Source organism: Triticum aestivum, chromosome 5A (assembly GCF_018294505.1).
Source record: "Triticum aestivum cultivar Chinese Spring chromosome 5A, IWGSC CS RefSeq v2.1, whole genome shotgun sequence".
In the NCBI taxonomy this organism is placed as follows: Eukaryota; Viridiplantae; Streptophyta; class Magnoliopsida; order Poales; family Poaceae; genus Triticum; species Triticum aestivum.
The window spans coordinates 41912035-41984123 of NC_057806.1; the positions used below are offsets into that span (position 1 = coordinate 41912035).

The 72089-nt window shown below is 44.5% G+C and overlaps 1 protein-coding gene and 1 pseudogene across 1 annotated transcript; one reads left to right on the plus strand and one right to left on the minus strand.

Moving 5' to 3' along the window:
* Window positions 1-4633: 4633 nt before the first annotated feature.
* Window positions 4634-25970, minus strand: LOC123101190 (7-deoxyloganetin glucosyltransferase-like; annotated as a pseudogene).
* A 14141-nt stretch (window positions 25971-40111) lies between these two features.
* On the plus strand, window positions 40112-47633 carry LOC123102193 (protein FAR1-RELATED SEQUENCE 5). Its single transcript, XM_044523499.1, has 6 exons — window positions 40112-40345; window positions 42218-42268; window positions 42508-44682; window positions 44768-44898; window positions 45092-45178; window positions 47354-47633. Exons 3-6 carry the CDS (start codon window positions 42510-42512, stop codon window positions 47414-47416), a joined length of 2454 nt encoding a protein of 817 aa, XP_044379434.1. The 5' UTR covers window positions 40112-40345; window positions 42218-42268; window positions 42508-42509; the 3' UTR covers window positions 47417-47633.
* Window positions 47634-72089: the final 24456 nt, after the last annotated feature.

A 72089-nucleotide genomic window follows, 5' to 3' on the forward strand; every position in this document is an offset into this window, starting at 1 on the left:
TCGCTGGATGCAAACTTCGTGAAGTGGTGGACTGGTCTAAATCCGCAAAAACATATGAGGAAGGAGACGTGGATAGTAATAGCTCTGGTGCTCTGGAAGTTATGGAAGCATCAGAAGGACATATTATTCAATGGAGCCCTGCCGTCGTTGAGGATGTGCTTGCGAGGATCGAGTTGGAGACACAAGACTGGAGAGCGGCCAGCCTGTTTCATGAACAGGGTTCCGTCATTTATATGGTAGATAGGGAGGATCTGGATGAGTAATCCGCTTGCAGATCTAGGGCTTTTATAGCCGTGGTGGGGTTTGTAAAATGCTTGGCCCTTCTTGGCCTCTTCTATCTATCTTCTCGATGTGTTAATCTTGACGTATCCCTTGAAAGAAAACGACATACACGCTGATCTGGCCTGTCGCTCGCTGCATGCGATCGCTCGAATCTCCAGTAGCCATGTCCCGTCGCAGTGGAGTTGCCGTGCAGTCGCCGTGCTCCAAAAACACATGCATGGCATGGCCTGGTCTTTATCAGGGCAGGCTCACGCATCATGGATCGGCATGATTAATCCAAGTATGGAGGACATGCACTGCTAAGAGCATCTTCAACAGGTGTACAAAAAGAGTTTCGCGCACTAAAAGTTTGTTTTTTTGCCGCCAACAGCTCTAGCAGATGCTGTAGCGCTAAAAATATTAGGGCGCGCGCTGAAAAGCGCTATCGCGCACAGCATGTTTTGGGCTTCGGATTACACGCGCTTCACAATTTGCACTGTCTGCTTTTTGTACGCGCGTTTTTGAGCGTCTGCTAAAACAACATTGATCCCGGCGCGTTAAAAGTGCTATTGTGACCCGCTATAATTTTTATTAGACACGAGATTTTTGTGCGGCTGTTGAAGATGCTCTAAAGAGAAGAAGACATGCTTCTCCCAAGGAGAAATCTTCGGTCAGGCACGTCCATCTCTCGTCCAGCAGCTCGTCTGTACGCATGCGGACACGGAAGAAACCCCACCCATGGCATATGCTCAGCTGAGCTTTCCCAACTCGTCCCCGCTGTCAGCACGGTAGGTCACGGATGTAAGCCGGCCTATGACTTCCCTCAATCCAATGTCAAATAAGCAATCCCAATGCCCAAACGATCTTTCGGCGACAAACGACCGGGGCCGACGTCTGAGATTGAAAAGGACAGGCTGCTAGTTTTAGGGATTCGAGATCAGGCGACAAACGACCGGGGCCGACGTCTGAGATTGAAAAGGACAGGCTGCTAGTTTTAGGGATTCGAGATCAGGGTTATCATATTAGGACAATGCTTGTGCGTTGCAGTGAGATATAAATATTTTGATATGTATAAATAATTGTTTATCAAATCATGCCCATTATTACTAATGCGATTGTGTAAATAAATATTTGATAAGTAATTTTAACTGATATTAGTTTAAAAAATAAGTAATTAGAATAATTGATTAGCATACAGGAAAGGTGTGGACAACTGCCGCGGCGAGACAAAAAAAACCGTAGAACAAATAAAACGGTGGAAGGACATGATAGGAGGAGTAAGAACCCGTTGACAAAGTGTTCTACCCGCAAAAAATGAAACACTGCTATTTTTAAGTATTATATATACTCTTCGTCTTGAATTACTTGTCTTATTTTTTTTTCAATATGAATGTATCTACATACATACTCCCTCGGTTCCTTTATATAAGGTGCATTTAATTTTTGAAAAAAATTCATAACATAAGATGCATTTTTTCTAATTCCTGATAATTTTGTTTTTAGCCCTCCATAAGAAGGAAAGTATCGCTTTCCTGATTGTGTATCTCTTTTTAGCGAAAGTAGGAAATAATCTCTCTCTTGATTGCATGTAATTTTTTACTTTCTGGACTTATTGATTTACCTGCCACAAACCAACAAATTTGCTGACGGTAATTTCGTCCTAACATGTCTATAATTATGTGGCTTGGTTACAGTGTGAAAAATAATACATCTTACATAAAGGAACAGAGCGAGTACTTAGACAAATCTAGAGAAGTAGTTCAGAACAGAAGTAACATATAGGCAAGTACTCCCTTTGTCTCAAAATAAGTGTCTAAACTGTAGTATAACTTTATATTAAAGTTAATACAAAGTTGAGATACTTATTTTAGGACCGGGATAGTATATATAGTTGAGACATTTATTTTTGGCCCTAACCCTTTCCTCCTCCCCAAGAAAGATTAGGGTTTCTCTGCCTCCCGCCGGCGTTGCCGTCGGTCCACCTCGTCTCTAGTGGCTATAGGGCCATGGAGGCGCGGTGGATCCCGGCCCTAACCAGTTGAAGGGCTTCGTTTTTAGATGGTTCTTTGAGTTTTGTTAGGGTTTGCATTCTGCTCAAGAAGGCGAGACGGCGGCAATTCTCTGAACATGGAGTAAGGTCCTCCTCGCCTAGCCCCCGTTCCGGTGGAGCGTCTAGTATCATCGATGGGTGTGTGGAGGTGTGTCTCCGACGGTTCTATCTTTGGTGGATCTACTCGGATTTGGTGTCGTTCGTCTACATTCGTGTATTTTCAGGTTAGATCCTTCCAACCTATGCTAGTCTTCATCAGCGGCGGTAGCTGTTCTGGTGCGCTGGTCATATGAGACCTTAGCATGACGACTTCCTGACTGTCTAGTGTCTATTATAACAAGTTTTGCCCGACACGAGGGAGAGGCGATGACGGCGGCGCGCCTTCGGCTCGCTTCAGTGCTTGTAGTCGTCGCTAGGTGATCTACGAATATGGATATAATTTTTTATTTATTTCTTGTGTGTTCGTTGAACTGCCATGATTGAAAATGAATATAGCATAAGTTTTCTAGAAAAAGAATAGATATAGACTTATATTATAGATATAGTTAGAGGGGAAATGATTCCCTTCACCCAGTCACAGCTTCCCACAAAAGACGTGTGACTGTTGCCAACGATTTTTGTAACAAGGCTACTGTTGGGAAGAAAGTTTGCAACAAAAATCCTGTTGCAAAAATCTATGGCAGGATGTGCAGCTTCTATGATATATTCGTTGCAAAAAAAAATCGCAACATCACCCATGTTGTAAAAGGTACTTCGGCGACATCGTTTATGTTGCAAAATGATGAAGATGAAAAAAAAGCTGCAACACAATCTTTATTGCAAATGTTTCTGTAACATGATCCATGTTGTAAAGGGTTCTGCAACACTGATTGCAAATCTAAGAGCATCTCCAACAGCCGCGCCAAAAGACGCGCGCGTGGTAAATTGGCTTTATAGCGCGCGCGGGACGTTTACGCGCGCTCCAGCGGTGGCACGAAACTAGCGCGCGCGGGAAACGATTGCGTGTGCGGGGCAAAAGGCGGCCGCTCGCGCGCTACATTTGGCACGCCGAGTCCGGCGCGCCTATAAATTGCAGCGCCTCCGCCGCTCTCTCCATCGCCCTTTGCCGCTCTCTCCGTCTCTCCATCGCCCCCTGCCGCGCTCTGCCGCCGACACGTCACCACCGCGCCACGATGCCGCCTCAGCGCCGGGGAGGTACGGGCTACCGCGGCGTCCGCGTGCGTCCGTCCGGCACCTACTCCGTCGAGATTCGGTCGGGCGACGGCATGCGGCTCCGTCTCGGAACTTTCGACACCGCCCAGGAGGGCGCCCGCGCGTACGACGCTGCGGCGTGGCGCCTCCTGCGGTCCCGTCAGGACATGAACTTCGCCGACGTGGCGACGCAGGAGCGTGCACAGGAGTTGGCGCCTTTCCCGCGGCTTCTCACTGACGAGGATCATCGCAAGCATCGGAGGCGGGAGCATCGTCTCATGCTGGCCGAGATGGACGAGCAAGCCATGGCGCTGTGGAGTCATCGCTTCCCGGAAGACACCAATGAGGAACAGTTCTTCGCCCAGAGGAGGGCGAAGAGGAGAGAGGAGCGAGCCGACTATCGCGAGGACAAGCGAACGCGGAAGGCGGTCGCTAAATACAACCAAGTGCTAGGAGATGCGTCCTCCTGGAACTCCGACGACGAGCGGTTTCTTGACGCCTACGCTCCGACGTCGGAGGAGGACATCATTGAGACAGAGTCTCAGTCGGACGAGTAGTAGTAGGAGAACTATCTACGAAATCAAATATGTAGTAGGAGAACTATCTACGAAACCAAATATGTAGTAGAAAAAACTGAAATATAGCGCGCCTGCTGGAGCGGCGCCCACGCCCTTTAATTTGCGGCGGCCGCTGGAGCCAGCGCATCGCTGCGCGCAAAAGCTGACTAACCCGGCGCTGTATCGCGACTTTTAGCGCGCGGCGCGTTGCGCGACTGTTGGAGATGCTCTAAGGAGGAAAACTGGACTGCTAGATTTCACCAAATCTAATGGCTGTCCGGCCGACGCCTAGCATGTCGCTAGTTAGTTAGAGAGTACACAAAGATAGAGATGCATTAACGGTTGAATCAGTGCGATCAAACCAGCAAGCATTTTTTTTTTCGATCAAACGAGCAAGCATTTGAGGCTGTGCATCTTTGAAATACATAGACCGGATATGAACATAAGATAAGATAATATAATACGAAGTAAGTAAATAACGAGCAGTGCCTTCACTTCAGGTACTTTATTGGCATCACTGATGCAGTTGCAGACGGAGCCGGACTGACCCCGATAAAAGATCCTGATCGATCAATCAAACTCCTGAGGCTTCAGCATTGACAGAGCCGAGCTCTCTGACCATGCTCCGCAGGTTCTCCCATGACACCCCGCCGGGCGCCGCGGCCTCCTCCGCCTTGGCCTTCCACCCAGCCGCGCTCCCCCGCATGTCCTCCGCCTTCAACGCATGCCTGACGTGGCTAGCCACCTGCTCCCTCCTCACCTCATCGCCAAGCCGGAGGCCCACGCCCCACACCTCGCAGGCGTACTTGCAGTTGGTGTACTGGTCGGCGAACCCCGGCCAGCACACCATTGGCACGCCGGCGGCCACGCTCTCGCAGGTGGAGTTTCACCCGTTGTGCGTCAGGAAGCACCCCACGGCCGGGTGCCCTAGCACCTGATCCTGCGGGCACCACGCGGTCAGGCAGCACCGCCCTGCTGTCGCCGCGACGAACTCCGGCGGCAGCAAGCTCATGCCAGCTCCGGAGCCCGGGACGAGGTTGTCCCTGATGGACCAGAGGAACGGGTGGCCGCTGGCGGCGAGGCCCCACGCGAACTCGGCGAGCTGGTCGGTGGAGAGGACCGTGAGGCTGCCAAAGTTGGCGTAGACGATGGAGCCCGGTTGTTGCGTGTCCAGCCACGCGAGGCACTCGCTGTCCTGCTTCCACAGGCTCAGGCCGCCGGCGGAGCCGGAGTCACCGTCGTCCCTTGGCCTTAGGTGGTGGTTGAGGAGGGAGCCTAGGGGACCGACGGTGTAGATGCGTGGGTACTCAGCGTGGAGGGCGGCGAGGACGTCGGCTTCTAGGTCGTCGAAGGTGTTGAGGATGAGCGCGCCGGCCTTGGTGCAGCCGTTGGCCTCCACGATGTTGAAACGGAGGCCAAAGTCGTCCGGGTTGGTCGTGCGGAGGAAGCTGGAGGTGTCTCCGAGGCTGATCGGCGGCACGCCGGGATCCAGTCGACGACTGTCGCACTCAGGTGTCCGTTCGTCAAGCAGCTCCCGTCTGCAAACGTACGTGCGTATACGTAATAATAGTACAAACGATGAAGCAAATAGTAAGTTGCTCGAAATTTTATACTTCCTTCATCCCATAATATAATAACGTTTTTGATATTATTGTAGTGTTAAAAGCATTCTTGTATTTTGAGACAGATGGAGTAAATTACTATTAAGGCAATGTTTCGAGGCAAAGATACGTAAAAAGTCAGCCTTGAGAAAGGGTTTTTTGTTTGTTTCTCAATCGGATGAGAGAATAGCTGTAGCTCAATCGACTCCATAGCCGTTAGACTAATGCGCGCCAAGATTTTTTTGCCTGAAAAGATGAGCTTCCACTTGCCGTGGCAGCTCAGGTTCTTCGTGCCCGGATGGGCTTTTCTTGTGGTAGTTTTTTTCCACTTTCTTGTTACATCAGCATGGACTTTTTTATCCAGATTGTGTGGACAAGGCAATGCAAATTGGAACTATTGAATTCAAACATTGCCCTAAGAAGTTAATAGTCTGCCACATGAGCTAGTTAGATTTAGTTATCATAATTACTTCTCTTGTACTTGGGATGATGATCCCTTAATTGTTTACTCGTAAATCTTGCAAACAATGTAAGTGTTCGTTGAGTTAATAAAACTAACCATAATACTCCCTTCATTTTTGTATACAAGGCCATAAACTCATATTACAGGTACCAAGGTAAAAATCAATGCTATGTTTAAGTCAGTATTGCAAGCTAGCTTGTCATCTTGTTTGTCATGTTAATTAATGTGGTTTTTCTCTCCCACACACAACAAGTCAACCCTCTTACCCCTCGTTGGTTGGTTAATGTTGGGAATGCAAGCCAACCTTCTCACTCCCGCATGCACACAAAAGACATTAATGTCCTCGGGTACTAGTACGAGGCAAACACCATCAATTTTGCCTCGATTAATGTTAGTGGCCTTGTATAGTTGCAAATTGTAATTTTGAAAGTAGCCTTTTTCAACAACAAAAAAAACACATGCGCTTTTTTCAGCTAAAACTAGCATGGAGTTTTTCAAGGGAAAAGTATTTTTTTTGTCCCTTAACGATTTGGGAAGTATAGAAATGATCCCTCAACTTATAGACTAGGAAAACCTAGTCCCACAACCGTCAAAACTGGATACTTTCATCCCTTGGGCCACTCTGGGTGGTTCTGGGCTGACATGGATCCTGTATTGACCAATGTCCCCACCTCATATGGATCCGGCCGCCACGCTTCATCTCCCGCCCACTCGACGCGAATCGGAGAAGGCGGTGATGAAGGCGTCGACTCGCTCGACATTGAGCGTGCTTGTCCCAACTTGTAGTCAATGTTTTGATCTAATTTGATTTAAAAAGTAAGAGAAAGCTCGGTACGTGAAGTACCTAAAAAGTAACGGAGGTACCATGTTTCGTTCTTACCTTTCACGTGTATGCATATTCAGTACACATCATGTGTATGCATGTTATTTTTCATTGCTATTAAGTTCGCAATGCATATATGTATGATATTAATTTTATAAAATGAAAAATGTGTTTATTTTGTATGAACTGGGGACAAACACACATCCTTCTTGTTGTAAATTTTTTGTCTACATCACAAACCACTCTTTTTTTAAGAGTTTTTTTTGTGCGGTGCACCTGAATTGACACATCAGTGAGGTCGCTCTATTTTAGGTGCACTACACAAAATGAAGAAAGTATTATCCAAGCTCCTGACTTTGAAAGGGAGAAGTAAGAGTCTTTTCCAGTAATTTGAAGGACTCATTGGAATATACTTCGATGTTGTGATTGATTATTGGACGCGAAGACTCTTCGCCCCATTGGATCATTGTGAAGACTCTTCTCTCTAAAAACTAATTATCTTAGCACTTAGTTGAATATGTTCATAGACATTTGGGCGTATTATGTGTATGAAATGTAATGCATTTTTGTTGTGCTTATATATTATGCATGTGTATATTACTTTATGTTGTAGTGCATCTTGGGGCTGGCTAGCAGTGCAGCCCCAATTTGCATTACCAAAAATCTGACATCACTGACCGCCCGTATGCAAAGGTGCAGTCAATGCAAAGCTTCCCCGCCACCCCTCTTCAAGATCATCACGGAGGGCATGTACAATGGCAGCCGTCTATCTAGGCGCTTATGGACGGAAAGGAAATCAAACAAAATTAATGAGCACCTAACAAGTAGCGCTAGCGTCATCTCTTCCATCGCTAGGCGCTAACAACATCGCTAATGTTGGATCAGAAACAAAGCTTCCTGCCTTATCTTGTGGATGATAAAGTGCTAAGTGCTCGCTGCACAATTTGGCATCGATGCCAGCCCTGACGCTGGGAATAGACGAAGCAACCGTCAATTGGGGAGGAAATTTTTCCTAGCGCCCCGCATTGGAGATGCCCTGACCGGCCGCACTGGCCCGTCTTCGACGATAAAAGTCATCACTAACCCCAAAATACTTACATATTTGCAAGCGTCGCAACACATGTGCAATTGATGGGTTGTCTATATTAATGTCTATATGTGACATGAAGGAGTTTTGAGCATCTACAATGCTTAAACGCTTAGACATGCGCTTACGGCAAAAAAAAAACTCATTTAGCCTCCGTACATGAGTCCCGTTCTCCAGCGCTAGTGCTTGAGGCGGAATGGACAAATTTGACCTCAAAGCGAATATATTTTACAAACTAAACTGTTTTAAAAAATACTTCTCCCAGCCGACCCTTTATTTGCAGCGCCCGACAGCAAGGCGCTGCACTCTATTGTGCAGTGCCTATCATTCAGGCACTACACCTATGCAGCGCCCGACAGCAAGGCGCGCTGCACGAAAGGGTCAACTGTGTGAAATACTTTCAAAAGTAGTTTAGTTTGTGAATACTTTCGCTCTGAGGTCAAATTTATCAATTTTGCCAGTGCTTGGCCGTACAACTGCTACTCGAACTAAAAAAATTAACATAAAGATGCACTAGCGCCTGGTGTCTGATTTTGCTCCGACCTTAGGAAATATTGAGGAATCTGCCAGGATTTTGTTATAACGGCCAGGAATCAGATCCTAGTGCCCATGCTTAGTGTCTCCATTGTAGATGCCCTTACAACCAATTGCTATATGAACTATCGTGCATGTTCTTCGGCGTAGTGGGTGATGACTCTTCCACGGTTAACACCCATGACTGAGCTTTCGGCCACTCCCCCATGACACAAACCCTAACCGCGCTATGTCATAGTGGATTCCTCTCCTCTATGACCCTCCCTCTCTGGCTAAGCAGGTGACATTGTATCAGGCCCCTGACTTTTCTCCTCTCTTGCGACCTTAACCTATTGCATTTGTGATGGTATCAACAATGTGGCCTGCTCACCACTATTGCCACTGCAAGACAGTCAGCTGCGTGGTCACCACAAAATGGACCTTTTAGTAGTCATGGTGTCCAGATTCCAGAGGAAGGTCTTCTTCATTTTTCCTCACTGAAGCCTACCATTTGTCGGTGGCGCCCCCCATTAGATGTCTACCCACTCGGTGGCCGAAAAAACTTGCATCTATCATCTAGGTATGATGACGACAAGTGGTCACCGGTCCATGAGGTCGAAGCTCTCTAGGATCATCAACCACCATAGTGCTTGTGGAACTACTGCTCGTAAGCTCCTTTACAACACCCTCCCTTCCCTTGAGTGAGCCATGATGGCAGGGCTGCACGGCGTCGCCATCCACTTAGAGCATCTCCAAAAGATGATACAAAATAGGGAAAATACGAAAAGTGCTCAGAAATTGATCTTTAGGACATTTGGACAAAAAACACAACTCAAACAGATGATGTTTCTCTATATGTTGCTACAAAAAATAGGGCAGCCCCATATTTGGCCCTCTCGCGCTGCAAATATACAGAAGTAGCACAACTGCCGCAAAATAGAATTGATGTCGCGTGCAGCCCAACTACCATGCTGAAATTTTCCAGCCGCCTCTCCCCTACGACCGCTGCCAGCGGGATTTCGGACACTAACGCCGTCGTTGGGGTCCGCCGTCCTCTCCTGGCTCAGCCACGACTCTGCTAGCCAATCTCGTCACTCTGGACGGCCACAATAGCCTGACTACCTATTCAGGATCCGGTGCCATAGCGATTTGTGTCAAATCCGGCGAATTGCCACCCCTCACCACCTTTAATGGCTGCCATAGTGCCACTGCTAAACGTTGAGGTCAAATAGTGGCCGCCGCCACCAAGACGAGCCGATGCTCCATCGGAGCTCTTGCCTTTTGGACAGTGCGGCGATACCAGCTTTATCCAGAACCCCGAGCTCCCGTCGTCAGCGGGACCACCCCCGAGGCCATGCCTAGCTGGCACGATGATAGGCTTGGCATAGACAAGCAGCCAATCCGAATCCTCCACCTTGCTCACTAGGTGTTCGACGAAATGATAGTTTTTTGGATGCCCTATTTTACATCATCTGCTATGGCAGGAAACTTTCTAGTGCCCTAAACCTTCGCTCTTTAGCCCTAAACTTTTTTGGGTACCCTATTATACATGTTTGTTGGAGATGCTCTTGCAACCCTGGCTACCTTCTTCATGTGATGTTGGATGGACAATAGCTGCAAGACTACCATCCATTCTTGACTTACCGAATTTCAAATCTAATGGATGGAGCAGCAAGAAATTTACTACCAGAATTTTCAATCCACAAATTCTTGTACCTATTTCTTGTAAACAAGAGTTTCCCATGTACTTATCCAAACTTTTTACGCTTTCAAAGAAGAGTGATTAAGTACATAGTGTAGGTTTTTTACTCTTGGAGCACATTGATTCTTTTGTTTTACTACCTCCGTCCTGATATATAAGTTGAAGGAAATATGCCCTAGAGGCAATAATAAAGTTATTATTTATTTCCTTATATCATGATAAATGTTTATTATTCATGCTAGAATTGTATTAACCGGAAACATAATACATGTGTGAATACATAGACAAACAGAGTGTCACTAGTATGCCTCTACTTGACTAGCTCGTTAATCAAAGATGGTTATGTTTCCTAACCATGGACAAAGAGTTGTCATTTGATTAACGGGATCACATCATTAGTTGAATGATCTGATTGACATGACCCATTCCATTAGCTTAGCACCCGATCATTTAGTATGTTGCTATTGCTTTCTTCATGACTTATACATGTCCCTATGACTATGAGATTATGTAACACCCATGTGCCAGAGGAACACTTTGTGTGCTACCAAACGTCACAACGTAACTGGGTGATTATAAAGGTGCTCTACAGGTGTCTCCAAAGGTACATGTTGGGTTGACGTATTTCGAGATTAGGATTTGTCACTCCGATCATCGAAGAGGTATCTCTGGGCCCTCTCGGTAATGCACATCACTTAAGCCTTGCAAGCATTGCAACTAATGAGTTAGTTGCGGGATGATGTATTACGGAACGAGTAAAGAGACTTGCTGGTAACGAGATTAGACTAGGTATTGGATACCGACGATCGAATCTCGGGCAAGTAACATACCGATGACAAAGGGAACAACGTATGTTGTTATGCCGTCTGACCGATAAAAGATCTTCGTAGAATATGTAGGAACCAATATGGGCATCCAGGTCCCGCTATTGGTTATTGACCAGAGACGTGTCTCGGTCATGTCTACATTGTTCTCGAACCCGTAGGGTCCGCACGCTTAAGGTTTTGATGCCAGTTATATTATGAGTTTATGCGTTTTGATGTACCGAAGGTTGTTCGGAGTCTTGGATGTGATCACGGACATGACGAGGAGTCTCGAAATGGTCGAGACATAAAGATTGATATATTGTAAGCCTATGTTTGGATATCGGAAGTGTTCCGGGTGAAATCGGGATTTTACCGGAGTACCGGGAGGTTACCGGAAACCCCCGGGAGATATATGGGCCTTAGTGGGCCTTAGTGGAAGAGAGGAGAGGTAGCCAGAGATGGGCCGCACGCCCCTCCCCTCCCTTGGTCCGAATAGGACAAAGGAGAGGGGGCCGGCCCCCCTTCCTCCTCTCTCTCCTCCGCGAATCCTATTCCAACTAGGAAAGGGGGGGAGTCCTACTCCCGGAGGGAGTAGGACTCCTCCTGGCGCGCCTCCTCTTGGCCGGCCGCCGCCCCCCCCCCCCTTTAGCCTTTATATACGGAGGCAGGGGCACCCCCTAGAGACACAAGTTGATCCACGTGATCATATTCTTAGCCGTGTGCGGTGCCCCCTTCCACCATAGTCCTCGGTAATATTGTAGCAGTGCTTAGGCGAAGCCCTGCGACATTAGTACATCAAGATCGTCACCACGCCGTCGTGCTGACGGAACTCTTCCCCGACACTTTGCTGGATCGGAGTCCGGGGATCGTCATCAAGCTGAACGCGTGCTAGAACTCGGAGGTGCCGTAGTTTCGGTGCTTGATCGGTCGGGCCGTGAAGACGTACGACTACATCAACCAAGTTAACGCTTCCGTTGTCGATCTACAAGGGTATGTAGATCATACTCTCCCCTCTCGTTGCTATGCATCACCATGATCTTGCGTGTGCATAGGAATTTTTTTTGAAATTACTACGTTCCCCAACAGTGGCATCCGAGCCTAGGTTTTATGTGTTGATGTTATATGCACGAGTAGAACACAAGTGAGTTGTGGGCGATATAAGTCATACTGCTTACCAGCATGTCATACTTTGGTTCGGCGGTATTGTTGGACGAAGCGGCCCGGACCGACATTACGCGTACGCTTACGCGAGACCGGTTCTCCCGACGTGCTTTGCACATAGGTGGCTTGCGGGTGACAGTTTCTCCAACTTTAGTTGAACCGAGTGTGGCTACACCCAGTCCTTGCAAAGGTCAAAACAGCACCAACTTGACAAACTATCATTGTGGTTTTGATGCGTAGGTAAGATTGGTTCTTGCTTAAGCCCGTAGCAGCCACGTAAAACTTGCAACAACAAAGTAGAGGACGTCTAACTTGTTTTTGCAGGGCATGTTGTGATGTGATATGGTCAAGACATGATGCTAAATTTTATTGTATGAGATGATCATGTTTTGTAACCGAGTTATCGGCAACTGGTAGGAGCCATATGGTTGTCGCTTTATTGTATGCAATGCAATCGCGCTGTAATGCTTTACTTTATCACTAAGCGGTAGCGATAGTCGTGGAAGCATAAGATTGGCGAGACGACAACGATGCTACGATGGAGATCAAGGTGTCGCGCTGGTGACGATGGTGATCATGACGGTGCTTCGGAGATGGAGATCACAGGCACAAGATGATGATGGCCATATCATATCACTTATATTGATTGCATGTGATGTCTATCTTTTACGCATCTTATCTTGCTTTGATTGACGGTAGCATTATAAGATGATCTCTCACTAAATTATCAAGAAGTATTCTCCCTGAGTATGCACCGTTGCCAAAGTTCGTCGTGCCCAGACACCACGTGATGATCGGGTGTGATAAGCTCTACGTCCATCTACAACGGGTGCAAGCCAGTTTTTGCACACGCAAAATACTCAGGTTAAACTTGACGAGCCTAGCATATGAAGATATGGCCTCGGAACACGGAGACCGAAAGGTCGAGCGTGAATCATGTAGTAGATATGATCAACATAGTGATGTTCACCAATGAAACTGCTCCATCTCACGTGATGATCGGACATGGTTTAGTTGATTTGGATCACGTGATCACTTAGAGGATTAGAGGGATGTCTATCTAAGTGGGAGTTCTTAAGTAATATGATTAATTGAACTTAAATTTATCATGAACTTAGTCCTGTTAGTATTTTGCAAATTATGTTGTAGATCAATAGCTCGCGTTGTTGCTTCCCTGTGTTTATTTTGATATGTTCCTAGAGAAAATTGTGTTGAAAAATGTTAGTAGCAATGATGCGGATTGGATCCGTGATCTGAGGTTTATCCTCATTGCTGCACAGAAGAATTATGTCCTTGATGCACCGCTAGGTGACGGGCCTATTGTAGGAGCAGATGCAGACGTTATGAACGTTTGGCTAGCTCAATATGATGACTACTTGATAGTTTAGTGCACAATGCTTAACAGCTTAGAATCGGGACTTCAAAGACGTTTTGAATGTCATGGACCATATGAGATGTTCCAGGAGTTGAAGTTAATATTTCAAACAAATACTCGAGTTGAGAGATATAAAGTCTCCAACAATTTCTATAGCTAAAAGATGGAGGAGAATCGCTCAACTAGTGAGCATGTGCTCAGATTGTCTAGGTACTACAATCACTTGAATCAAGTGGGAGTTAATCTTCCAGATAAAATAGTGATTGACAGAATTCTCTAGTCACCATCACCAAGTTAGTAGAACTTCGTGATGAACTATAATATGCAAGGGATGACAAAAGTAATTCCCAAGATCTTCGTGATGCTGAAATCGACGAAGGTAGAAATCAAGAAAAACATCAAGTGTTGATGGTTAACAAGACCACTAGTTTCAAGAAAAGGGCAAAGGGAAGAAGGGGAACTTCAAGAAGAACGGCAAGCAAGTTGCTGCTCAAGTGAAGAAGCCCAAGTCTGGTCCTAAGCCTGAGACTAAGTGTTTCTACTGCAAAGGGACTGGTCACTAGAAGCGAAACTACCCCAAGTGATTGGCGGATAAGAAGGATGGCAAAGTGAACATAAGTATATTTGATATACATCTTATTGATGCGTAATTTACTAGTGTTTATAGCAACCCCTCAGTATTTGATACTGGTTTAGTTGCTAAGATTAGTAACTCGAAACGGGAGTTGCAGAATAAACAGAGACTAGTTAAGGGTGAAGTGACGATGTGTGTTGGAAGTGGTTCCAAGATTGATATGATCATCATCGCACACTCCCTATAATTTCGGGATTAGTGTTGAACCTAAATAAGTGTTATTTGGTGTTTGAGTTGAGCATGAATATGATTTGATCATGTTTATTATAATACGGTTATTCATTTAAGTAAGAGAATAAATTGTTGTTTTGTTTACATGAATAAAACCTTATATGGTTACACACCCAATGAAAATAGTTCGTTGGATCTCGATCGTAGTGATACACATATTCATAATATTGAAACCAAAAGATGCAAAGTTAATAATGATAGTGCAACTTATTTGTGGCACTACTGTTTAAGTCATATTGGTGTAAATCGCATGAAGAAACTACATGCTGATGGACTTTTGAAATCACTTGATTATGAATCACTTGATGCTTGCGAACCATGCCTTATGGGCAAGATGACTAAAATGCCGTTCTCCGGAACAATGAAGCAAGCAACAGATTTGTTGGAAATCATACATACTGATGTATGTGGTCCGATGAATGTTAAGGCTTGCAGCAGGTATCATTATTTTCTGACCTTCACAGATGATTTGAGCAGATATGGGGATATCTACTTGATGAAACATAAGTCTGAAACATTTGAACAGTTCAAAGAATTTCAGAGTGAAGTGCAAAATCATCGTGACAAGAAAATAAAAGTTTCTACGATATGATCGCAGAGGAAAATATTTGAGTTACGAGTTTGGCCTTCAATTAAAACAATGTGAAATAGTTTCACTACCCACGCCACCTGGAACACCATAGTGTAATGGTGTGTCTGAACGTCATAACCGTACTTTATTAGATATAGTGCAATCTATGATGTCTCTTACTGACCTACCACTATCGTTTTAGGGTTATGCATTAGAGACAGCTGCATTCACGTTAAATAGGGCACCATCTAAATCTGTTGAGACGACACCGTGTGAACTATGGTTTGGCAAGAAACCTAAGCTGTTGTTTCTTAAAGTTTGGAGTTGCGATGCTTATGTGAAAAAGTTTCATCTTGATAAGCTCAAACTCAAATCGGAGAAATATGTCTTCATAGGATACCCAAAGGAGACAGTTGGGTACACCTTCTATCACATATCCGAAGGCAAGACATTCGTTGCTAAGAATGGATCCTTTCTAGAGAAGGAGTTTCTCTCGAAAGAAGTGAATGGGAGGAAAGTAGAAAACTTGATAAGGTAATTGTACCTTCTCCCTTATTGGAAAATAGTTCATCACAGAAATCTGTTCCTGTGACTACTACACCAATTAGTGAGGAAGCTAATGATGATGATCATGTAACTTCAGATCAAGTTACTACCGAATCTCGTAGGTAAACCAGAGTGAGATCCGCACCAGAGTGGTACGGTAATCCTATTCTGGAGGTCATGTTACTTGACCATGACGAACATACGAACTATGAGGAAGCGATGATGAGCCCAGATTCCAATAAATGGCTTGAGGCCATGAAATCTGAGATAGGATCCATGTATGAGAACAAAGTGTGGACTTTGGTGGACTTGCCCGAGGATCGGCAAGCCATTGATAATAAATGGATCTTCAAGAGGAAGACGGACACGGATAGTAGTGTTACTATCTACAAAGCTAGAATTGTCGCAAAAGGTTTTCGACAAGTTCAAGGTGTTGACTACGATGAGAGTTTCTCACTCGTATCTATGCTTAAGTCTGTTCGAATCATGTTAGCAATTGCCGCATTTTATGATTATGAAATTTGGCAGATGGATGTCAAAACTGCATTCCTGAATGGATTTCTGGAAGAAGAGTTGTATATGATGCAACCAGAAGGTTTTGTCGATCCAAAGGGAGCTAACAAAATATGCAAGCTCCAGCGATCCATTTATGGACTGGTGCAAGCATCTCGGAGTTGGAATATACGCTTTGATAAGTTGATCAAAGCATATAGTTTTATACACACTTGCGGTGAAGCCTGTATTTACAAGAAAGTGAGTGGGAGCACTACAACATTTCTGATAAGTATATGTAAATGACATATTGTTGATCAGAAATAATGTAGAATTATTCTGCAAAGCATAAAGGAGTGTTTGAAAGGAGTTTTTCAAAGAAAGACCTCGGTGAAGCTGCTTACATATTGAGTATCAAGATCTATAGAGATAGATCAAGATGCTTGATAAGTTTTTTCAATGAGTACATACCTTGACAAGATTTTGAAGTAGTTCAAAATGAACAGTCAAAGAAAAAGTTTCTTGCCTGTGTTACAAGGTGTGAAGTTGAGTAAGACTCAAAGCCCGACCACGACAGAAGATAGAAAGAGAATGAAAGTCATTCCCTATGCCTCAGTCATAGGTTCTATAAAGTATGCCATGCTGTGTACCAGATCTATTGTATACCATACACTGTGTTAAGAGAGGGAGTACAATAGTGATCTAGGAGTAGATCAATGGACAGCGGTCAAAATTATCCTTACTGGAATAAGGATATGTTTCTCGATTACGGAAGTGACAAAAGGTTCATCGTAAAGGGTTACGTTGATGCAATTTTTGACACTGATTCAGATGACTCTAAGTCTCAATCTGGATACATATTGAAAGTGGGAGCAATTAGTTAGAGTAGCTCCATGCAGAGCATTGTTGACATAGAAATTTGCAAAATACATGCGGATCTGAATGTGGCAGACCCATTGACTAAACTTCTCTCACAAGCAAAACATGATCACTTTTTGGGTCTTAATCACATAGCGATGTGAACTAGATTATTGAATCTAGTAAACTCTTTGGGTGTTAGTCACATGGAGATGTGAACCAATCACATAAAGATGTGAACTATTGATGTTAAATCACATGGCGATGTGATCTAGATTATTGACTCTAGTGCAAGTGGGAGACTGAAGGAAATATGCCCTAGAGGCAATAATAAAGTTATTATTTATTTCCTTATATCATGATAAATGTTTATTATTCATGCTAGAATTGTATTAACCGGAAACATAATACATGTGTGAATACATAGACAAACAGAGTGTCACTAGTATGCCTCTACTTGACTAGCTCATTAATCAAAGATGGTTATGTTTCCTAACCATGGACAAATAGTTGTTATTTGATTAACGGGATCACATCATTAGTTGAATGATCTGATTGACATGACCCATTCCATTAGCTTAGCACCCGATCGTTTAGTATGTTGCTATTGCTTTCTTCATGACTTATACATGTTCGTATGACTATGAGATTATGTAACACCCATGTGCCAGAGGAACACTTTGTGTGCTACCAAACATCACAAAGTAACTGGGTGATTACAAAGATGCTCTACAGGTGTCTCCAAAGGTACATGTTGGGTTGACTATTTCGAGATTAGGATTTGTCACTCCGATCATCGGAGAGGTATCTCTGGGCCCTCTCGGTAATGCACATCACTTAAGCCTTGCAAACATTGCAACTAATGAGTTAGTTGCGGGATGATGTATTACCGAACGAGTAAAGAGACTTGCCGGTAACGAGATTAGACTAGGTATTGGATACCGACGATCGAATCTCGGGCAAGTAACATACCGATGACAAAGGGAACAGCATATGTTGTTATGTGGTCTGACCGATAAAAGATCTTCGTAGAATATGTAGGAACCAATATGGGCATCCAGGTCCCGCTATTGGTTATTGACCGGTGACGTGTCTCGGTCATGTCTACATTGTTCTCGAACCCGTAGGGTCCGCACGCTTAAGGTTTCAATGACAGTTATATTATGAGTTTATGCGTTTTGATGTACCGAAGGTTGTTCGGAGTCCCGGATATGATCACGGACATGACGAGGAGTCTCGAAATGGTCGAGACATAAAGATTGATATATTGGAAGCCTATGTTTGGATATCAGAAGTGTTCCGGGTGAAATCGGAATTTTACCGAAGTACCGGGAGGTTACCGGAAACCCCCGGGAGATATATGGGCCTTAGTGGGCCTTAGTGGAAGAGAGGAGAGGTAGCCATAGATGGGCCGCGTGCCCCTCCCCTCCCTTGGTCCGAATAGGACAAGGAGAGGGGGCCGGGCCCCCTTCCTCCTCTCTCTCCTCCGCGAATCCTATTCCAACTAGGAAAGGGGGGAGTCCTACTCCCGGAGGGAGTAGGACTCCTCCTGGCGCGCCTCCTCTTGGCCGCCCCCCCCCCCCCCTTGAGCCTTTATATACGGAGGCAGGGGCACCCCCTAGAGACACAAGTTGATCCATGTGATCATATTCTTAGCCGTGTGCGGTGCCCCCTTCCACCATAGTCCTCGATAATATTGTAGCAGTGCTTAGGCGAAGCCCTGCGACATTAGTACATCAAGATCGTCACCAGGCCATCGTGCTGACGGAACTCTTCCCCGACTCTTTGCTGGATCGGAGTCCGGGGATCGTCATCGAGCTGAACGCGTGCTAGAACTCGGAGGTGCCGTAGTTTCGGTGCTTGATCGGTCGGGCCGTGAAGACGTACGACTACATCAACCAAGTTAACGCTTCCGTTGTCGATCTACAAGGGTACGTAGATCACACTCTCCCCTCTCGTTGCTATGCATCACCATGATCTTGCGTGTGCGTAGGAAATTTTTTGAAATTACTACGTTCCCCAACATAAGTCTCCTTTGTATTTTGTGTCAAATTTTAAGTATTGGTTTAATTAACAAAACACTAATGCATGTCATCAAAAATTATATCATTGCATCCGTATTTTAAGATAGTTTCCAATTATATTATATTTTATGACATGCATTAACATTTTATTAGTTAAATTTAAAGGCAAAATTTGGCACAGAATACAAAGGGGACTAATAAACCAGGACAGAGGTAGTAGAAAATAATAATAAGTGCATTTACTTCTTTAGAAATTGAGAAATATTTCTCACATGCAAAGGTTATAATACATAAGCCAGTTTTCAAATTCCAGAGGCAAATGTAACTACTTTTACAAAAACAGTAGCATTCTAACTACACAAGCCAGTTCATCTATAATTTTTAACCATACCCAAAAGTCTAAGTTCATTTCTATCATAAATGTGATGATATAAACGTCAAAGGATAGCAATACTATTTGCGGTCATCTAAGCGAGGGCTCATTTGCACCTGAAGAATAGTAAATTCAAAGAAATATTAAAAAGTCCAGAAAAACATTTTTTTACAATGAAGATGCTCGGATGCATAACATTCGAGAAGCTCAAGGAAAAGAAAATCGGATCCAAACAGTATTCTTTTCCAAAAAAAATCCACAGACATTTTTTTGGCCACAAATGTCCAAACAACCTGAATTTTTGCACGCACATCGCGCATTCGAGCATCTCGAATGCTAAAAAGTTCTGTTTTGTGCTTTTTTTATGGGACATTTACATCTCTGCCCCTAACTCGAACCCACTACTCAGTTTTGCCCCTAGTTTTCGGGTATGCTCAGTTTTGCCCCTCTGCCGTCAATGCTACTTATAGAAATGCCCCTCTGCTTCGTTTCCGTCCAGTCAAGGCTGTTTGACCGCTAACTTGCCGTCAGTTTGACATATTTGCCCTTCTTTCTTACATGTGGCCCCTCTCTTACCTCTTCGCTTCACTCTCTCTCTGTTCTCTTTCTCTCGCTCGACCCTAACCCTAGCTCTGTCTTCCCCAAATCGCCCCCTCACCTGTACCCTAGCGGCTTCAATCCCCACCATGGAAAACTCCAGATCAATGGCGGGCACGGTGGAGATTCGGTCGACCTGACTCTTTATGCGAGCTGTGCTGCGATTCGGAGCCAACCGCTGTGGATGGAGGTCGATGGTGGTTGCGGCGCCGGCGGCGGCCATGAAGGGAGCACAAATCCGAAGGGGTAAGTGCAGTACTTTCAGATCTGAAGCCTGCTATACGTATTGTAGTTCGTTTTGATTCCTAGTGTTCATCTGCGTTCGTAGTGCTCATTTGGTTCGATTTTTTTTCTGTTTTTCATTGTCATTCGTAGGGTGGACTATATATGTTTGGATTGTAGAATGGAAACAACTCTTCTAGTTCCTGCTGGTACAAAAGCAGGGAACACAGGATTTTCATTTCCTTTGGTAGTGGAGAGCACACTGAAGTTTGTGCAGTTTAGATCTCATATATGTGCTAAATACCCATGGGGAATACATGATGCAGTTGAATTCAGGTACTGGGATATTGATAGTTCAGTTTGGGTCCCAGTCCAATATGATGCTGAGTTAGAAAAGATGTTTAGAAATCATGCTCATTTCCCAGTCAAATTGGAAATCAATGTCATACAAAGAAAAAGAGGATTGACAGACAGCAGTGGAAGAAAATCACAATCTACTAGTTCTAGAGGTAGGAGCAAAATATCCAAGGGGAGAAAAACAAGTGTTAGCAGTCAGAAGAGAGCTTCAGATGCAGGAGAGAGCTCTATGCAGGTTCCAGGAACACCATCAGAGCAAGTGCCTATTTATGCAGGTCCTACTCAGAGCAGAGATTCTGTTGATCCAAATATTGAGGAGGGACTTCCTAATGATTGGCCTACAGATGATGAGGATGAAAGGCTTTTCCCTCAGTTTGTTACAAAACAAAAGGCCAAGAAGACAGATGATGATGGGGATGAAGATTATATTCCACCACCAGAAGGAATGTTTGATGAGCCAGGTGAAGATGAGTTGGAGGAGGACCAGGACATGGGATATAGTGAGGATTCTGATGATGGAAGGCCAGATGTGCAGTACAACAGAGATGATCCTTCTTTAAAAGAAGGAACTATATTTTCTAGTGCTTTAGACTGTAGGAATGCACTAGCTACATTTTCAATTAAAACTCAGAGTGAGTATGTAGTAGACAAGAGTGATCCTACCAGGTTGACTGTTCATTGTGCTTATAAGAGGTGTAGATGGAGGATGCATGCCTTCTTAATGAGAAATAGCTCATTGTTTCAGGTACAAACAGTAGGTGCATATGTAGTTACATTGCAAATATTTTCCAGTTATTTGTTGCAGCAAGTATGTCTGACATGTAATTGAACTTTCAATATTGCAGGTCAAAGTGAACCAGTCTGCACATACTTGTCCAAGTGTAAGCAGAAGGCAAAGACTAAAGTCAGCTAAGTGCAGATGGGTTGCTGATGCAGTGAAGCATTGGGTTTTAGAGGATTCAGAGGTTGGAGTTACAGAGTTGAAAAAGAACCTGAAGAAAAAATATGGCCTGCAAGTCCCATACATGAGAGTGTTCTATGGAAAGCAGATGGCACTGGACAACATTTATGGTAAGTGGACTGACTCATTTCAATTGTTGTACACTTACAAGGCAGAAGTTGAGAAAGCATCTCCTGGAAGTGTAGTTAACATTGACAAGCACACTGTAGAGTACAAAATAGCTGGAAAAACTAGACAGAGTGGGAATGAGAGTTAATCTTATATTAAACAACAAAAAATTGGCAAATAATGTCAGCAAAATGAGAGGACAGACAGAGTGGGAATGAGAGTTAATCTTACATCTAGGGGGCAGCCTAAGAATCTTCTTCCCGTGCTTGCACCTCCCCAGGCGACGCGACGAGCGGGGATGAGACCGTGCCCTGCGCACCGCCGCGTCGTGCTCATCTCCAGTCCAGAGAATGACGGATGGGGGAGGTAGAACTAGGATTGAAACTGAACAATCCCAACACCATCGACCTAAACACATGAAATCCCCAATCTGATGAACCCTAATTGGGACAGAAATACCCCAGATCGATCCACCGATGAGCCACACTTACCTCGCAAGTCACCGACGAGCTCGACGTGGACATGTCGCCGCCCTCCAAATCGACCCACCGTCGGCCTCTGAATCCTGCTGCGGTCGCTCTCTCCCCTCTCCAAATCGAGCCATCGAGAGGTTGAAGAAGAACAGAGAGAGAGTGAAGCGAAGAGGTAAGAGAGGGGCCACATGTAAGAAAGAAGGGCAAATATGTCAAACTAACGGCAAGTTAGCGGTCAAACAGCCTTGACTGGACGGAAACGGAGCGGAGGGGCATTTCTATAAGTGGCACTGACGGCAGAGGGGCAAAACTGAGCATACCCGAAAACTAGGGGCAAAACTGAGTAGTGGGTTCGAGTTAGGGGCAGAACTGGAATTGGCCCTTTTTTTATTTGAATTTACTATTCATGCCCAGGTGCAGATGCACCTGGGCACCGAATCGCGGCACTCATTTGCTATTTTGCATTATCACCTCTCTCTCTCTTGTGTGTGTGTGGGCGCGCTCAGATCACTTTGATAATACATTTTCATAAAAGTTTTGAAATCTACATTGTATTTTCAACACACTATACCTATTTGGATTTTACTTGAGATCTTTTAAATTTCTTTGAATTTTTTAGAAGTATAAAGAGATCAGCGGAACTCAGGGGCGCATATGCCATTTACCTGCAAAGTATATCCTAAATCAAAACACAGTAAGCTAGGGCTTAATTAAGCTGATCTTGCAATAGTTTGACTTTTATAGGTTGTAAGAGAATCTCTCTTACACATGCGCTTGCGCCTAGAACAAGATGATTGGTGATATTTTAATGGAGACTCTCCTATAAGGCAAGGTCTTGACGAGTCAAAAACTCAAAATGACCCTTCCAGTGTGCATTGGGGTACCTACATAATCACGTGCTGTACAGTGCATGCATGATGCATGGACAGAATTATACGTTAATGGCTAGATCGGATCTCGCTGATAAGGCCAACATTAACCGATCCTAAAAGTTGAGGGAGGATTCGGCCGAGTAAAGTTAGGGTAGAAATTTTTTATTTCTCTATAGTGGATGGTGACCTCATCTAGCCGATCCTCTAAACTTTAATAGAGTAAAAAATGTATAGATTTTATGTTCTAATTCAAACACTTCACAATATATATCATAAGACATTGAAATTAAAACATGCATAACATAATCATCATAACATATATTTCATCACCGTGATTTTCAAATTAAAGCATGCATAGTTCATTCAGAAGGCATCACTTCGAACATAATGTTTGATCCAAAATCACCACAAACATAACATGTGTATGTTGTGGATTGAGCCAACCAATGGCACGCATGAACTCAAACAAGGTGGTCGACGAAGAAAACATCACCGCCACCACCACCACCATGCTCTCAGCCACCATCACCATGACCATCCTCTCGGCCGCCGCCGCCACCACCATCCTCTCCGCGGGTACCATCACCACCAACACCATCACCACCCCCTCGGCCACCACCACCACCACCCCCTCGGCCACCACCACCATTCCGAAGAGAGCCTTTTGCTTGGGTCAAGATCTCCCCACGAGAGAGCACCCAATACTTTCTTGTGGTTTCTTCCATTGTGGTTGGATTCATGAACATGGTAGCGCGTTCTTCAGCCTTTTTGGCATCACGAATCATTTCCTTACTCAAGTGCAAGTCTACGCTTCTCCGCCTTCAACTTTCTATCTTCGGGTGCCAACTTATCCTTCCATTTCTCATCCTCCAACACCTTGACCTCATTCCACCTCACCATCTTCTCTTCTTTGCCTTCAGCCACCAACACCTTCTTGGCCTCAATCATGGCCACAAGGTCTTATTTGTATGTGCCACGGTACGCATTTCTCGTCTTCCTTTCTTCGCATGAGTCGTCGCCGTCGGTTTTCTAGCTCTTTTGGCTCTGCCGGGAGCTGCGGGAAGGCCATTGGCCGTCGCCGGAGAGGTGGTCGCCAACCCGGCAGCCTTTGCCGCGATGGGAGCTGGAGCTTAAACTTGGTAGACTTTTTTCATCCCCAAAATTTTCTTTGACGCGGGCGGTAGAGCAGGGGTGGTTTTCGGCGGCGACAAGCCGACGGGGTGGTGGAAGGATCCAGGCTATCCATTCCGGCGGGAGAGTCGGTCATCGGTGGCGTGGTGGCGGCTGCGGCGGGAATGAAGTCGGTGCAAGGGTGCGAGAAAGAAGGCGCCACTTTTACTTGGCGGCGCTGAGGGTAAGAATATTTAGGCAGATTGGAGGGGGTTTTTGGCGGGGGTGGAAATTTTCTTCCTCCTCTATTCGGTTTAGAGGATCGGCTAGGTGCGGCGTAGCCAAGGATAATAGAATTTATCCTTCCTTACAGCCGGATAGAGGATCGGTTAGAGTTGACTTAACGGATTGCCAATTCCTGCAAATAAAACGGATTGCCAGTTTTTTTTTCTTGGGAAACAGAATGCAGTACATCTCTGCCTAAAAGAAAGAGAGTAGAGATCTAGAAAAAAAAGTAGGTCGAAAAAGAAGATAAGTTGGTAGTGTCTAGTGTGCAAAATCTGATTGACAATTTTATACCGTCAATTTGAAATATTTTGGTATAGTAACACACATGAAGCATGGCAAATGCCTGTAAGATACAGATTAATGTATTTCCTGCCGACTGGATTAGATACTTCGAAATCGATCTTCTTTGGGCCGTTCGATTTATATAAAGAAATTAGAAGGTGTAGTTTAATATATACAGATGTTTCCCACTAATATCTCTTTGGGTCAGCAGATTCGGCGACGGGGTTGCCTAGCAGGATATATTATATGAAAAAAGACATAATCTGCTAGACCTATTCCTTGACGTCCTTGATGTAGCATCCTAGCCAATAGCGAAGGACTTCGCGAGTATTAGCACATTTTATTGTATATGATGTTTGAGTGTATATGTGGATTATCTACTCCTTTTCATTATTTTGGATTTTTAGTTGTGTTGCCTAGTGCATGAAGCTTAACATGGTATCAGAGTTAAGGTCTTAAGTTCAAGTGCTGACTTTCGCAGTTTATCAAAAAATTGTTGCTGCTCTCGTTTGTCTACATATAGGTCTCTTGAGCCATACCATTGAGTCTATCCACGTGTTGACTTTTTGCGTCACACATGAGAGGAGGTGTTGAAGTGTATATGTAGATTATCTAGCTATTTTCATCAGTTCGGACTTTTTTTTGTGTTGGCTAGTGCATGAAGGTTAACATATGATGTTAGTTTTTTTGCGCGTCATGTTATCTTTTTTCTTGCCCGTCCATGTAAATATTTATGAAGCGTCCTACAGCACGACATCTCATAAACAGGGTAGCAAAAAATAATTGAATTTTTTTTGGTTAATATGGAAACACAAATTTTATGAAATAGAAACAAATAGGTTCCAGTGTATTTTTTTTTCCTGTTGAAACAATAGGTTCCAGTGTTACCTTTGAGTGGCACATAGCCTCTTTCCTTTAGTTCCCGGAGCCGCATTTGGGTCATCAGCGATGCGGCGCTACAAGCCCAGAGCACCATGCTCGGCACGCCCAGCTCCCGCGCCACGTCCAGAGCGAAGCTCATCAGCGATGTCGGCAGCACGCAGGTCACCGGCGGCATGCCCTGGGTGCCGTTGAGCCGCAGGAGGAGCTCCTTCAGCGGCTCCGCGGACCGCTGGCTCGTGGCGGCAGACAGCATGAGGTCGTAGTCCTCTGCGTCCCGGTCAGCCTCCACCAGCCCGTCCGGGATCGCCTCGAACCGGAACCCCTCGTGGCCACGCACTGCGGCGGCGCCCTCGGTGGCCTCCATGATGCGGTGGTTGTGCTCGGTGTTGACGAAGGTGATGTAGACGCCGTGGTGGTGCAGCAGCTTGGCCAGCTGGAGCGCCGGGTTGATGTTACCGGAGCTCGGGTGCGGCACCACCACGGCGTGCGGCCTCACCATTAGTTCGTTCGTCCGGCCGTGGGCGCGCGCGTTCGGAGCTGTGCACTGTGTGAATGCTTAACTGGCTTTGTTCTGTTTGTGCCAATCAAGGTGAGTGTGAGCTATGTAAGTATACTCCACTAGCACTTGCTGCGGACTTAATTAATCCTCCCTCTTAAATTTTTTGCCTTAGATTTATCTAAATACGGATGTATCTAATACTAAAACGTGACTTGATACATCCGTATTTAGACAAATCTAAGACAAGAATTTTGAAACGGAGGGAGTACTGTATTATGTAAACTAGCTAAGCTGTAGATCTAGATGCCCTAATTAGATCGTACTTTCATGTGTAGACTCGATCGGATCGAGGTCTACTCCAGCTCGTAAGTCCAAACCTTGTCTTTCTTTTCTTCTCTCGATTGTGAAATTTGCGTGTGGGATCCAAACCTTGTCGATGTTCATCACTATCGATCTTGCCCGTCGCACACTCGAGGACAGGTGACAGAAAGAATTGGTCGTGTCATGGGAGAAACGGGCAAAGCCTATAGTGTCAACAAACTGGTCACTTTTTTTTTAAATACGCACAAGCATACATATCATATATTCATGAAAGAAGGAGCCAAGATGAACAATACAACACGGTATGGCACAATGCTACACTAAGAAATTAGCAACCACATCCACCATGACAACACCGACATGCTACTCGCCTTGCCCAAACTCAAGCCATGAATGGCAAAGAAGTAGAACACAAAGCACATAAACCGCGTCACAACTGTATCCGATACCTTGGAGCATGCAAAAACTCCGGACCAAACTAGAACAACGCACGCTACACTCTTAGCACCTAGGAGATCGGTAAGTGGACAAAATGAGCTAGCCCGACTCGGGGAAGACGTCTGAAATGAAGCGTCAAAGATGGAGTACATTGTGCCCCGGATGCCCATGCCCACAGCACCAACCAACACATGACAACACAGTACCCCAAGCCTGGTCACACACACACCCAAGCAGCGTCTCCAAGGAGAGCACGATGCCATGGCGCCACCGTTGCCTGGCCCAGCGAACCAAGCCTAAGGTTTCCCCCGGTGCCTGATCAGGGGATGGATATGGCCATGACAATACCTCCAGGGACGAGACGGTACCCACAGGGCGCCGTCGTTGCCCGCAGCCACAACAGCCCACGGGTTCCTCTTTGGCCATGTTCATGAAGTTTCGATATCCGTGCCTTTATGATCTCTCGAAACCTCTAGAAAGATTTGTCGAGCAATTTTTCCACCGTCACCACCCTGTGTTCCGCAGGCCACAGCAATCCAATCTAGAGGTATTTTTTATCCCGTGTCGGACTAGGAATTCACCGTTGGAGCTATGTTCATCAACATCGTCCATCCCTTACTTTGAGAGAGAGAGAGAGAGGAGTTGGACCTCATCGTCGTGAGTCCCGATGTAAAATATCTCTCATTGGGACTTTATTGAGAATTCATCTCAAAAGGGTAAGTATGTCCACAAGTTAGCAGCAGTCCGGACTTACAAGGCCACACTTACTACTCAGCCCGCTCAACAACAATACAATGTATGACTAAGTGTGTAACCAAGGTCTCTTGTGAAGATCAGGGTTTCCACTCGGGAAAGTGAGAAATGTACGGTCTTCCATTCGCAGATTTGGCAAATCCAATCCAATTTAGTCTTGTCCCGTGGCTCAGACCCGGTCGTGTAAATGCAGCTACCACTATGACTAGATACTCGCTAGTTATTTACCATGTTTCAATCCAGAACCTAAATAGGTGACTCCCTGGACTAGAGTCGGTGCATAAGACAAGTGTCATGGTCACGCACTACCTGGCAATAAGAGTCGGCTAATACATGTGGGTGAGAAAATACACCCCTAGAGGGTTAAATTTATTCGAATAGCCGTGTCTGTGGTTAAGTGACTATTTGGACATCTATACATGATCATAGAGAACTTCATTGGCTACCTTAAAATTGCCTAGATAAGCATGAGTACCTTGGATTACTTCCTTGCGGGTGAGTCGAGAGAGGATTCATGGTGGTGTATTACAATGGTGGTTAGCTAGATGATGGACTCGTGTGTATTCTCTTACCTCTGCTACAAATTGTTGGTAGGCGTAGCTTAGAGTAGCCAAAAGTCAAAGCTCGCAATCATGCAAACTAGGTACATACCTTTTCCCTTGATACTTGAGGATGAGTAGATAGTTCTATGTAAATATTGCTGAGTATAATTATACCCACCCTTGCTTAATTAACATGTTGCAAAGGAGACCCACTAAACTCAATGGTGGTTTCTACGGAAGGATTGATGTGCTCCCAAATAGCAGTCTGGTACCTTGGGAGGGTCGTTGTGTCTTATTTCAATCCTCTTATGCTTTTTGTTAAACTTGATCTTTACTAAGACATAATTTGCTTCCTTTTTGCTTGTTGCGTGTTGGTCATGTGACCTCAGTGTGAATAAATCTGCTACAATTTGCTCGTTAAAGCCTTTGAATATGTATGCTTTGAGTCGTAGAGTTTGTGTTGTGATACCTATTGTTTCCAACACACAACGTGCATGATGCGTGTATGATTATAAAGTCCATGTTGTGTGTAGGGACTATTGGTCATGGTCCCTACACACAATTGGTCATGGTCCCTACACATTTGTTGAAGAAGCTCAGGAAGCAACCGATGTTGTACTTAGTACACTTCGTGTCAACTCCATATCGACTTCGGTTCTTTTTCGATTTAGGGATGTCACATCCTTTCATGTCTAAGAGTTTCACATCTTTCCATGGCATAGCTTTTGAATCTTTGCACACCCCTCTACTGATTCATTTTTCAGGATCTTAGTGCCACACCAAGAGGTTGAGCCATGATAACCAAATCTTAGTTAATCGTCTTGTATCCAGCTTCTCTCATTGCCCTCAAGTGTTTCAACATAGACATCACCCTGGGTATGGATTGGTTGGAAAAATATCAAGCCACAATTGATTGTGCAATTAAGTATGTCCAAATCACTCATCCAAAAAGTTGTTGAAACATACCCCGGTAATTTATGTGTAAATAAGATGATAATTTAAACTCAATAGACCTGATAACTTACATATAAACACATTGATAGTTTTTAACCATAAGCGAAAAAAGTTGCAGAAATATACCCTGATAACTTAAGTGTAAATAGCATGGTAATTTACGCAACAAACACCCGATAATTTACATACACCCCATTGATAACTTTTTACCCATGGAAAAAGTTGTTGAAACATGCCCCGGTAACTACTGTGTAAATATCAATGGTCATTTATGCACCACGAACCTCATAATTTACGTTCAACCACCATGGTAACTTTGACTTCGAGAAAAAAGTGTTGAAACATAACTTCTCCCGCAATTTCCATGTAAATTTATGGTAATTTTACGGACCACAAACCTAATATCTTAAGTTTAAACACCATGGTAACTTTCATCCAGGATATTTTTTGTCCAAACATACCCCAGTGTGAAGTTACCACTGCCCCATGCTAAAGTTATCACGCTTCTCATGATATAGTCATTAACCTTCTCATAATGTAGTTATCAGGCTTATCATGGTATAGTTATCATGTTGCTCATGCCGTAGTTATCACGCTGGTCATGCCAAAGTTACCAAGCAAAAAATTTATTATTGCTGATATGACAGAGGTGGTTGCTGACTTCCGCTTTCGGATTCGTGTCCAGTGGGATAAGCGTGCCAAGGTCGCTAGAACGAAGTGGTGAAAGCTCAAGGGGGAGGTAGCTCAGGTGTTCAAGGAGAGGGTATTTAAGGAGGGCCCTTGGGAGGAAGGAGGGGATGCAGACAATGTGTGGATGAAGATGGCGACTTGCATTCGTAAGGTGGCCTCGGAGGAGTTTGGAGTGTCCAGGGGAAGGAGAAGCGAAGATAAGGATACCTGGTGGTGGAATGATGATGTCCAGAAGGCGCTTAAAGAGAAGAAAGATTGCTTCAGACGCCTATACCTGGATAGGAGTGCAGACAACATAGAGAAGTACAAGATGGCGAAGAAGGCCGCAAAGCGAGCTGTTGGTGAAGCAAGGGGTCGGGCATATGAGGACCTCTACCAACGGTTAGGCACGAAGGAAGGTGAAAGGGACATCTATAAGATGGCTAAGATCCGGGAGAGGAAGACGAGGGATATTGGCCAAGTCAAATGCATCAAGGACGGAGCAGGCCAACTCTTGGTGAAGGACAAAGAGATTAAGCATAGATGGCGGGAGTACTTCGACAAGCTGTTCAATGGGGAGAATGAGAGTTCTACCATTGAACTGAATGACTCCTTTGATGAGACCAGCATGCGTTTTGTGCGGCGCATCCAGGAGTCTGAGGTGAAGGAGGCTTTAAAAAGGATGAAAGGAGGCAAGGCGATGGGCCCTAATTGTATCCCCATTGAGGTGTGGAAAGGTCTCGGGGACATAGCGGTAGTATGGCTAACCAAGCTTTTCAACCTTATTTTTCGGGCAAACAAGATGCCAGAAGAATGGAGACGGAGTATATTAGTACCAATCTTCAAGAACAAGGGAGATGTTTAGAGTTGTACTAATTACCGTGGAATTAAGTTGATGAGCCATACAATGAAGCTATGGGAGAGAGTCATTGAGCACCGCTTAAGAAGAATGACAAGCGTGACCAAAAATCAGTTTGGTTTCATGCCTGGGAGGTCGACCATGGAAGCCATTTTCTTGGTACGACAACTTATGGAGAGATATAGGGAGCATAAGAAGGACTTGCATATGGTGTTCATTGACTTGGAGAAGGCCTATGATAAGATACCGCAGAATGTCATGTGGTGGGCCTTGGAGAAACACAAAGTCCCAGCAAAGTACATTACCCTCATCAAGGACATGTACAATAATGTTGTGACAAGTGTTCGAACAAGTGATGTCGACACCGATGACTTCCCGATTAAGATAGGACTGCATCAGGGGTCAGCTTTGAGCCCTTATCTTTTTGCATTGGTGATGGATGAGGTCACAAGGGGTATACAAGGAGATATCCCATGGTGTATGCTCTTTGCGGATGATGTGGTGCTAGTTGACGATAGTCGGACGGGGGTAAATAGGAAGTTAGAGTTATGAAGACAAACCTTGGAATCGAAAGGGTTTACGCTTAGTAGAACTAAAACCGAGTACATGATGTGCGGTTTCAGTACTACTAGCTGTGAGGAGGAGGAGGTTAGCCTTGATGGCCAGCTGGTACCTCGGAAGGACACCTTTCGGTATTTGGGGTCAATGTTGCAGGAGGATGGGGGTATTGATGAAGATGTGAACCATCGAATCAAAGCTGGATGGATGAAGTGGCGCCAAGCTTCTGGCATTCTCTGTGACAAGAGAGTGCCACAAAAGCTAAAAGGCAAGTTCTACAGGACGGCGGTTCGACCCGCAATGTTGTATGGCGCGGAGTGTTGGCCGACTAAAAGGCGACATGTTCAACAGTTAGGTGTGGCGGAGATGCGTATGTTGATATGAATGTGTGGCCACACGAGGAAGGATCGAGTCCGGAATGATGATATACGAGATAGAGTTAGGGTAGCACCAATTGAGGAGAAGCTTGTCCAACATCGTTTGAGATGATTTGGACATATTCAGCGCAGGCCTCCAGAAGCTCCAGTGCATAGCGGACGGCTAAAGCGTGCGGAGAATGTCAAGAGAGGGCAGGGTCGACCGATTTTAACATGGGAGGAGTCCGTTAAGAGAGACCTGAAGGATTGGAGTATCGACAAAGAGCTAGCTATGGACAGGGGTGCGTGGAAGCTTGCTATCCATGTGCCAGAGCCATGAGTTGGTTGCGAGATCTTATGGGTTTCACCTCTAGCCTACCCCAACTTGCTTGGGACTAAAGGCTTTGTTGTTGTTGTTATATTGCTGATATGACAGAAAAAAAAAGGTTCAAATAACCTTGTTTATATACAACAAACAACAAATAAAGGTGGCTTAGTTGGTTACTGGGCTCAATGTCTAATGAATAGACCTGGGTTCAAATGTCGACAACAAGGGTGTCGACATGACCTGCAAGGAGGAGATCACGGTCACTGTGTTCTACGGCGACATGGTTGTCGAATGGGCGGACGTGCCCAACTTCTGCGTCGGCAGGCAGTCGACGGCGGACGTGAACGTTAGGCTGTCTCACACCGACGTGCTGCTCACCGACATGCGGCGCCGCCGCTTGGCGTCGGAGCTACGATCGGGGGAGTTGGATCTCGCGGTGGAGATGAGGATGGTCATACCCGTGGGATCTGATCGGGAGTGCGGTGGTGATTATTACACGTCCAGGCAATCTTTCCGACTCTGTCGTGCAAAGCCTGGCCAAGACTATGTACACTGTGATCAACTCCAATTGCAAAGAGTGTAGTCAATACATGGCTTGCTTGCTTCTTCTTCTTTTGCTAATAGTACCAATGTTATTCCTTGAAGCTACTATATTAGATCTCGTGCAATAGTACTTTTCTTGATTAGCATGCCACAATTGTAAGATGGTATTGCATGCAAACGACTTGTGGTTATTATTCTGTTTGCACTATGTGTATGTCACAATGAGAGGTAACATTTGATAAAAGTCTTACTTATTGTCAAGTTGTTAAAGTGGTGTGTTATTTTGCACCCAACTGAACAAGTGAAAGCTTCAAATGTTTTGTTGTGTGTTCAATTATCTATGTTTTCTTATGCTAACCTGAAATTGGTTTCCTTCTTGCTGAAGCGGGGAGCTGCTTTGTCTCGTTTAGAGCGAGGCGAAGATTATTTTTTTGGGGAAGGGCGAGACGGAAGGTGCGCCCGCCTCAGGCGCCCCACATGAATGACCTAGCGCACGTTTTTTTTTACCTTTTTTCATTACTTTTACTTTTATTTCTAAAATGGATAAATATTTTCCTAAATTTAAAAAACATGACAGGTTCAAAAAATTGTGCAATGTTATTTTTTTCACATAATTAAAGCAAACTTTGATAGAATTGAAAAAATGAATGTGACATTTAAAAAATGTTCACATGTTAAAAAAATGTTTGTGGCGTTTTAAAATGAGTATATAATATAAAAATAATGTAATTAAAAAATGTTTTGTACATCTCGTGAGTATGAGCTAACTTCAAAAACCAGTCCTTAGTTCGGTTTGCAGGCTACAACTCACCTGCATGAAGCAGGAATCGCTAGTAATCGCCTGTTAGCCATACACGGTGGTGATCCGATCGATTGTATAAGACTCGCGGTAGTAATAAAATGGGGAAAGTTTAGAAAATATAAGAGCCATTTAAAAATTGTTTACTTGTTTCAAAAAATGATTGCAACATCTTAAATAAATTTGTATACAATGTAAAAGAAAGTTTGCATAACTGAAAATAAATAGTTTTCACGATTCAAAAAATTTACGTGACATTTAACAATGTTTTCTAAATAAAATTACTTACATTTTGTCCTATTTAAAATTGTATGTTTTATTTTAAAAATGTTCATGTGTTTCAAAAATATAATTTTGGAATTTAAATATATGTTTACACAATCTAAAAAACTTTTTGCATGATTCAAAAAGAATGTTTTGCACTATTAATAATGTGCCTAACATTTCAGAAATATTCACCTGCTTTAAAATCTGTTCGTTCAATTCAAAAACTATATCTATACAGTGTAATCTTTTTTCGTGTAGTTTAAAAAATGTTTTGTGCCATTCAGAAAAAATGTTCAACATGTATTTGAGAAATGATTAATATGCATATGAAAATATATTCAAAATATGTATTTTTTAAAAATGTACATCATGCATTTAAAAAACATTTAAGGTGTATCTAAAAATGTTACATGAGTATATGAAAAATGTACATTGCGTACTGAAAATTTTAGACCTATGTGAAAAAATAAATAAATAACCCAAACTAAACCATTGAAATAACGCGAGAAAACCAAAGAAGCAAACAAAAAACCAAAAATAAAAACAGAAGAAAAAGGGGGGAAATCTGAAGAAAGACGATAAAGAAATGCATAAAACTGTACAAATGAACTGAAAAGCAAAAAGAAAGAACTGTAAGAAAAAGTGAGAAAACTAAGGAAAATATTTGAAGAAACACAGAAAACCCGAAGAAACAAACTGAAAACAAAATGTAAAGATCAAAGAAAATCATGCGACGGGGCCGGTCCACTAAGGGATTCCTTCTGGTGAGAGTACTGGTAGACTCACTATAAGTGAGAAATAGTTATCACGCGCACATAGAACCAACATACCTCTCCAAAAAGACTTTCCGCCCGCTTTTTATAAATAAAGCACAAAACACTAGCTCTCTGATGACATTATTTATCATTGATAAAATGTTGTGTTAGTCAACCATTTACTTTCCTACTATATAAATCAATTATTTGATCAAATATACTCCCTCCATCCTATAACTATAACTAGTATAACGCCCGTGCGTTGCCACGGGCTCTTTAAAATTTATAATCAGTATCTTTCATTTATCATCCCCTCATATTGGGTGATTATGGGGTGCTCTAATTAGAAACACAACAATCAAATATTAGGAAATTTCACCGAACAAACAACAACGAATAATATGATATCTATCAAACAAATAAAATGAGGTCATATTTTTGGTCCGTCATGCACTTCTGTTGAAAAGTGCCTATCCCTTTTAGAATCAACCCACTGTTTGCTCGCACGCAAAAAAATACATCTCTAAAGTGGGGAACCGATCGGTGCCAAAAAGAACTCAAACTCCTATCCAATCTCGACTTCGTGCTCTTCCACTTCCATTGATAAAGATGGGACGTCAAGGGTTTCATCATGATGACCTCGAGCAGCCGCCGACATCCCTCCCCACATCTACCCCTACCCCCTGCTGCCGCTTGCACTGTTCTTGCTCCTCGAGGGAGCTAGGGACACAATGTTCTCTAGGATGGGCATGACCAGATCCACGAGGAGGCCACATTCTTCCATGGGAACCCAATCAAGCACACCACCCTCCGCAACCATCCAATCCCGGCCTAACAAAGTCAAGACCCGCCATCGATCCACAAATCAGGCTTGCCGCATCCAGGTTCACTGCAAGTCTGCGACGAGTCTGTAGTCGACATCTTGACTTTGGCTATCCCCACGGAAGAATCATCGGATCCTGCTTACTTTTACCATCACTTCGTCTCTTCCCAAGGCAGCGACACCACCCAGCCAATCACCACCACCGCTTGCGGCTTGCCTACATAAAATCATGAGAAATCCCCACGGCGGTGCTGTAAGATCACCTTGGCGACCTCGACAGTGACCGACTGGTCTAAGATCTAAGCTAGCCGCTCTTTGTAGAAACCAATAGAAGTAGGCATGTGACTCAGATTTGTTCTTTGGTGTGCATGCGTTTCTTGCTGCCCACCAGCTCTTGTCTACAACTCGCCTATCTCTGTACCAGCTCTTGGTCTACAACTCGCCTATCTCCATGCTCGAGACGACCAAGCTCGATGCGCAAGCCGCATACGTCTGCTAGAGCTATATCCAGGCCCTATGATTTTTGGATCACTGGCACTATGGGTGCCAGGACCGGAGTCGCCCTCATCCACCAAGTGGATCAAGGAGGCCCACCACCTAGACTCTACATCGCAACATTTTGTGTTTTCCTATAAAAAGTAAAGAACCTTCTCTAATAAACGTAAATATAACCTTTTGGTTTTATAGTCTCAACTTTCCTACACTCCAATACCAGAAGGATTTCTTGGTTTTATTTAATGACCTTCTTGAATGTCATTCACTTAGAAAGGTAGTAATACAATCTGTGATATTAAGGCAAATTATTAGTCATATTAAAGTGCAAAAGGCCCTATAGGAGTCAAAGCATGACTTTTATGGTTATACTGTAATTTGCAAGATCTGAGATTTATGCAAGTGTACAATTAGAGAAGAGCCAATTAAATAGATTTTCACATTCAGAATAGTACGATTAGCAGTAGCACTTCAATTTTTTCATGTTTGATCAGCTTGCTAGGTGGTTATCACTAAGCATGTTGGAACGATGAGCATAACCTAACTTAGTTCAGTACGTGTTGCTGCAAATTAGTTCAGTACGTACGAAGCTGTTGCTAATTTCAATGCCTGGCTGTTGCAAGTTTCTAATGAAAAAGTACTTCAGGTCAAAGGTCAGGGAATATACACTTTTGTTATCATGGTTGTTTCCTTATAGTGAACAACTTTGATCACCACTTCAGCAGCTACTATCTATAAGAAGACATTAGCTAAGTAGATACAGGCAAAGAAAGCATGTAGGCAAAACCAGAATTAAAAACATCCTTCTCAATGGAGCTCGTGCAGTTCGGAAGACCCTAATCATCGATGAGGGACCCCTCCGATGGTAGCATGGCGTGACAATTGCCGTCAATGACGACACCCAAAGTACCTTGCATAATCCATCGATCCAGTTCGGAACAATCAAGCACATACCTTGCAAAGTGATGTGGATCTGAAGCAGAGGTGGGAAGGTAAAGGCTCAGGTGAGGTGAGGTGGAATGAGACGTTGATATAGACGTGCACGCATGAGAATAAGGCGGTGCCCAGGATGGATCTCCATCGGAGGAGGCCGGATCCGCTGGGGAGGAGGTCGCTGTAGTACCTGCCATCTGTGCGATGGATCACGGGGCTGGCAGGCAGGGGGAGGGGATAGGAGGGAGCGGGTGGGCTAGAGCGCAGATGGCGGGTGCCCCCGACGACGGCTGGGAAGGATGGTGGAGGAGGTGGATGAGGATGGCGGCGGCGGCGTCTGCGGTTGCGCCTCGTCCGCAGCCGTGCTGGTGGTGGTCGATGCGAGAGCCGGATGGCGTCGGCCAGAATCAGGCAGGGGCGACAAAGATTTAGAGGAGAGAGAGAATGGAGGCGATGAGCGATGGGAGGAAGGGCCACCGGCGATTGGGGTGGCCTCAGATCCGCCCTCCGTGGCCGCCTATTTCATGGGACGAACACCCGTGCTCACCGTCGGGCTCGCCTTCGGCCGCTGCCTCGCCGACATTCACGACGTAGAGCCCCTTCCTCCGATCCCATTTGCCAGGGAGGCAGCGCCATCCTTCATCGTAGAGAACGAGTCCACACTGAGATCCCAACCAGATCGTGATTGCGCCTCCCCAAACCGCAGCGGCACATCCCACTCCATCAACGACCAACCTATATGAGGCGGAGGGTCAGTGTAGGACGCGAGCGCCGTCACCATGGACGTGGGGGACGCCGTAGGTGGGAAGGAGGCGGCGACGGCGTCTGTGTCAGGAAGATCGCACGACGGTGGCGGCGTTTACTCGAGGGGGTCGAGAGGAGCTGCGTTTGGTGCCGGGTGGGTTCTTTGGTGCGTGCGTGGGGCTGGAGATTGTGATAGGTGATCAGGTGAGGGCGTGCCATACCTGGATCGATAGCCTTACCATACCTGGTGGTAATTTAAATTTATTACCATATTCGATATTTCCCGAGTTATGGCCTTACCATACCTGGATTGATAGCCTTTGGGGTAATTTAAATTTATTACCATATAATTACCATATTCAAAATTTCCTGAGTTATGACCTTACCATACCTGGATTGATTTATTACTATACGTGGATTAATTATGATTTATTACTATATGATTTATTACTATACGTGGATAGCCTTACCATACCTAGTGGTAATTTAAATTTATTACCATATTCGATATTTCCCGAGTTATGGCCTTACCATACCTGGATTGATAGCCTTTGGGGTAATTTAAATTTATTACCATATTCGATATTTCCCGATTTATGGCCTTACCATACCTGGATTGATAGCCTTTGGGGTAATTTAAATTTATTACCATATTCAAAATTTCCTGAGTTATGACCTTACCATACCTGGATTGATTTATTACTATACGTGGATTAATTATGATTTATTACTATATGATTTATTACTATACGTGGATAGCCTTACCATACCTGGTGGTAATTTAAATTTATTACCATATTCGATATTTCCCGAGTTATGGCCTTACCATATCTGGATTGATAGCCTTTGAGGTAATTTAAATTTATTACCATATAATTGCCATATTCAAAATTTCCTGAGTTATGACCTTACCATACCTGGATTGATTTATTACTATACGTGAATTAATTATGATTAATTACCATAAATACGTTGGGTATTGCCGGTCAGACAAGAAAAGAGAAAAACCGGTGGGAGGGGCTGGTGGGAGGTGGGACGAAGAAAAACCAGTTGAAAATAAACCGGTTGAAAATAAACCGGTTGAAAGTGGGGGGAACTATTCAACCAATTCGTCCATTAAAAGTAGGGATAACATCTTATACTTATATTATGGTACGAAGGGAGTCCGAGGGAGTGTCACCACGAGTCACTCGCAATGTTGCATATAGCAGAAGGCGCCATATTTCTTCGGGCTAAAAAAAGCTATTGAAAGGCGCGGCGACTATTCCACGCCCAATCGGTATTTCCTATTTTGTGCCTTTAGCGCCCGATACTGTACAATTTGCAAACAGACGCACGCCCCCACTCCGCTCCTGGCTGGGCCGGCCCTTTGCCCGGCCAAATTCAAATACATGATCTCTTGCTCTATTGTAAACCGCAGGAACCACTAGCACGACCTATCGCTCGTGACTTGTTACTTCCTTTTTTCGTTTCCCAGTTTGTGGAAAGCCTCCGATTTGCAAAAATCCCCTTATTCTTGTTTGGTTTTACATTTATTTTTTCTTTTATATTTCTTTATTCTTTTTCTTTACATTTTTATCTTTTTATTCAAAATGCTCAAAGTTTTTCAAATTCGATGAACTTTAAAAAAACAATGAACCTTTTCATATTCAATGAATTTTTTAAAAAAATTGATGAACTTTTTTCAACTTTGATTATCTAAAAAAATCAATGAACTTTGTTTCAAAGTTGATGATTTTTTTTTCAAATTCGATGTACTATTTTTTAAAATTGATGATTTTTTTTCAAATTCGATGAACCTTTAAAAAAATTATGGACCTTTTTCAAATCCGATGAACTTTTAAAAAAAATTATGAACTTTTTTCAAATTCAATGATTATTTTTCAGATTCGTGAACTTATTCCAAAATCTGTGATGTTTTGAATTCAATACTTTTTTATTTTTTACATGTTATCAAGTGGATGTTTGATAGCTGCAACTAGTCCAATAAGATCGGAGCCGAAAAGAGGCAATCAAGCAACCAGGCTTCTTGGGTCGGCCCACAATAGGAGGCACATGGGCCCAAGACCCTATTCGGGCGCTTAAGGCACCAGACAGGAGCTCCCAACCAAGGCTTCCTTACCTGGGCCAAATATCACTTTGGAAAGTTGTGGCACGCTTGAAAGATAACAAGTTAAAAGGAGGGTATCTTGTGCCGCCGCCATCATGTGAGAAATTTAAGTCCCCTCTCCTCTGGCTGCCATCTTGTCGCTAAGAGGTAGGGGAGGACCTCGGATCTTCAAGACCTATATGTTCTTCGTCAACGTCTAGTGATCATCATAGTTTTGTGAGAATAAATTTTCTATCGTTCTTTTGGTAGTACCATAAGGTTAGAGAGTTTTCTATCTTCGCAGATCTAATTATTCGGATCTATGAGTTTATATTGCTGTGTCAAGCTTTTATTTGTTGGTCTGATTCTTTGTAGAGTGAAATCTTCCATCGACACCATGATGAAGATATAGTGATTCGACGGCCTGCACTCCTAGGGGATCATCCCCGGCCCAAGTATGTTCATCGAACAAGGCTTCCCATCTTTTTGGATGAGCGACTCAATGTGCTTTCAAAAATCATTATTGGTAATGTTTGTGTGGGTAAAAGAGTGACAACATCGTTGTTTAGTCCAATTAAACCTTTTTACTGAAGTCTTTGGAGTATTTTCACTGGTACCTAGTCAAACTTGGTAACGGAGAACTGTTTCTGGAAATTTTATAATTTTTAATCATAATAGTTATTTGTATTTTCTTGGAATTTAGGATCCAAATCAGTATACCCTGTAATTGTTTATAAGTACGAATAAAGTTACATGTGTTTAAAAAAACCAAGTTAAATGGGCTCGAATGCCTGATACCAGCCGAACTCAGTGGCCTGCTTGTATCCCGGCGCGGCGCAAGAAGGAGAACAGAGCAGACACCGCTAAAAAGAAAAAGAAAAACCGAGAACAAAGCAGACTGGACCAGGCGCTGCTAACCCTACCGGACTTCTCGACCGGAGCCGAGCGCCGCCCCGAGCGCCGGGCGCCACGCTGCCCGCACGGCCCCAAGTGAGCGCGCTACCACTCGCTCGGTGCCGCGCCCCCGAGCCTGCACGCCGCCCTCGGCTCCTCGGTACTTCGATAGGCACGGCGTGCGCCGGCCACCGTCCACCGCGACGGCTGATGTGCCACCGGTAGCACCCCGGCCAACATTTATCCACCGGCCTAACCGTGAGTGTTCTGACTTCTCAGTTTCTGTTTTTTCCCCTCTTTCCAGCTGACAATAGAAGATGGTTAATTGTTTGATTCATTGCAGCATTCAGTCAAATTTAATTAGGATTCTTTCATGAATACGCTGATCTTTGAAAAATAGAGAAAATTTTATTGTTACTAAGGGTATGTTTGGTTTGAGCTCCTATACTAGCCCCACCGAAATGTTGACATGACCAAAGTGAGGGCAAGTTGTTCTTGTTTGGATTGTAGCCATTGTACCATCCAAAATTTCGGCAAAATTGACCTATGTTTGGTTTGCAACCAGTTGAGATGTGAGGGCTACACTAGTCTTAGGAATATTCAGAGACATATACGTACTTCTAATCTAAAAATGTTAAGAAAATGTAGTGCCTCTGTTCCTGCATACATGAAGAAAATATAAGCGTACATGGACAGAGCTAGCCAGCTGGAAACACATGCCTAATCTAGCACAGAGCTAGCTGCCAGACTGACGATGTGCGGACTAGAAACTGATACGTGGGTGTCTAGGCTGGGAGTGGAATTTGTAGGGAAGAGGAAGATAATCAAAGCTGAATAAATGTTGGAACATTAATGCAGGGACTGCGAAGAGTCTCACCAAGGTTACTGTCCGAGTGAGGAAGGGTGGGAAAGGGGCCTAAGTTGCTGCTGAATCCAGCGGTGCCTCAGCTCACACAATATAGATCGAACGGCTGTTAGTAATTAAGGTGATGTGGAAGCACACGCGTGCAGCAAAATAGGTATTTAATGACTTGTAGTGGGGGTTGTCTATATAAGATATATAGACAAAAAATGAAACTAAGATACAGTTTCCTACAAAAACACTAAGATGTCTGAACAAGAAAATAAATGAGGCAGACAATGGTGCGTAATTGGTGCAGGTGGAAGTTGCTATACAGGAGCGGAGACTTGTAGGAGTACCTGCTAATCGCATGAGGGCCCACTGAACAGCTACACTCTAAAATAATGAAACTATCCTACAACATGGACCACATGATGAAGAAACAGATAATTACACAGGACCCATCCAGGAAGAGATGGCAGTGTACGACGCCAATATTTGGCGAAGGTTCACCGCACCCTCGGCTTGCTAGCGTGCTGGCGAGAAATGCATGATCTCGCGGCGGCTGTGCCGGGCCAGCCAACTCTTTGGCACCAGTTCAAACAGCCATCAATTTCGCTGGGCAAGCCTATTTTGTGGCATGGTAGCTTTGGCTGTGATTTGAACAGGTCCTAAGAACAATTTGTAGTTTCCTTGCTGTTAGTGTAAACTTTCATGTCTTATATTCTACTCCCTCTGTCCCATAATATAAGAACGTTTTTGACACTACACTAGTATACAAAACGCTCTTATATTTTGGGACGGAGGGAGTATGTCACAAAATAAAATAAATTGTAATTCCGCGTGCCATTTTGAAAACCCTGGTTCCACCACTGGAGGAGATTCTACTTGTATTTGCGCGGAGTAGATGAGGGCCAGTGGTGCAGCTAGATCAGGTTTGGTGGTGGTTGTTTGGGGGGGGGGGGGCTATATGTTTTCCAATTTAATTCCTGCTAAAAAAATCTTAGCAAATTTTATTCCAGGCTGTTTTCTTTTGCTGGTACAGATCAATCCAGTTTCCCCCTTTCTGAGGTGCTCCCGTCCATCCGGTTAATGGTGCCTTTGGTTATTCTTATAGCGGTTTGTTTGCTGAATAACATTAATTCCGTTGCACTGGAGAACCTCAATAGAGTGGTTCTATGCTAACCTGGTAGAATGGAATATGCTGTAAATCTTGGAAATTTAAAGCTTCGAAAATAGTCTACCTGTATGCGTTATGATTATGATAAGCAACATATATGATGTTCTAGGGCTTAAGGATTGTGTGCATCATGTGGTGACAGCAGCTTGGATAACTGTAGGTAATGGTTTACTCGCACGACTGTATAGTACACTTGGGCTCTTGCGTTCAGTTTCCAGAGGGCATGCCTTAATTACCTTTAATAAGTCGAAAGTTAGTGTACTCTAGTATGTCAGTACCTCATTCTCATTTATGTTTGACGCATCCTTAAATTTGTTGTATCGCATGGTTGACTTTATCTCTAATTAAATTTTGCTTGGCATGTGACCAATATGTTTCCTTTTGTGGTGGATGATGCAGAAATGGAAGGTACTAGCGTCCCTATTGAGATTGATGGAGACGCGATCTGTCTGGAGAATGTTGGAGACGACGAGCATGAAGCTCAAGAGAGCGAACAGGTGCAAATCATCTATGCTACTGAAAATGGCGCTCAAGTAGCTTTTGACAGCCAAGAACAGGGAACGGAGGAACATTCTGTGAGAAGTGAAGAAGAACAGGAAAATAATTCTGTTATACCAAGCCGGGAGGAGTTTACTGAAGAATTGCGCACTAAAGTTGCGTATAGTGAGGAACAAGCCTACAGGCTGTACTGTGAGTATGGGCACCGTATGGGTTTTAGTGTGCGAAAGGGAAAGCAGTACTACTTTACAGGGACCAAAGTTATTCGAACGAAAGACTATTACTGCTCAAAGGAAGGTTTAAAGGATGATGAGCAGCTTACCGAGGCAAACTTTAATAAGCCAGAGACCAGAACTAACTGCAAAGCGATGGTCCGTTTTAGAGTTGATTCCGAAGGTCAGTGGCGAGTTATTCAGATAATTCCTGAGCATAATCATGAGTTGGTTCCGCCTGAAGAAATACACTTACTGAGATCAGTGAGGATCCTTTCGATTCCAAAACCTGGTACACTGAATGCAATGGTGAATGCTGAAATCCAATCGATGCATGACAGTTTGCATGTGCATGATGATGGTGCTGAATGCCATAGTCAGGTTAGCATCCAAAGTTACGCACTGCTTGAACCAGAGGATGCCGAAGCACTTGTAGGATATTTGAAGCGTAGAACAATTGAACAAGGTATGTTCTATTGGGATGTGCAAGTAGACCAAGAAGGCCAAATGACCAATTTCTTTTGGAGAGACGGTAGAAGCCGTGTTGACTATGACTGTTTTGGAGATGTTGTGGTATTTGACACATCATATCGTACCAATAAGTACAATATGATATGTGCCCCATTTGTTGGTATTAATCACCACATGCAAAATGTTATGTTTGGCTGTGCATTTATGTTAGATGAGTCGTTGACATCCTATGAATGGTTACTGAAATCATTCTTAGAGTCAATGGGTGGTTGTCCGCCTAAAACAATATTTACTGATCAGAATGACACTATCTCAAAGGCAATTGAAGTCATTCTCCCAGAGACATGCCATTGTCTTTGTCAGTGGCATATCGAAAAGAACCTACAGGCCCATTTGGATACACCAAATGCTTCTGGAACATTTCATAGCATGTTCATGAAATGCATGAAAGATTGCGAGTCAGAAACAGAGTTTGAGGAAACATGGGCAATGATGCTTCAGGAGCATAATTTGCAGGATGACCAGTGGCTCACTGATCTATTTGAGCAGAGGCATAAATGGTGCACAGCTCTTCACAAGGTTGCATTTGATTGTGGTATTAGATCACTGGATAGGAATTTTAGTTCAGACAATGTGCTGGGCAGCATTGCTGATGAATCAACTTCACCCACTAATTTTGCTCTTGAGTTTGATAAACTGGTTGGGAGTTGGCGTACAAATGAATCTGTAGACGATATTCAGTGCAAGCAAATTTCCCCAGAGTGTTCAGTTAAGCAGAATAGTATTTTGCAACACGCTGCTGAAGTTTACACACATAAAGTCTACAAGTCTCTTGAAACAGAGTTTCTAGACGGATGCAGTGGAACTTCATACCAGGAAATGCAATGCAGTGAAACACTGTATAGATTTGAGTTCATTATGCAAAGTAGTCCAAAAGTTTGGGTAGTTTTCCTTGACACCTCTACCATGGAATTGAGCTGTAGTTGCAAAAAATTTGAGATGATGGGCATACTTTGTTCGCATGCACTGAATGCACTTGGTCTCAAGAATCTTGATAAAATTCCTGAAAGTTATGTTTTAAAGCGATGGACAAAATATGTGAGGAAAGGGACTTATGTATTTCCAAGTGACCAGTCTCCAGAACAAGATTGCACAGAGGCTGTGCTTGCATATCGTAACCGGGCTATGTGGTTTGTTTATGATCTGCTGATGAAGAGCAAAGGTCACCAGGATACAAGAAAACTTATTCTTGACGTGCTTGAAAATGGAGAAAAATCATTGGAAAGTGTATGTGAACTGAAAAGGATGCATATACATCCCTCAGGAAAAGACAAAGATGCAAGTAAAGCTGAGAAGAGGAAAAAAAAGTTAAAAAAGCAGGATAAAAATTCAAGTAATTCCTCTTTTGCTTATCATGAATTGTAATTTGTTTAGTCCTTAGTAGCATGTGTCTAATAAATAACTATGTTGTTTTGTAGGAAATGTTAAACAAGTGGTTTTGCCTCCGCCAGCCGAGTCAGTTTTTGTTGACCAACCAAATCAAAATCAATATTTTGCAACAGAAGATATTGCAACAAACTCATCTATTGGTAGACCTTTCTTCTACCAGGTAGAAGTCCCACCATTGAGTCTTGTGCTTTATTCTTAATTATTACTGAGTACCTTATTATCTACTCCCTCTGTAACTTAATATAAGACGTTTTTTGACACTATCGTTGTGTCGAAAAACGATTTATATTAAGTCACAGAGGGAGTATTTAGGTATATGATGATAAATTTTGTGCACATTACATCTATTCCAGGAATATCCTGCTACTGGTGTTTCAGCAAGTCAGATTGAGGGGCATGCAAATATCCATTCCGTGCCTCAGTGTGCACCAGCACCACAGGTATGTTGACAGACTTCCTACTCTAGAATCTAGACCTTTTCTTAATTGAAGGTAACATGTATTAAGAGGTAGATACGATTAGGAAGCTTCATATAACATGCCTATTGATACAAACGAGTAAATCGCATACCGGTACTTGAACTTGCATGCTTAGTTCAGGCAAAGTCCTAAAACAAAAAAACTAGTAGGTCCGCAAAGTCTAAATGCCTATAAATTGTTCAATCATGTCCAAAATCAGTTTTTTTCAGGGTGGCATGGCACTCCCTCATGACAAAATGCTGCCTTGGTATCTCCTCCCAGTCTCTCCCCCTCTTATGCAGTTATGCTGCCTGTTGAGATATATTTATCAAACAAGTTGAGGAAGCCGGAGTCTGAGCGATCTGTCAAAATGGCAGCAGGGGCATTTTGTAGCCTAACTACGGGCAGATTGGCGATGTGGCCATTACTGTCCTGGATTGGGGTGCATAAGTTGTGGGTGCTGGCCATGGTCTGTAGGATTGAAGTGCATGTCATGGGGCAGCAACACACCAGACATCGGGACAATGTAGGCTGCTCATTGTCTATCTGGAAATCTCACTCAGTCCGTTCGATAAACATGTCGCCTGATGCTCGTTTCTAGGCTTCAATAGGTCAAGTAAGCAGTTTGAAAGAAAGTAGTTGATGAAGCATTCATATATACATGCATGTGCTAGATAGCTGGTAGATGCCATCAATTGGTTTCAATGTGATCTGACATCGGGCTTGCGATAAAGTTCAAGGCAATTGCGGTTGGTAGAAGCACCTTTTCCTGATCTTTCGTGCTCAGGATGGTGACCTGCTAAGAGTGTGGTCAGTGCTCCCTCGCATAATATGTCAGCACAGCCCGAGCTCGCTTGTGGCCACGCCAGTTCGTGCTTATCAAGCTTATGAGTGGCCATGACAGCTTGTTCAAAATTCAGCATCCCCAAGCCGTCTGTCAAAATATCGGAACAAGGGTAGGAGACGGGAAAGAAATGTCATGTCAATCTGGCAAAACAGCTTCTGGGTCTGGTCGAGCCATTTAATTTGAGGACTTAAAACGAGTTTTGAGTTTAGGGCCCTACTTAGTAAAGTAAGCAAGTTTAAAATCAATGCTGCAATTTTACTCAATACAAATTAATTTGGTCAACATGTGGTTATACCTCTCATAAAACAAGCATGTGGTTATACCTTTAACCAAATCACCCCCTAGGGAACACAGCCGTGAGCATACAAGGGTCATCGGGATATACCATTATATCTATTAGCCTATTGTTGATGTTGCTGCAAGTTGCCAACATTTTGTTACTAGAGATCCTTGCCTTTGCCAAAGAGCATCTTATTCTTTCCTCACAGCTAATTGGAGGACTGAATGTGAAAGCAGGCTGTAGGCCTGTAGCTTGTCCTAACAATAACATCATAATGCAGATACTGCTCAGTGCTTCTTAATGTACTAATGTTGCCATGCTATTCATGAAAAATGATGTAATATTACTAGCTGGTATATTGGGTCACCAGTACCACCTCCGTAACTAAATATAAGAAGTTTTTGAACTGCAAAAACGTCTTATATATAGTTACAGAGGTATAGTAGATAATTAGTATTTTGGTATTTCTGATGGCTAGCTCTGTGTACTAACCCCCAGCCATTAGCCATATTGTATTTAAGTATCATCACACGGATGAAGAGAAGGAAGTTGGAGATGGATGAAATCGAAGTAGGAGACACACAAAAGTAAAATTTGGTGCTTGATATATGATTTATGTTTGTAGAAGAACATAAAAACGAAGGAGAGAAATCAAGGAGGCTTCCATAACTCTCTTTCTAATGCCATGCTGAATTGTTGAAGTCATCTGTAGCTATTGTATTTCTTATGTTGTTAGCAATTTCTTGTCCCTACTCAAGTGCCATGGGTATTAAGGGGGTGTTTGGTTCCAACACAAAAAAGTCCCTAGCAAACCAAACAGGGTGGGACTTTTTTGGGACTTTTTGCTAAAAGTCCTTAGAAGCACCTCCTTGAGAGTCTTTTTCAAAAAGTCCCAGGGACTAGAAAAAGTCCTAGGACTAGAGAACCAAACACCACCTAAATCTCCAGATAGGGAGAAGCCATGCTGCTTTTATTTATCCATGTTTTCTTTGTATGTTGTTAAGTTTCTCACATTCATGAACCCTGACAGGAATTTCCAGCATATGACGCAGTCCATCCCCCATCTACATTTGGTGGCGAAAGTAATTTCTGAAGAATGCAGTAGTACCATTGATGTGTGAATATCATAAGTTCATATTTCATTAACTGATTGTTGTATGGGTTACGGTGTGTTGAATACTAAGCTGTATGTAGGTCTCCTTTCTTTGGCTTTGCTAATTGATGTACCAGATGTAATTTGTTTACTCAACTGTATGCAGTGGAAGTATTGTGCAGTAGAGAATTAGGAGCTAAGAGCATCTTAAATAGCAGCCTTATTTTTGGGCGCGAGGGAAAAAAACGCCCTCCAACAGCTGCCCAACCGTATTTTTTTTTGCAATTTCCTTTTGGGCAGCCCTAAAATACAACACCAAGTGTTGCAAATATATAGCACCTGGGCTGTTGCTGCTAGATCCAGCTTGGCTGGTGTTCATTTCATTAGCAGAGAAAGAGTGGAAAACAAGTGTTGATCAAGTGATCGGTGGTGCGGGAAGAAAAAAAATGTACAAAACTAGCCTAGAATTTCCTATGCTGGCTCCGGCAAAACGGCAAGAGATTACTCGGGGCACATCCCCAAAGGGGTGCTCGATGCAGGCTGCTCCTGCAATCCTCCACTGCTCCATGTCTCAGTGACAGGCGTTGGTGATGCTTCTGGCGAATGGCAATTTCCTCGTGAAGGTGCACGCATTGTGCTCGAGCCAGATGTGCCAAGCAACGGGCGCAAGCTTCGATCTGGTTCCCTTCCTGGTGCTTGGGGTGGCCGCGTTGATGATCATCTGCGTGAGCTCGACCGTCGTAGTTCCTGTGCACCAAACCGCATGTGCCAGGGAGTGGCAGCCGCACCGTCTCTGGAGGAGAGGCGGGGCGGCCGCCGCCGGAGGAGAGGAGGAGGGTCAGGTCGCGCCGTCGCTGGAGGGGAGGAGGGGCGGTCGGCGCCGGAGGAGAGGAGGAGGGACACACCGCCACTGCGAGCTCGTTCCGCCGAGGAGAAGTCCATCGTTGCCGCCATTGAAGGAGAGAAATCGCCTCAGCGTCATGCCCGCAGAGGTAATTTTACATGTCCCTGCTGGCCGGTTCTGTATCTGTATGTAGAACATGAGGTTTGGTATGGCCGATTAGCCGGGCGTACAGGTTCAGTACATGTATAGGTCCAGATACTCGTACCGATCAGGTTCAGTACATAAGCAAACTGATTACCAATCAGGCTCATGTACAGATTCAGTACCTAAGCAAGCTGATTAGATCAGGCTCATGTACAGATTCAGTACCTAAGTAAAGCTGATTTTTGTTAGTCATATTTTAACTAACTTTACTAAACTGAAACTGATTTATTTTAGTGATATGCAAGTAAAACTACATCTCCAGCATACTAACTGAACTCTTTGTCACTAACCGAACTTTTTCCAGGTGTGAGTAACTGAAATCAGCATGATTACTCTGCTCTGAAAATTGAGAATTCTGTTGTGCCTCACAATTTTCAGTGTTGTGGGATGACAGAAATTTTCAGTGTTGTGTAGATGAGGCTTGGGCATTTTTGGGGTGCATATGGGGGTCACACCGGCTTTGATGTGAGAAAGAGATACACACAAAAAAAAGTAGACTTGATGGTTAGGTTGGTTCATGCAGATTTGTTTGTTCCAACGAGGGTCATCAAAGAAAAGGGCAAACTGATCATGCACCAAAGCGTTGTAGAGCTGAAACAAGAACTGACTGTCAAGCTCGTATGTGTTTTCAATTGGATCGAGAGGCCGAAAATTATGAAGTAACTGAGGCTGTGCTTGAACACAACCACTTGCTTCAATTGCCACAAACCCGCCACTTGATGATATCTCAAAGAAAGATTTCAGAACGACAAGCTTTTGAAAGTTCAAATTTGATGAATGTTGTGTAGACATAGTTTGAAAGTTCTTGATTTGATGAATGTAAAGGCATTGCCAACACATTATGTTCTAAAGAGATGGACTAGAGAAGCACGCAATGGAAGTATACAAGATAGACAAGGAAGGAAAGTGGTAGAAAATCCAAAATTGAAAGTGCAACTTTGGTACAAAGATATGTCTCATAGATTTCACGATATGGCATATAAAATAGCCAACTCTCCTGTCGGTGTGGAACGACACCTATGGGATCACAAGAACCCCTACTACGGTTGCCGGGGCGCGGGGTTGTGAGAAGAGCAGGATTAGTAACCAGCACGAGGATCGTTTATCCAGGTTCGGGCCGCGAGGATGCGTAAAACCCTAGTCCTGCTTTGGTGGGTGTATTTCAGAGAGTTCTTGAGCTCTCCAACTAGTTGTGGTGAGTGTGTGGCTCGAAAAGGCCGAATCCCCCTCCAGTATGCCATGAGCCTCCTTTTATAGTCGAAAGGGGCTGCCACAGTGGCACACCGAAGATGGAAAAGGCGCACAGTGCTATGAGCTTATCGCTCGTATTATAGGACAAGGCGCATTTAATGCATCACTTAGGTGTCCCCTTGCTTTATTGGGGATGGGAACGAGGCCCGTCCCATCCGTCGCCGCTCCTCCCTGCTTCGACACGTGCCCTGGTCAGCGATGCATGCGGCGCCATGTAGGCAGGCAGTTAAGGTGGCACGGTGGCAAAGCCTTCACGAAGATCTGCATGCCGCCACGCAGGCGCTTGCTGAGTTGGCCTGGAGCTGCATGTTGCCACGCAGGTGCCTGCCCAGCTGGTTGGGCTGGCAGCTGCATGCGAACGGTGGTGGAGACTTGGGTAGTGCAGGCCTGGACGTGGCCCTGCTGGTGCCCTTGGTGAGGGCCTTGCCGGGTGGCCCGGCAAGGGCCTTGCCGTGGCGTGCTGTTGTCCCCGGCAAGGACCTTGCCGGGGGTCTGGTGGCCTTCCTCGGCAAGGATTTTGCCGAGGGTCGTTGTCTTCTAATCCTCTTGAGTGTTCCTTGTCTCCACAAAGATCTGCATGCCACCATGGAGGTGCCTCCCGAGCCCTGGCCCAATGTGATGTTGGAGACCGTGGACTCAAGGGTGGCTCGCTCTGTTGGTGTGAGGCGAGCTGCCCCGGCAAGGGTCTTGCTGGGGCTGCTGAGGTTGCCCCGGCAAGGGTCTTGCCGGGGGGACCTGCTTCGTCCCTCTGCTCTTTGTGGTCTTGGCCTTGGCGTTGCTCTGGTTGTCTTGGGCTTCGGTTTTACCTTGGTTCACCTCACCTGCTCTGCTTGGTGTGGCCGCAGGCGCGGCTTTGACTGTCAAGCAATGACGAAGTCTAACTCTCTTCCTATGCATCGGCATGTCATAAAAGAACAATTCATGCACACCTAGTAAAGGCCAATGCATAGTATAAACAATTTCTTGCAATTTTATCATGTTGGAAACATAGAGAGTTGGAGATATAGTTCCTCTCTCATAATAATTGCAAGTAGGAGCAGCAAGCACATGCATATTATATTTATCGAAATCATCATGTGCAACGGTAAAAGGCAACCCATCAATATAATCCTTAGTAAGTACAAACTTCTCCGATATAGTATAATCGGGAGAATTCAAAAAGATAATAGGACTATCATGCGTGGGTGCAATAGCAACAATTTCATGTTTAACATAAGGAACTATAGCAAGTTCATCTCCATAAGCATAATTCATATTGGCATCTTGGCCACAAGCATAGCAAGCATCATCAAAAAGGGATATTTCAAAAGAATCATAGGGATCATAACAGTCATCATAGCAATCATCCTTCGGTAAGCACGAAGGGGAATTAAACAATGTATGAGTTAAAGAGTTACTCTTATTAGAAGCTAGGCACGGGTGATCAATCCGCTCTTCCTCTTTTTGTTCTTCGCTCTCCTCCTCATATTTTTCATCTAATGAGCTCACAGTGTCATCAACTTCTTCTTCCATAGACTCCTGCAAAATATTAGTCTCTTCTTGGATAGCGGAGTATTCCTCAATATATTTTTTAACATAGGTATTAGAAGCATAATTATCATAGCAATATTTAAGTATAGCAAAATTTTCAGATTTGTGAAAAGTAGCATCATACTTTTCAATCAAAGAAGCAATTTCATAAGCATCCTCAAAAGCAACAAATTCTTCAATTTGTTGAACATTATAGTAATTGTAAACACCCTTAGCATACGAAGATACGATTCCATTATCACTAAACTCACATTGATAGGGAAGGTGTTTCTTAGGGTTTTCAGAACAACAAGTAAAATCATATATTTCACATAAATTCCAAGCATAGCATTGCAAACGTTGAATTTGACCCCATAATAGTTTCCCTTTTTCAGATATACGGTGTCGCACATAACAAGCATGCTCATCTAAAGATTTGCCCTCAACTAAGCTAGTTGGGGTTTCGGCACGAGCACAAAGGGATCGAAGATGATCCAAGTAAAAAGCTTCAGCAGTGTGATAGATTTTGAGTGGTTCTTCAACCATTGATTCAGTAGGTACAACTAATTTTTTTGGTATTTTGCGTTTTCTACCCATAACTAAAGATAGAAAACAACTAATAACAGCAAATAAAAATTACTTAATGATAAAGCAAACAAGCAGAATATTCATCCCACGCTATTGCTCCCCGGCAACGGCGCCAGAAAATGGTCTTGATAACCCACAAGTATAGGGGATCGCAACAGTTTTCGATAAGTAAGAGTGTCGAACCCAACGAGGAGCTAAAGGTAGAAAAAATATTCCCTCAAGTTCTATCGACCACCGATACAACTCCACGCACACTTGATGTTCGCTTTACCTAGAACAAGTATGAAACTATAAGTACTTTGTAGGTGTTGTTGGATAGATTTGCAAGATAATAAAGAGTACGTAAATAAAAAGTAGGGGCTGTTTAGATAAAGAAACAATAAAGTAAATATAGCGAGTGTGGAAAAGTGGTGGTAGGAGTTGCGAAATTGTCCCTAAGCAATTGACTACTTTACTAGACCGATAGCAAGTATTATGTGGGAGAGGCCACTGCTAGCATGTCATCCCTTACTTGGAATTCTATGCACTTATGATTGGAACTATTAGCAAGCATCCGCAACTACTAATGTTCATTAAGGTAAAACCCAACCATAGCATTAAGATATATTGGTCCCCCTTCAACCCCGTATGCATCAATTTCTATGCTAGGTTGAAGCTTCTGTCACTCTTGCCCTCCAATACATAGTCCTATCAACATACAACTAACCCTAGGGTGTGATCCACGCGCGCAATCATATGATGGGCACCAAAGGACAGCAACATAACCACAAGCCAATTAAATCAATCATAGCAATTCATCAACCACCGATAGGACAACGAAAATCTACCCAGACATCATAGGATGGCAACACATCATTGGATAATAATATGAAGCATAAAGCACCATGTTCAAGTAGAGGGTACAGCGGGTTGCGGGAGAGTGGACCGCTGTAGATAGAGGGGGAAGGTGATGGAGATGTTGGTGAAGATGGCGGAGGTGTTGGTGTAGATCACGGTGATGATGATGGCCCCCGGCGGCGTTCCGGTGCCACCGGAAGCGAGGGGGAGAGAGCCCCCCTCCTTCTTCTTCTTCTTCCTTGACCTCCTCCCTAGATGGGAGAAGGGTTTCCCCTCTGGTCCATGGCCTCCATGGCACGGGAGGGGTGAGAGCCCCTCTGAGATTGGATCTGTCTCTCTGTCTCTCTCTGTTTCTGCGTTCTCAGATTCTTCCCTTTCACCGTTTCTTATATTCCATGAGATCCGTAACTCCGATTGGGCTGAAATTTTGACACGATTTCTATCCAGAAATTAGCTTTCTTGCGGCGAAAGAAGGGCACCAACCGCCTTACGGGGTGGCCACGAGGGTCAGGGGCGCGCCCCCTACCTCATGGGCCCCTCGAGCATCGTCTCGCGTGGATTCTTCTTCCCAAAATCATATATATTCCAAAAAAAATCTCCGTCAGTTTTTATTCCGTTTGGACTCCGTTTGATATGGATATTCTGCGAAATAAAAAACATGCAACAAACAGGAACTGGCACTGGGCACTGGATCAATATGTTAGTCCCAAAAATAGTATAAAAAGTTGCCAAAAGTATATGAAAGTTGAATAATATTGGCATGGAACAATCAAAAATTATAGATATGACGGAGACGTATCAGCAGCAACAACAACGAAAGAAAAAAGATAGTGTGCAGCCTCAAGTGCAAGTGGAGAATGATGGCACAAACAGAGGGAGTCCCATAGGAGAAAGTGAGAAGTGTCAAGAATACGATGCAATCGATAGCTTTACCGAGCTCTTGACAACTTCATGAGTTGACGATGCTATCTTTATGATGATCTGATCTAGTATCTTCAAAGTTGTTAGGTAGTATTTTGGACAGGTTAACTATAGTATTTTGGGTAGTTAATCATAGTCTTTTTTGGCCGAAGTGTACAAGTGAAATGGCCTGCTTTTGTGTACATGAATGATTACTCAATAATGCCAAATGCTACTGGATTCAGTGTCAAATATAATTGAATTGTTCAACTTTGATTGCGTAATATGGTACTGTATAATCTATTCAATTTTTTGGGTTACAATCTGTTCAAATCAAACTGAATCGAAGCACAGTATATCATTGTTTGCTGCTAGACTGCTAAGTCCTGTAGTTTTTGCCTGTGTCTCATGTAGACCGTTGGATGTGTTTTGGATGGAGATTAGATGGCTAAAGTTGCAGCGTGACTTCACCAAGTGAAGTCACTGGATCTCAGTCCCACCGATGGTGACCGCCATGGAGGCAGCGAAAAGGGCCTGGTCGGCCGCGTTGTAGGGCGTGCCCGTACCAACCCACGACCAGTCAGGATGCGTCCAGGAGAGCCAGAGCTAGCGCAACCGAAGGGCACAAGTGAACTTGGCCAGGTCGTGGACGCCGAGTCCACTGCACAGCTCCGGCGCGGTGACCGCCTTCCATGCCACCTTGTGTTTTCCTCCGGTCACCTCTTCATCATGCGCCCAGAGAAAGCGTCATCTGGCCTTTTCGACTTCTTTGAAAAACTTCTTTGGCGCCCTGAGAACCGTGAGCGTGAATGTTGGCATGGCTGAGAGGACGCAGCAAACCAAGACCCTACGACCGGTGATATGCATCTATCTCCCCTTCCAACCAGCCAAGCGCGCACGGATCCTATGTAAGATGAACTGAAGATGAACTACTGTAACCCTACCGGTGGTGACGGGGAGACCTAAATATGTGATTGGCAGTGATGCCACCACCCCTCCAAAGTTGTGCAGGACTGTAGGAGGTCGATGTCGCCTCATCAGATTGGAACCACCGAGGATTTAGCAAGGTTGACGCGCAGGCCCATGGCTTTGCCGAAGTGGTGGAGTATGTCGAGGAGCGTGTTGATCTCTGACCTTGCAGGTTGGATGAAGATCACTGCATCGTCTGCGTATAGACTTGTGCGCATGCGCACGGCCGTCCCAGGCACCGGAGAAAGCTACCCAGCACCGGTCGCCGCCTCCAACAGTCGATGCAGGGAATGAACAGTAGCGGAGAAAGGGGTTTCGCTGCCATATACCACGCCGCTAATCTATTCTGGCACCCGGGGTGCCGTTCAGAAGGCGGGATGATGAAGATGTCGAGAGCAGGAGTGCAACCCAGTCCCTCCAGCGCAGTGGGAAACCCATTTTTTTGAAGGAGCTCAAAGATATACTCCCAAGAGACGCTATTGAATGCCTTAGCAATATCCAAATTTAGAAGGAGTGCAGGCGTCTTGCGGCGATGCAGAGCTCTGCCGGCATTTTGCATGTAGAGAAAGCTATTATGGATGCACTTTGATCTCTAAAAAGCAGTTTGCGCGGGGGAGATGAGCGTGCTGATGACTGATGCATGCTAGTCTCATGGATAGAACCTTGGCAAATAGTTTTGCTATGGAATGTATGAGGCTGATCGACCGGAAGTCACCCATGCACGTGGTGCCGTCCTTCTTCGGCAGCAAGGCGATCATGGCGGAGTTGAGGTCAGAGAAATTGCCTCTAGCCAAGTTGTAAAAGTGCTCGAAGACCGCCACGACATCGTTCTTAATGATGCACCAGCAGGACCTCAAGAAGGCACCAGAGAAACCATCCGGCCCCAGCGCCTTGTTCGCGGGAGAGGCCAGGATCGCTGCCCTGACTTCAGGTTTGGTGAAGGGGTTGCCGAGGCCAATGTTCTGAACTGACGACAGCTAGATGGAGTCCGAGTTGATTGAGAAGTCGCGGGCTTGCCTCGTGCCCAGCAGATTTACAAAGTGAGTGTGCGCAATGGCAGCCTTGTCATTGTGCGCAGTGGCCGTTTCGGCATCCGATCGCAGCGAGAAGATGAAGTTCTTTCTCCCAGTGGCTTGGCCGGATCTTCGCTCCACTAAACTTTGCCGCTACTCACCCTCGATCGCACCGCTCCTCTCCGCCACCTCACATGGCCACTGCTGCTCCAATTTTGCATCCGCCTATGAGGCTATGACGGCCACCGCCCCGATTTTGGCCATTCGCCGCCCGTAATGGTTGTGGAAGCTTGGATGTGTCCCTCCAAGCGAGGCGGTCGTAGCAGCCGCTAGAGAACCATAGCTTGTCACACGGCTTTCGTGGCTGAGCAGAGGGCCGACAAGTTTGGGGCGGCAACGGCGCGACGTTGCCGAGTGTTGGCCACACAACCGCCGGTGGCCTTTTTTCACCTCCTCCCGACAACCACTAGCCACCGACGACTCACCGGCTGGATATCTCCTCCTCACCCACAAGGTGTTCGATGAAATTTCTATGAAGGTAAAAGAAATTTTGTTTGCATTTATGTTTATGCACTTGTAAAATTTTAGATTGATAGATACTAGTTTCTATTGTAGATGAGTTCGTGTGACTCCAATTATTGTGATGATTCCTCATCGGATGAGGAATTTGATTTAACCGAGGAGGAGGATATTGCTATGATCATGGCGATGATGCACAATAATAAGAGGCCGAAGCATTGGACGTTGAGTGAAGCCAATCCTTGGGATGCATGAGGTTGAGTCACTAAATGTCCAATGCTTTTGTGTTATTTATCTTAATTTTTGAGGTGACCCCATGCGACGGGTAGGGCCTACGGTTGGATTTTTTCTGAGAAAGGGTGGATTTTATTAACTCAAGATGAGCATCAAGGAGATACAATACAATGAGCACATGCCTGGCCTCTGCATAACTAGGATGCATACAGCCAATACCAACTCACACACAAAAAAAACACCGACAACTAACAAAGTCAAACAAGAGCGAAGCTATGCCTTGGTGGAATAAAATGAAAAAAGCTCCAAAGCGATCAAAATAATGGTCTACAATCTACAACAACAACCATATCTACACCAACCATCTCTTGACATTAGTTGTGATGTTGTCATCGATTTCCACGATCCCAGCAACTACATACATAGCACAGTCTTGACGTGAAGTGACACACAAGTAAAAACCATGCTCGTACAAGCAGACAGTCAAGCCGCGACAAGAGACGGTCACCACCGACAGCTCTGAATAGCAAAGGTTATCGTCGCACTTTGCAACGGAGATCCAAGGAGGAAGGTCACCGACACCATCAAATCCAAACTCGGGATGCTCCAATAGTCTCATACCATCCTCATGCTCTGACGTCCTTATCTGTGGTGGCAGAATCACATAGCAAAACAAACATGTCATTGTTGTTGGATATGAAGATCCAAAATTCCCGGTCCCGTCTTGGCAATCACCTAGCAGCACAGGACCACGTCAAAGCCCACGCACCCGGGGGAGAACCGCCATACCAGGACGTATTATGGCGATGTTGCCTCCTACATACCTATAGATAGGATCGTGGCCACCAACGTCTCACACAAAGACTACTAGCCCGGCCAGAAAACCCAGTGTCACTGCTATACATTCATGCCCTCTGCCTCAAGCCGCTGTCCATAGATCTCACTCCGAAGCAACGCTGGACAAGCTACCACTAGCTCTGATGATCGAGTGAGATCCATTACATTGCCTCCATGAAGGTCAATGACAAGGAAATCGCCGCCATTCTTTGTCCTAAGAAGGGAGCAGGGGTCCCCCTGAAGCAAAGACCACAAGGGGAGGAAAAGAGCATTGATGTGACACCTTCAACAAAGGATTACGGTGCCCAGAGGTGTTGTCATCTCCGCTCATGGTACAAAGTCGAGACAGGGTTTCCCCAGCTTCCTTACGCCCTCCCTACACATCAACCATCATGACCGAAGATGACTGTCCCAAAAACCGCCACCACCTCAAACCAGACCTATATGAATGAGCATGAGCAGCACACAACCATCTGTGTCATGCGGAGGACACGGCGCCAGCACCAAAGTCATACCAGCGAGCTAGCTCTAGCCACTCTAGACCAAATCCATGCCCGCTAGTCATGGTTGTAGCTGCAACCTCCCCACCACTCGCACCACCCAGCCGAGCATTGTCGAGAAGATCTGAAAAGCACGCTTGTCCCTAAGATCCACTGCACCCTTGTGCCATGGACAGCTCTAGGCCGTGCAGCAAAATCAGCATGGAGCAACGCCTCCAAGTCAGACCACTGCGCCGCCCAAGCAGCCACAGAAGGCACAACCATCGTGAAGATGTCCGGGCCTGTCGCGCCAATCGCAATAGCCAGAGATCCCCTCCCCTTTGAGGAACGGGGCCCACTGCCACCGCGGCCGGAGCCGACGACAACGATGGCAGTGAAGCACCGGTGGAGAAGTCCCTGACGGCAATTGAATAACTGACTCTTGATGCAATACACATTCCGGTTAAGACGTAATTTGGACACATCCCCTACGTCGAGTCGTTGCAAGCACATCTTAATGGGTGTCTTCTAGAGCAAAAATTAAGATGATGGTAATCTCGATCACAAACACATGGTTGTAAGAATCAAGTCCTCGCACCCATGCCTATTTTTATTATAAGTGTTTCAGTAGAAAAGGTGATAACAAAATCCGGTCTAAAAACTAGAATTTGATTCTTTCGTAAAAACTTGGTAGATAGGGCCCACTAGTAGAAAAAGGGTCAAACGTGAAGCACATTAGTGCCGGTTTGAATTAGAGCCGGCACTAATGTGTACATTAGTGCCGGTTCGTGGCGGCGATCAATAGTACCGGTTCGTGGCGAACCTTTAGTACCGGTTCATGCCACGAACTGGTACTAAAGAGGCTGTGTCAGCCTGCGGTCAGGCTGTGGCCCCACCATCACCATTTAGTGCCGGTTCGTACCACGAACCGGTACTAATAAGGTTATGGCAAGCTATTTTTAGTCCCACCTCGCCAAGAGAGAGGCAGTATGAGCGGTTTATAAGCCGTAAGTGCACAGACAATGACGAAGAGTTGCAATGCTCACCTACATGTTGATTAGCTTCAAGCCTTGCGGAATAGCATAGATTGCACTGAGCTATGTGCAGTGTAGTCTATAATATTCCGAATGGCTTGAAGCAAATTAACCAGCATTGCACCTTTTTTTTATTTTTAATAACTTATTTAAACTCTGGACTTCTTTTGTGTTCAGTATGCAGCATTTAAAGCGACGTCATCAATTTCCAACATGTTCTGACATCATTTTTTGTTTTTCGGTCATTTACCTAATTGTTTAGAGAGCTAAATGACTGTGAAATTAAAAATCACTACAAAATGAATCCTGAAAATGTTGAAACTTGGCATGGTATCATCATATCACCCGCATAGCATGCGCGAAAGAGTAGAGAGGGTCACGACAAAAACTGGATGCACTTCGTGTACAAACTGGACAAACTCTTTCCGAGTATGAGGGTTTCCGACGAGAACTCATCTGTTACATGGCCACTTCAATGTTTTTTAAACTTATTTGAACTCCGGACTTCTTTTGTGTTCAGTATGCAGCATTTAAAGCGACGTCATCAATTTCCAACATGTTCTGACATCATTTGTTGTTTTTCGGTCATTTACCTAATTGTTTAGAGAGCTAAATGACCGTGAAATTGAAAATCACTACAAAATGAATCCTGAAAATGTTGAAACTTGGCATGGTATCATCATATCACCCGCATAGCATGCGCGAAAGAGTAGAGAGGGTCACGGCAAAAACTGGACGCACTTCGTGTACAAACTGGACATACTCTTTCCGAGTATCAGGGTTTCGGACGAGAACTCATCTGTTACATGGCCACTTCAATGTTTTTTAAACTTATTTGAACTCCGGACTTCTTTTGTGTTCAGTATGCAGCATTTAAAGCGATGTCATCAATTTCCAACATGTTCTGACATCATTTGTTGTTTTTCGGTCATTTACCTAATTGTTTAGAGAGCTAAATGACCGTGAAATTGAAAATCACTACAAAATGAATTCTGAAAATGTTGAAACTTGGCATGGTATCATCATATCACCCGCATATCATGCGCGAAAGAGTAGAGGGTCACGGCAAAAATTGGACGCACTTCGTGTACAAACTCGACATACTCTTTCCGAGTATCAGGGTTTTGGACGAGAACTCATCTGTTACATGGCCACTTCAATGTTTTTAAAACTTATTTGAACTCCGGACTTCTTTTGTGTTCAGTATCCAGCATTTAAAGTGACATCATCAATTTCCAACATGTTCTGACATCATTTGTTGTTTTTCGGTCATTTACCTAATTCTTCAGTATGCAGCATTCAATTTCCAGAAGAAAATAAATAATGCAGAAAATAAAAAAACTATACAAAAAAATTACTCAAAAATAAATAGAAGAAAATAAATAATGCAGAAAAGAAAAAACTATATAAAAACTACTCAAAAATAAATAGAAGAAAATAAGTAATGCAGAAAAGAAAAAACTATATAAAAAATTTGTTGGCGCGCTGCCCAGTGGGCCTGCCAGACCTAGGGTGTGCAAATGCAGGCCCAGAAGGGCCAGCAGACTCACAGGGCAGCGCGCCCTAATTAATTAGGCCCAGAAGCCTGCTATATAGAGGAGTTCGAAGAGGTAGCCGCGGCTGGGTTTATAAACCAGTGCGGCTGCCCTTTGCCGGGCGAGGTGGGACTAAACTTTGGGGTGGCAGCGCAAGGCCTTTAGTACCGGTTGGTGGCTCCAACCGGTACTAAAGACCACCCTTTAGTACCGGTTGGAACCACCAACCGGTACTAAAGGCCTGCTCTTTCCGCCTCTTTGCCTGGCCAAAGTAGGCCTTTAGTACCGGTTGGTGGCTCCAACCGGTACTAAAGGCTCACCCTATATATACAACACTTACGAAATTTCAGTTACATCTCCCCACTTCTTTCGTCAACCTCTCGCGCGCCCGCTCCCCGTCGTCGTCGTCGTCCCCGCCGCCGCCCCGAACGCCGCGCGCCGCCGTCCGTCGTTGTCCCGCGCCGCGGTCCCATCGTCGTCCCACGCCGCCGTCCGTACGTATCTCGCTCTCTCCTCGCGCGTACCCGGCCGCCGCGCCGCGCGCCGTCTGCCCCGAATGCCGCGCGCCGCCGTCCGTCCCCGCCGCGCCCCGAACGCCGGCGCCCCCACCCCGTACACCGCTGCCCCCGCCCCGTACGCCGGCGCCCCCGCTTGTACGTACGGGGCGGCGGCGTACGGGGCCGCACACACACACACACATATACCACACACGCATACACACACATACACACATACGTACACACATATATGTATACACACACATGCACACACATTTTTTTTACTTATTTTCTGTTTTTAGAAAAGTTAATTAGATGATCGAATGTTAGATTAATGTCGAATGTTAGATGAATTAGCTAGCTAGATAGAAAAATTGTCGAACTAGAGATTAGAACTAGTTGAATAATTAATATAACTAGTTTATTTTTAGTAAGAAAATTTAGGTATATGAGATTTGAACTAGTTCAATAATTAATATAACTAGTTTATTTTTAGTAAAAAAATTTAGGTATATGAGATTTGAACTAGTTGAATAATTAATATAACTAGTTTATTTTTAGTAAGAAAATTTAGGTATATGAGATTTGAACTAGTTCAATAATTAATATAACTAGTTTATTTTTAATAAGAAAATTTAGGTATATGAGATATATAGTAATGTCAATTGAATATATAGTAATGTCAATTGAATATATAGTTAGATATATTAATATCAAATGTTAGATGAATATATATTTGGCTAGATATAGATGTTTAATGTTTCACCTATATGAACATAGGAAATGTCATCTGACGACGAAAAAGATTTCATTATGTGCGAACACTGTGAAGACCAGCGCGGCCTGTGCGACCAAAATTTCCTTGTTGATGGTAGGCGCTTCAGCATCAAGCTGGATGAGACATTCGAAGTTGATACAGTAAGTCACTTTGTCAATTATTATTTGAATGCAAAACTTATGCTTCATTTGCTTCAACTTATAATTTTAAATTTTCACTATTCTACTAGCGCATCCCCTGCCATGCAAGAATTTTTGTCTTGGATAAGATAGGTTTTAGTGCTATAGATGATATGGAGGTAAAGAGAGTTTACTTGAAGACGGAGCATGTGTATACTTTCAACGTCAAATTATATAATGGAGACACATACACCCATTTTGAATGCAAAACTTGGCAAGCACTATGCAAGGCTTATGCATTTGAGCCTGATATGGTTATCACCTTTGATATTCGTCCGGAAGATGATATTGAAGGTAATATAGACATCTGGGTCGATGTGCAAACGCCTCCAGTTCTACCATTTGGTGAGTTTTTCTCAACCATGCATGCATATGTGTTTATGTCCTTGATATAGTTTATTCAAAAATAGTTGACAACTAATTTGTATTGTCAACTTATTTCGGTTCAAGCAAACATGTCCGGCGCTTGGTAGACAGGACCTACTACTGCCCCGGGGCTCAACTAAACTGCGAGGAGATAAGTCATTATGTTTCATGGCTTGAGGATCTTAATACTGTCAAGACAAATTTTTTCCTAAACTTAGAAATGTTAGTACTCAAAACGTGCGACCAATGGTGATCGTATTGAACTACGGTCACATCTATAATTGAAAGATGGTAAGATTTTAAATATTTGTCCTTAATTAGTGCATCTTTTGCATATATTATTTTTGAAGCTAAACTTTCATTGCTTAGTATATTAATTACTATACGATGTTCTTCAACAGGGACTTCCGATGACAGTTGTGCCTCAGTGGATCGAGACAAAAGGTCGCATGTCAAAGGTTAGCTTACGACCAAGATTTCCTACATTGCACATGAGTGCATTCAGGATTTCTGAAAGCGAAGAATGCTTAATAGTGAAAGATTGGAGCAAAATTGTTAACGATCGCAGAGAAGTACTAGCGGGCAGCAAGGAGAAGGGCAACCCAAGATTAGGAGACATATTCATCTGCATGCTCCAGTATGATGAATCAGGAGAGCTATACATGTTCTATGCTATTCTACCTGAGAGGGAGCAGCAGGATCAGTAGCTACTAGTTCATGCTCTTAATTAGTACTTGTCTCATGTCCGTGTCCTGAACTTCGATGTTGGTGATGATTATGTTGAACTTGATGATATCTTTGCTTCTGTTACAAAGTAAATGTTTCCTCTTTAAGCTAGCCAGCGTTGATGATGATTAGATAGCTAGCGGTAATGACTATGATGATTAAATAGTGGTAATTAGACGACTATGATGATTTTTAGCTAGCTAGAGTTTATTTATTTATTAATATGCGATGATGATGATGATGATGACGACTACAATTCATTATAACGTAAAACAATCCTAAATTAAATTGATAACACAAATTTAATTGAAAAATACAAAATAAAACAAAAACCCACAACCATTTAGTACCGGTTGGTGTTACCAACCGGTACTAAAGGGCTCCCGGCCCCCGGAGCTGGCTCATGCCACGTGGTTTCCCTTTAGCACCGATTCGTGTTGAACCGGTACTAAAGGGGGGCCCTTTAGTGCCGAAACGTTAGTGCCGGTTCCTAAACCGGCACTAAAGGGCCTTACGAACCGGTGCTATTGCCCGGTTCTGCACTAGTATGGCACCCGCCGTGTTTGGGTACGGGTGGAGCTACCCCATACCCTTACCCATCCTCCTTGATCTTACCCATCACCCGTACCCCTGCCTGTCAATGGGTACAATTTTCCCCATACCCATCACCCGATAGGGTAAATGGGTATCCATGGGTAAAAATACCCACATGTGCACACATCAACTTGAGTAACAAGTAGTCATAAATGACAACATATCATCATAATTTCTAAATAGCATCACATCAAAATAACATCATATGCTTATAAACAACAAGACGTCATAAGTAGCAACACATTCTTATAAAAAGCAACACTTGTAGACAACAACACATCATGATTGGTAAACAGCAACATATTCTCATGAATAGCAGCGCTTACTCATAGACAACAACACATAAAAATAGCAACACACTCATAAACAACAATGCATAGTCATTTATTTTAAGTTCACAAACTCACGACAAAGTATGGAGGTAATTTGACCATACATAAGGCCACAAATTAAGCATTGATTGCTTGTATCTGTGTTGGTATTTAACCGAAGAGGAGAGGATGATGCAACACAACAAAGGTAAGTATTTTCCTTAGTTATGAAACCAAGGTTATCAATCTAGTAGGAGAACCAAGCAACACTATGTAAACAACATCTGCACACAAATAACAAATACTTGCAACCCAACATGTAAAAGGGGTTGTCAATCCCTCCTCGGTATTGAGATAGATTAAATTGTATGAGATATGATAAATAGATCTGGCAAAAACACAAAATAAAATAAATAAAGAAAAATTGCAGCAAGGTATTTTTGGGTTTTGATATGATAGGAAATAGACCCAGGGGCCGTAGATTTCACTAATGGCTTCTCTCGAGAAAATAGCATACCGTGGGTAAACAAATTACTATTGGGCAATTGATAGAAGAGCAAATAATTATGACGATATCCAAGGCAATGATCATGTATATAGGCATCCCATCCAAGATTAGTAGACCGACTCCTGCATGCATCTACTACTTTACACCACACATCGACCGCTATCCAGTATGCATCTAGTGTACTAAGTGTTGGGGAACGTAGCAGAAAAACAAAATTTTCCTACGGTTTCACCAAGATCCATCTAGGAGTTCATCTAGCAACGAGTGATTAGATGCATCTACGTACCTTGTAGATCGCGAGCGGAAGCGTTCAAAGAACGGGGATGAGGTAGTCATACTCGACGTGATTCGAATCACCGAAGATCCTATCACCGAACGGACGGTGCCTCCGCGTTCAACACACGTACGGAACAGCCACGTCTCCTTCTTCTTGATCCAGCAAGGGGGAAGGAGAGGTTGAGGGAGATGGCACCAGCAGCAGCACGACGGCGTGGTGATGATGGAGCTGCAGTACTCCGGCAGGGCTTCGCCAAGCACTATGGAGGAGGAGGAGGTGTTGGAGAGGGAGAAGGAGGCAACCAAAGGCGTGGGATGAAAGCCCTCCTTCCCCCACTATATATAGGAGGGCCTAGGGGGGGGGCGCCGGCCCTAGGAGATCCAATCTCCTAGGGTGGGGCGGCGGCCAAGGGAGGTTTCCCTCCCCCCCAAGGCACCTAGGGGTGCCTTCCACTAGTGGGACTCCTCCCCTTTGGAAACCCTAGGCGCATGGGCCTATTGGGGCTGGTGCCCTTGGCCCATGTAGGCCAAGGCGCACCCCCTACAGCCCATGTGGCCCCCCGGGCAGGTGGCCCCACCCGGTGGGCCCCCGGGACCCTTCCGGTGGTCCCGGTACAATACCGATAACCCCGAAACTTGTCCCGATGGCCGAAATAGCACTTCCTATATATAATTCTTTACCTCCGGACCATTCCGGAACTCCTCGTGACGTCCGGGATCTCATCCGGGACTCCGAACAACATTCGGGTTACTGCATATACATATCCCTACAACCCTAGCGTCACCGAACCTTAAGTGTGTAGACCCTACGGGTTCGGGAGACATGCAGACATGACCGAGACGACTCTCCGGTCAATAACCAACAGGGGATCTGGATACCCATGTTGGCTCCCACATGCTCCACGATGATCTCATCGGATGAACCACGATGTCGAGGATTCAATCAACCCCGTATGCAATTCCCTTTGTCAATCGGTATGTTACTTGCCCGAGATTCGATCGTCGGTATCCCAATACCTCGTTCAATCTCGTTACCGGCAAGTCACTTTACTCGTACCATAATGCATGATCCCGTGACCAGACACTTGGTCACTTTGAGCTCATTATGATGATGCATTACCGAGTGGGCCCAGTGATACCTCTCCGTCATACGGAGTGACAAATCCCAGTCTCGATCCGTGTCAACCCAACAGACACTTTCGGAGATACCTGTAGTGCACCTTTATAGTCACCCAGTTACGTTGTGACGTTTGGTACACCCAAAGCACTCCTACGGTATCCGGGAGTTACACGATCTCATGGTCAAAGGAAAAGATACTTGACATTGGAAAAGCTCTAGCAAACGAACTACACGATCTTGCGCTATGCTTAGGATTGGGTCTTGTCCATCACATCATTCTCCTAATGATGTGATCCCGTTATCAATGACATCCAATGTCCATAGCCAGGAAACCATGACTATCTGTTGATCAACGAGCTAGTCAACTAGAGGCTTACTAGGGACATGTTGGTGTCTGTTATTCACACATGTATTACGATTTCCGGATAATACAATTATAGCATGAATAAAGACAATTATCATGAACAAAGAAATATAATAATAATGCTTTTATTATTGCCTCTAGGGCATATTTCCAACAGTCTCCCACTTGCACTAGAGTCAATAATCTAGTTACATTGTGATGAATCGAACACCCATGGAATTCTGGTGTTGATCATGTTTTGCCCTAGGGAGAGGTTTAGTCAACGGATCTGCTACATTCAGGTCCGTATGTACTTTACAAATCTCTATGTCTCCATCTTGAACATTTTCACGAATGGAGTTGAAGCGACGCTTGATGTGCCTTGTCTTCTTGTGAAACCTGGGCTCCTTGGCAAGTGCAATAGCTCCAGTGTTGTCACAGAAGAGTTTGATTGGCCCCGACGCATTGGGTATGACTCCTAGGTCGGTGATGAACTCCTTCACCCATATTGCTTCATGTGCTGCCTCCGAGGCTGCCATGTACTCCGCTTCACATGTAGATCCCGCCACGACGCTCTGCTTGCAGCTGCACCAGCTCACTGCTCCACCATTCAACATATACACGTATCCGGTTTGTGACTTAGAGTCATCCAGATCTGTGTCGAAGCTAGCGTCGACGTAACCCTTTACGACGAGCTCTTCGTCACCTCCATAAACGAGAAACATGTCCTTTGTCCTTTTCAGGTACTTCAGGATATTCTTGACCGCTGTCCAGTGTTCCTTGCCGGGATTACTTTGGTACCTTCCTACCAAACTTACGGCAAGGTTTACATCAGGTCTGGTACACAGCATGGCATACATAATAGATCCTATGGCTGTAGCATAGGGGATGACACTCATCTCTTCTTTATCTTTTGCCGTGGTCGGACATTGAGCTGAGCTCAATTTCATACCTTGCAAAACAGGCAAGAACCCTTTCTTGGACTGATCCATTTTGAACTTCTTCAAAATCTTATCAAGGTATGTGCTTTGTGAAAGACCTATGAGGCGTCTCGATCTATCCCTATAGATCTTGATGCCTAATATATAAGCAGCTTCTCCAAGGTCCTTCATTGAAAAACTCTTATTCAAGTAGGCCTTAATGCTGTCCAAAAGTTCTATATCATTTCCCATCAAAAGTATGTCATCTACATATAATATGAGAAATGCTACAGAGCTCCCACTCACTTTCTTGTAAACACAGGCTTCTCCATAAGTCTGCGTAGACCCAAACGCTTTGATCATCTCATCAAAGCGAATGTTCCAACTCCGAGATGCTTGCACCAGCCCATAAATCGAGCGTTGGAGCTTGCACACCTTGTCAGCATTCTTAGGATCGACAAAACCTTCCGGCTGCATCATATACAATTCTTCCTTAAGGAAACCATTAAGGAATGCCGTTTTGACGTCCATTTGCCATATTTCATAATCATAGAATGCGGCAACTGCTAACATAATTCAGACGGACTTCAGCTTCGCTACCGGTGAGAAAGTCTCATCATAGTCAACACCTTGAACTTGTCGATAACCCTTAGCGACAAGCCGAGCTTTATAGATGGTCACATTACCATCCGCGTCTGTCTTCTTCTTAAAGATCCATTTATTTTCTATGGCTCGCCGTTCAACGGGCAAGTCAGTCAAAGTCCATACTTCGTTTTCATACATGGATCCTATCTCGGATTTCATGGCTTCTAGCCATTTGTCAGAATCCGGGCCCGCCATCGCTTCTTCATAGTTCGAAGGTTCACCGTTGTCTAACAACATGATTTCCAAGACAGGGTTGCCGTACCACTCTGGTGCGGAACGTGTCCTTGTGGACCTTCGAATTTCAGCAGGAGCTTGATCAGAAGTATCTTGATCATCATCATTAACTTCCTCTCTAGTCGGTGCAGGCACCTCAGGAACATTTTCTTGAGTTGTGCCCTTTTCCGGTTCAAGAGGTAATACTTCATCAAGTTCTACTTTCCTCCCACTTACTTCTTTAGAGAGAAACTCTTTCTCCAGAAAGAGTCCGTTCTTGGCAACAAAGATCTTGCCTTTGGATCTTAGGTAGAAGGTATACCCAATGGTTTCCTTAGGGTATCCTATGAAGACGCATTTTTCCGACTTGGGTTCGAGCTTTTCAGGTTGAAGTTTCTTGACATAAGCATCGCATCCCCAAACTTTTAGAAACGACAGCTTAGGTTTCTTCCCAAACCATAATTCATACGGTGTCGTCTCAACGGATTTCGATGGAGCCCTATTTAAATGAATGCGGCAGTCTCTAAAGCATAGCCCCAAAAATATAGCGGTAAATCGGTAAGAGACATCATAGATCGCACCATATCTAATAGAGTGCGATTACGACGTTCGGACACACCATTACGCTGAGGTGTTCCAGGCGGCGTGAGTTGTGAAACTATTCCACATTTTCTTAAGTGTGTGCCAAATTCGTGACTCAAGTATTCTCCTCCACGATCTGATCGTAGGAACTTGATTTTCCTGTCGCGTTGATTCTCAACCTCACTCTAAAATTCCTTGAACTTTTCAAAGGTTTCAGACTTGTGTTTCATTAAGTAGACATACCCATATCTACTTAAGTCATCAGTGAGGGTGAGAACATAACGATAGCCACCGCGAGCCTCAACACTCATTGGACCGCACACATCAGTATGTATGATTTCCAATAAGTTGGTTGCTCGCTCCATTGTTCCTGAGAACGGAGTCTTGGTCATCTTACCCATGAGGCATGGTTCGCACGTGTCAAATGATTCGTAATCAAGAGACTCTAAAAGTCCATCAGCATGGAGCTTCTTCATGCGTTTGACACCTATGTGACCAAGGCGGCAGTGCCACAAGTATGTGGGACTATCATTATCAATCTTACATCTTTTGGTACTCACACTATGAATATGTGTAGCATTACGCTCGAGATTCATTAAGAATAAACCATTCACCATCGGAGCATGACCATAAAACATCTCTCTCATATAAATAGAACAACCATTATTCTCGGATTTAAATGAGTAGCCATCTCGTATTAAACGAGATCCTGATACAATGTTCATGCTCAAACTTGGCACTAAATAACAATTATTGAGGTTTATAACTAATCCCGTAGGTAAATGTAGAGGTAGCGTGCCGACGGCGATCACATCGACCTTGGAACCATTCCCGACGCGCATCGTCACCTCGTCCTTCGCCAGTTTCCGTTTATTCCGCAGCTCCTGCTGTGAGTTACAAATATGAGCAACGGCACCGGTATCAAATACCCAGGAGTTACTACGAGTACTGGTAAGGTACACATCAATTACATGTATATCAAATATACCTTTGGTGTTGCCGGCCTTCTTGTCCGCTAAGTATTTGGGGCAGTTCCGTTTCCAGTGACCCTTCCCTTTGCAATAAAAGCACTCCGTCTCAGGCTTGGGTCCATTCTTTGACTTCTTCCCGGCAGCTTTCTTGCCAGGCGCGGCAACTTCCTTGCCGTCCTTCTTGGAGTTCTTTTTACCCTTGCCCTTCTTGAACTTAGTGGTTTTATTGACCATCAACACTTGATGTTCCTTCTTGACTTCTACCTCTGCTGATTTCAGCATAGCAAATACTTCAGGAATGGTCTTTTCCATCCCCTGCATATTGAAGTTCATCACAAAGCTCTTGTAGCTTGGTGGAAGCGACTGGAGGATTCTGTCAATGACCGCATCATCCGGGAGATTAACTCCCAGCTGAGTCAAGCGGTTATGTAACCCAGACATAGTGAGTATGTGCTCACTGACAGAACTATTTTCCTCCATCTTACAGCTGAAGAACTTGTCGGAGACCTCATATCTCTCGATTCGGGCATGAGCTTGGAAAACCATTTTCAGCTCTTCGAACATCTCATATGCTCCATGTCTCTCAAAACGCTTTTGGAGCCCTGGCTCTAAGCTGTAAAGCATGCCGCACTGAACGAGGGAGTAGTCATCAGCACGTGTCTGCCAAGCGTTCATAACGTCTTGGTTCTGTGGGACGGGTGGATCACCTAGCGGTGCTTGTAGGACATAATCTTTCTTGGCAGCTATGAGGATGATCCTCAGGTTCCGGACCCAGTCCGTATAGTTGCTGCCATCGTCTTTCAGCTTGGTTTTCTCTAGGAACGTGTTGAAGTTGAGGACTACGTTGGCCATTTGATCTGCAAGACATATTGTAAAGATTTTAGACTAAGTTCATGATAATTAAGTTCATCAAATTATTAATGAACTCCCACTCAGATTAGACATCCCTCTAGTCATCTAAGTGTTACATGATCCGAGTCGACTAGGCCATGTCCGACCGTCACGTGAGACGGACTAGTCATCGTCGGTGAACATCTTCATGTTGATCGTATCTTCCATACGACTCGTGTTCGACCTTTCGGTCTCCGTGTTCCGAGGCCATGTCTATACATGCTAGGCTCGTCAAGTTAACCCTAAGTGTTTTGCATGTGTAAAACTGTCTTACACCCGTTGTATGTGAACGTAAGGATCTATCACACCCGATCATCACGTGGTGCTTCGAAACGACGAACTTTAGCAACGGTGCACAGTTAGGGGAGAACACTTATTGAAATTGTTGTAAGGGATCATCTTATTTACTACCGTCGTTCTAAGTAAACAAGATGCAAAACATGATAAACATCACATGCAATCAAATAATAAACGTGACATGATATGGCCAATATCACATAGCTCCTTTGATCTCCATCTTGGGGCTCCATGATCATCTTGTCACCGGCTTGACACCATGATCTCCATCATCATGATCTCCATCATCGTGTCTCCATGAAGTTGCTCGCCAACTATTACTTCTACTACTATGGCTAACGCGTTTAGCAATAAAGTAAAGTAATTTACATGGCGTTTCTCAATGACACGCAGGTCATACAAAAAATAAAGACAACTCCTATGGCTCCTGCCGGTTGTCATACTCATCGACATGCAAGTCGTGATTCCTATTACAATAGCATGAACATCTCATACATCACATATAGATCATTCATCATTCATCACAGCTTTGGCCATATCATATCACAAAGCACTTGCTGCAAAAACAAGTTAGACGTCCTCTAATTGTTGTTGCAAGTTTTACGTGGCTGAAGTAGGGTTCTAGCAAGAACGTTTTCTTACCTACGTGAAAGCCACAACATGATTTGTCAACTTCTATTTACCCTTCATAAGGACCCTATTCATCAAATCCGCTCCAACTAAAGTAGGAGAGACAGACACCCGCCAGCCACCTTATGCAACCTGTGCATGTTAGTCGGTGGAACCGGTCTCATGTAAGCGTACGTGTAAGGTTGGTCCGGGCCGCTTCATCCCACAATACCGTTGAAGCAAGATAAGACTAGTAATGGCAAGAAAGTTGACAACATCTACGCCCACAACAAATTGTGTTCTACTCGCGCAAGAAGAACTACGCATAGACCTAGCTCATGATGCCACTGTTGGGGAACGTAGCAGAAAAACAAAATTTTCCTACGGTTTCACCAAGATCCATCTAGGAGTTCATCTAGCAACGAGTGATTAGATGCATCTACGTACCTTGTAGATCGCGAGCGGAAGCGTTCAAAGAACGGGGATGAGGTAGTCGTACTCGACGTGATTCGAATCACCGAAGATCCTATCACCGAACGGACGGTGCCTCCGCGTTCAACACACGTACGGAACAGCCACATCTCCTTCTTCTTGATCCAGCAAGGGGGAAGGAGAGGTTGAGGGAGATGGCACCAGCAGCAGCACGACGGCGTGGTGATGATGGAGCTGCAGTACTCCGGCAGGGCTTCGCCAAGCACTATGGAGGAGGAGGAGGTGTTGGAGAGGGAGAAGGAGGCAACCAAAGGCGTGGGATGAAAGCCCTCCTTCCCCCACTATATATAGGAGGGCCTAGGGAGGGCGCCGGCCCTAGGAGATCCAATCTCCTAGGGTGGGGCGGCGGCCAAGGGAGGTTTCCCTCCCCCCCAAGGCACCTAGGGGTGCCTTCCACTAGTGGGACTCCTCCCCTTTGGAAACCCTAGGCGCATGGGCCTATTGGGGCTGGTGCCCTTGGCCCATGTAGGCCAAGGCGCACCCCCTACAGCCCATGTGGCCCCCCGGGGCAGGTGGCCCCACCCGGTGGGCCCCCGGGACCCTTCCGGTGGTCCCGGTACAATACCGATAACCCCGAAACTTGTCCCGATGGCCGAAATAGC

What these genes read in the sequence shown, in the direction of transcription:
- LOC123102193 (XM_044523499.1), top strand. Translation starts at nt 42,510, where the DNA reads ATGGAAGGTACTAGCGTCCCTATTGAGATTGATGGAGACGCGATCTGT. An exon ending in GTAGACCTTTCTTCTACCAG is followed by an intron (nt 44,899 to 45,091) that starts GTAGAAGTCCCA and finishes CATCTATTCCAG; the next exon opens with GAATATCCTGCTACTGGTGT. An exon ending in AGTGTGCACCAGCACCACAG is followed by an intron (nt 45,179 to 47,353) that starts GTATGTTGACAG and finishes GAACCCTGACAG; the next exon opens with GAATTTCCAGCATATGACGC.